A 72,089-nucleotide genomic window follows, 5' to 3' on the forward strand; every position below is an offset into this window, starting at 1 on the left:
TGGGGCACGTGCGCTGTCAGGCCGTGCTCCAGCTTGTTAGTTTAGGGGACCGGAGACACACTGGAGAAGAAGTGCTGAAAGCACTTCAAGCTCAGGTCCAGAAGTGGCTGACACCCCGAAGGCTCCAGCCAGGTATGGTTGTCTGCGATAACGGCAGCAACCTACTCGCCGCCCTCCATGCTGGCAGTCTGACGCACGTGCCCTGTCTGGCACATGTCCTCAACCTGGTGGTGCAGAAGTTCCTGCGCACTTATCCAGGGTTGAGTGACATTGTGGCAAAGGCGCGTAGGATTGCCAGCCACTTCAGGCGCTCCCCAACCGCTACCGCGTCCCTGTCCAAATTGCAGCGGAAGTACAATCTGCCCCTTCACAGGCTGATTGTGGACAGTGTGACGCGGTGGAACTCCACCCTCCACATGCTGAAGAGGTTGTGGGAGCAGCAAAGGGCGGTGAGGGAGTACCTGATGGAACTAGGCACTGAGAGGGCTTCACCACAACTCCCTTTCATCGCCTGTGCGCAGTGGGGGCAGATAAACCAGGTCTGCCAAGTGTTGTCCTCCTTCGAGCAGGCGACCAAGATGGTCAGCAGTGAGCAAATTGGCCTCAATAGCGTGCTGCCAATACTGTTCATGCTGGAGAGGACACTAGATCGCCTGCTCGAGGCTGGGGAGAGTGCCTTGGTGGAGCAGGAGGAGTCAGCAATGCTCCACCGAGACCAGGGCCAGGACGAGGAGGAGGAGGAGGAGGAGGATGATGATGAAGAGGAGGAGGAGGTGGTTGCTGGTGTCGTCCCGGAGTCAGGGCCTGGTCAGGAGGGAGAGCCGGTGTTGGGGGCACCGATAGTCCGGGGGTTGGGCATGTCTGAGTTTGACCAGCAGCGCCTCAGGGATGAAGAGTCGCACCTCATTCACCTGGCCAGCATTGAGGAGTCACAGCGGGCTGTGCTCTTCCCCATGGCTGCCCACATGCTGAGATGCCTCAGGAGGGACCCCCGGGTTAAGACCATCAAGACGAGGGATGATTTCTGGATGGCCACCCTTTTGGATCCCAGGTGCAAGGGGAAACTGGAGCAGTTCATCCCAGCCAGCCGGAGGCAGCACCGGATGGAGGAACTGCAGGCAGCCATTGTCAGACGGTTGGAGCAGGCAACTCCCCGGCCTCCAGTTGTCCCCCCTCATCTCACCCAGCAGGTGGCTGCACCCAGCTGCAGCCGAGCAGGGGACCTAATGGAAGAGATGAGGATGTTCTTCCAAACCGAGCGACCCAGTACCACCACCAGCAGCAGCAGCAGCAGTCACCACCAGCGGCTGGCCCACATGGTGGCAGACTACATGGCGTCCGTCGGTGCTTCTGACAGTATGAGCACCGACGACCCCATGGAGTACTGGGTTGCCAGATTGGACACCTGCCGCGAGCTCGCTCAGTATGCGCTGGAGTTATTGTCTTGCCCCCCCTCCAGCGTACTATCTGAGCGGACATTCAGCGCGGCAGGTGGGGTGGTCACGGACAAGAGGACCCGTCTGTCCACAGACTCCGTGGACAGACTCACATTCATAAAGATGAATGAGTCCTGGATCGGCGGTGACTTTCTGGCACCCGTCGTCGGTTCAGGGCGCTGAAGGGTCCCTTGCCATGCATTCCCTGATGAAGCCCCGGACCTGATGTATTTACAGTGCTGAATATAACTATTTCAACATCAGAGAAAATCAATGTTAATATTTGGTACAGTAGGCTTTCTTTGCAATTACAGCGGTCAAACATTTCTTGTAGTTTTACACCAGCTTTGCACACACTGGAGGAGGGATTTTGGCCCACTCCTCCACACAGATCTTCTCTACATCAGTCATGTTTCTGGGCTATCGCTGAGAAACACGGAGTTTGAGCTCCCTCCAAAGATTCTCTATTGGGTTTAGGTCTGGAGACTGGCTAGGCCACGCCAGAACCTTGATATGCTCCTTACAGAGCCAATCCTTGGTTATCCTGGCTGTGTGCTTTGGGTCATTCTCATGTTGGAAGACCCAGCCTCGACCCATCTTCAAAGCTCTAACTCAGGGAAGGAGGTTGTTGCCCAAAATCTTGCAATACATGGCCCCGGTCATCCTCTCCTTAATACAGTGCAGTCACCCTGTCCCATGTGCAGAAAAACACCACCAAAGCATGATGCTACCACCCCCATGCTTCACATTAGGGATGGCGTTCTTGGCATGGTACTCATCATTATTCTTCCTCCGAACACGGTTAGTGAAATTATGATCCAAAAATTATATTATAGTCTCATCTGACCACATGATTTTCTCCCATGACTCCTTTGGATCAGTCAAGACAATTATGTCAGCAGTTATTTCACACCCTATATACTCTTATTAAGACTGCTGTACATCATGGCAACTCATGCCCATGTGATATGACTCTGTATCAACTACTACTGTTAATACTACTACTGCTGCTGCTTCAGCTGCTGCTGCCGCCCAGTCAATACACCTATGTCAGCAGTTGTTTAACACTCTATATACTCTTATTCCTACTGCTGTTCATCATGGCACCTCCTGCCCATGTGATATGACTCTGTATCAACTACTACTGTTAATACTACTACTGCTGCTTCTGCTGCTGCTGCTGCCGCCCAGTCAATACACCTATGTCAGCAGTTATTTCACACTCTATATACTCTTATTAAGACTGCTGTACATCATGGCAACTCCTGCCCATGTGATATGACTCTGTATCAACTACTACTGTTAATACTACTACTGCTGCTTCAGCTGCTGCTGCCGCCCAGTCAATACACCTATGTCAGCAGTTGTTTAACACTCTATATACTCTTATTCCTACTGCTGTTCATCATGGCACCTCCTGCCCATGTGATATGACTCTGTATCAACTACTACTGTTAATACTACTACTACTGCTGCTTCTGCTGCTGCTGCTGCTGCCGCCCAGTCAATACACCTATGTCAGCAGTTATTTCACACTCTATATACTCTTATTAAGACTGCTGTACATCATGGCAACTCCTGCCCATGTGATATGACTCTGTATCAACTACTACTGTTAATACTACTACTGCTGCTTCTGCTGCTGCTGCTGCCGCCCAGTCAATACACCTATGTCAGCAGTTATTTCACACTCTATATACTCTTATTAAGACTGCTGTACATCATGGCAACTCCTGCCCATGTGATATGACTCTGTATCAACTACTACTGTTAATACTACTACTGCTGCTTCAGCTGCTGCTGCCGCCCAGTCAATACACCTATGTCAGCAGTTGTTTAACACTCTATATACTCTTATTCCTACTGCTGTTCATCATGGCACCTCCTGCCCATGTGATATGACTCTGTATCAACTACTACTGTTAATACTACTACTGCTGCTTCTGCTGCTGCTGCTGCCGCCCAGTCAATACACCTATGTCAGCAGTTATTTCACACTCTATATACTCTTATTAAGACTGCTGTACATCATGGCAACTCCTGCCCATGTGATATGACTCTGTATCAACTACTACTGTTAATACTACTACTGCTGCTTCAGCTGCTGCTGCCGCCCAGTCAATACACCTATGTCAGCAGTTGTTTAACACTCTATATACTCTTATTCCTACTGCTGTTCATCATGGCACCTCCTGCCCATGTGATATGACTCTGTATCAACTACTACTGTTAATACTACTACTACTGCTGCTTCTGCTGCTGCTGCTGCTGCCGCCCAGTCAATACACCTATGTCAGCAGTTATTTCACACTCTATATACTCTTATTAAGACTGCTGTACATCATGGCAACTCCTGCCCATGTGATATGACTCTGTATCAACTACTACTGTTAATACTACTACTGCTGCTTCTGCTGCTGCTGCTGCCGCCCAGTCAATACACCTATGTCAGCAGTTATTTCACACTCTATATACTCTTATTAAGACTGCTGTACATCATGGCAACTCCTGCCCATGTGATATGACTCTGTATCAACTACTACTGTTAATACTACTACTGCTGCTTCAGCTGCTGCTGCCGCCCAGTCAATACACCTATGTCAGCAGTTGTTTAACACTCTATATACTCTTATTCCTACTGCTGTTCATCATGGCACCTCCTGCCCATGTGATATGACTCTGTATCAACTACTACTGTTAATACTACTACTGCTGCTTCTGCTGCTGCTGCTGCCGCCCAGTCAATACACCTATGTCAGCAGTTATTTCACACTCTATATACTCTTATTAAGACTGCTGTACATCATGGCAACTCCTGCCCATGTGATATGACTCTGTATCAACTACTACTGTTAATACTACTACTGCTGCTTCAGCTGCTGCTGCCGCCCAGTCAATACACCTATGTCAGCAGTTGTTTAACACTCTATATACTCTTATTCCTACTGCTGTTCATCATGGCACCTCCTGCCCATGTGATATGACTCTGTATCAACTACTACTGTTAATACTACTACTACTGCTGCTTCTGCTGCTGCTGCTGCTGCCGCCCAGTCAATACACCTATGTCAGCAGTTATTTCACACTCTATATACTCTTATTAAGACTGCTGTACATCATGGCAACTCCTGCCCATGTGATATGACTCTGTATCAACTACTACTGTTAATACTACTACTGCTGCTTCTGCTGCTGCTGCTGCCGCCCAGTCAATACACCTATGTCAGCAGTTATTTCACACTCTATATACTCTTATTAAGACTGCTGTACATCATGGCAACTCCTGCCCATGTGATATGACTCTGTATCAACTACTACTGTTAATACTACTACTGCTGCTTCAGCTGCTGCTGCCGCCCAGTCAATACACCTATGTCAGCAGTTGTTTAACACTCTATATACTCTTATTCCTACTGCTGTTCATCATGGCACCTCCTGCCCATGTGATATGACTCTGTATCAACTACTACTGTTAATACTACTACTACTGCTGCTTCTGCTGCTGCTGCTGCCGCCCAGTCAATACACCTATGTCAGCAGTTATTTGACACTCTATATACTCCTATTCCTACTGCTGTTCATCATGGCACCTCCTGCCCATGTGATATGACTCTGTATCAACTACTACTGTTAATACTACTACTGCTGCTTCTGCTGCCCAGTCAAGACACCTATGTCAGCAGTTATTTCACACCCTATATACTCTTATTAAGACTGCTGTTCATCATGGCACCTCTTGCCCGAGTGATTTGACACTGTATTGTCAATGTCTACTACTACTATTACAGCTCAGTCAAGACACCTGTGTCCCAATTTTTTGGTACACTATTGACTACTATGACCACTACTGATGCTGTAAAGTATTCCCCAAGTGTTTTTATGCTATGTATTACTATTACCACTACTGCTTGTAAATCATGCCTGTGTGATACTTAGTGGGAATGCTTTAATAAGCATTCCTAGTATGGATACCCGTAAATGTATTAATCTTAATTAGTGTGAATGCTTTAATAAACATTTCCAGTATTGATATCTGTAAATTTAGTAATCTTATTATTCCTTACGTTTTTTGGTTCTGCGTAACTTCGGCATACTTTCAGCTATTGAGACCATTCAACTGTAAAAATGTTCGTCTCGTTCAGCTAATGATGGGACTTCTTCAAGTTTTTTTCTACTTTTTACACTTTTATAAATTTTAAGCTTTTAGACCCTTTTTTTAAACATTGAAGTCAATGAGAACATCCTTTTCCCCTTTGAATTCACATGCCATGCCAAAAGTTTCAGCTACTTCATACTTTCACTTACAGACACTGAAAAAACTTTAAAGCGGTCACAAAATATTTAGCTATCCGGCTATGACTTTTCAGATCGTTATCGTTTACAATTTTTTGGTGAAAACGCAATTTACGTTTTGCGAATTTTTCACAAAAATGCAATAGGTTATAATGTAATCCTATGGAGGGGATTTAGAGTCTGTCATGTGACCTTAACATTGGAGATCTTTGTAATTAAAAATATCTTTACAAAAAGGGGAAACAAATTGGTCTCACGCCCACAAGATCTACTTTTCATACACAATTTTTATATCAAAACGTAGCTATGCTTGTCTGGTTTATGGCAATGTGACCAATTCTGCGATACGTATTTTAGTTTTAATTATTGGAGCAACAGCCAGAAATTATGTCTCATAGACTCTCATGTGAAATTATCTAAAACATGTTGCTGCAGAACTCACAAAGACGCTCTTTTCTAAATCGCAGACATGGCCACATTTTTAAGTTTATCTACATAAATTTCATATCGATGCGTTTACAAGGGCCGTGTATTTCAAACGGTGTAGTCGTTGTATCAATTGCATGTACGTTTGAGGATTTATTAAGCTTTGTTTGGAGGCTTAAATCATGTATTAGATCTGTGAATTAAAAGCGTTTGTAATGTTATTTCTTTCCATAAATAACTTTCCTGACCTCAGTGCAATATTCCTCCTCACTGACCTGGGGGGGAGGGGAAACCTATTGAGGGGGGAGGGGCGACCAGGAAGTCAGCATACTCTATACTTTGCAGATAGAGAAAGAAGCTGTGTGTCCTAAAGATAGTGTAGTGGTTATGGTGAATGTCTTTGGCAAGGGGCTCACCAATTAAGCTATTCAGCATTCCCACTCGCATTTTCCTCAGGAAATAAATTGTCTAGTTATATTATATTTTAATACTCCTGCTGCTGCCTCCATGCTGAGTAAAGCTTCATGACCTTTCCTGCACAGCGGATCCACCAACAGCCTCCGCTACAAGCTACCAGACCGGACTACCAGACCGGATCTAAACAGCAAGTGTAACTATAACAATGAACCTTATGTTAAACCCTGTTTTGCGGCATTTATACTGCAACCATTGGGCTGACTGCAAGAGCTCATCTGCATTCTCTCTCTTTCTTGCTCTCCCTCTCTCTCTCTTTGTATATATATATATATATTGTTGCTTTTGTTATGTTCATTTTTCAACAGTTTATTTTGTGTTCGTCGTGTCTGTGTCGTGTGCTTTAGTTTGTCCTAGGTTAATGTTAAATAAAATAATAGTATAAAATGTTTTTGCTTATTATGAAGTTAAATGTGTTGATGTTGATTTGTTTGATGTGAAGTTAGATGTGTTGAAAAACCTACAACTCTATCTCAAAAAGAAATGAAACATTTCCAAAAAATAAGTTTTTTTAATACAAAAATAAATTTAAATATAGCTCTCAATCCGTTTCTGAATGCGGTGCATTTCCGCAATCTGACCCGATAGCTGCTGCTCTAGCAGAGCATTTTGTTGGGTGAGGTAGCTCATCTTCCGCTGGTTCTGAAGGATCTTCTGGTGCGTCTTTTCGATGAGTCTATTTTGCCTCCTCATATCTCTTGATGCTTTTAGGATATAATAAAAAAACATTTGGATTTCAAATAACGTTACCAAATAAATAAATATTTTTTTTTGCTTATTAATCAATCATTATCATGTGTATACACTTGTTATGTGTCTAACACATCCCGGGAGTGCAGAATTATTAGGCAAATGAGTATTTGGACCACATCATCCTCTTTATGCATGTTGTCTTACTCCAAGCTGTATAGGCTCGAAAGCCTACTACAGATTAGGCATATTAGGTAATGTACATCTCTGTAATGAGAAGGTGTGTGGTCTAATGACATCAACACTCTATATCAGGTGTGCATAATTATTAGTCAATTTCCTTTTCTTTGGCAAAATTGGCCAAAAGAAGGATTTGACAGACTCTGAAAAGTCCAAAATAGAGAGATATCTAGCAGAGGGATGCAGCACTCTTAAAGTTGCAAAGCTTCTGAAGCGTGATCATCAAACAAAAGAAGCGTGTGGAAAAACAAAGGTGCAAAATAACTGCCCATGAACTGAGAAAAGTTAAGCGTGCAGCTGCCAAGATGCCACTTGCCACAAGATTGGCCATATTTCAGAGCTGCAACATCACTGGGGTGCCCAAAAGCACAAGGTGTGCAATACCCAGAGACATGGCCAAGGTAAGAAAGGCTGAAAGACGATGACCACTGAACAAGACACACAAGCTGCAACGTCAAGACTGTGCCAATAAATATCTCAAGAAAGATTTTTCTAAGGTTTTATGGACTGCTGAAATGAGAGTGAGTCTTGATGGGCCAGATGGAAGAGCCCGTGGCTGGATTGGTAAAGGGCAGGGAGCTCCAGTCCAACTCAGACGCCAGCAAGGTGGTGGTGGAGTACTGGTTTGGGCTGGTATCATCAAAGATGAGCTTGTGGGGCCTTTTCGGATTGAGGATGGAGTCAAGCTCAACTCCCAGTCCTACTGCCAGATTATGGAAGAGACCTTCTTCAAGCAGTGGTACAGGAAAAAGTCACCATCCTTCAAGAAAAACATGATTTTCATGCAGGACAATGCTCCATCACACGTGTCAAAGTACTCCACAGCGTGGCTGGCAAGAAAGGGTATTAAATAAAAAAAAGTAATGACATGGCCTCCTTGTTCACCTGATCTGAACCCCATTGAGAACCTGTGGTCCATCATCAAATGTGGGATTTACAAGGAGGGAAAACAGTACACCTCTCTGAACAGTGTCTGGGAGGCTGTGGTTGCTGCTGCACGCAATGTTGATGGTGAACAGATCAAAACACTGACAGAATCCATGGATGTCAGGCTTTTGAGTGTCCTTGCAAAGAAAGGTGGCTATATTGGTCACTGATTTGTTTTTGTTTTGTTTTTAAATGTCAGAAATGTGTATTTGTGAATGTTGAGATGTTATATTGGTTTCACTGTTAAAAATAAATCATTGAAATGGCTATCTATTTATTTTTTGGTTAAGTTGCCTAATAATTCTGCACAGTAATAGTAGTCACCTGCACACACAGATATCCCCCGAAAATAACTAACACTAAAAACAAACTAAAAACTACTTCCAAAAAAATTCAGCTTTGATATTAATGAGTTTTTGGGGTTCATTGAGAACATGGTTGTTGTTCAATAATAAAATGAATGCTCAAAAAATACAACTTGCCTAATAATTATGCACTACCTGTATACTTCTAGCATCAATACCATATTATGGTTCTACAATCTGACAGGTGCGCTTTATATGTTGTCCATTTTTATATCTACATTTTGTTGTTGAAATGTTATTAATTATTGTGCACATATTTACCTTCCTGAATGAGGCTCACAGGACCGCTCTCTTCCTCCTGCTCTTCTGCTTGAGAAGTTGGGGTGGTGGGGGGGGGAAGCTCCTCAGCTTGCTCCTCAACAGGAGCTGGGGTTGGGGAGTGGGAGGGCCCTGGCTGCTCCTCCTCATGCATCTCCTCCTCTGCCGCATCCTCCTCTGCCGCATCCTCCTCCTCCTCCTCATCGGCCTGGCGCCTTCTGCGCTTGGCGCGGACAACTGGCATTGGAGCTCCTATAATAACACAATGTTCATATATTATAAAAATGTTTTCTAATGACGTATGCAAATTCTGTGTACTCTGCTGTATTGTATATGAATACAAATTGATTTATATAGACAGTTAACCAATGGGACAATGTTATATTAAAGGGTCTTGTGGGCACTACAGGGGACTGAGCGTGAGCTGGGATGCAACCATGTTAAAATGAGCTGTTTTTGTCTACTTTGTTTTGTTCAGACCATCTCATGTTAAAAAAAGGGCCTGATGGAGCACACGGGATTACTATAACAACCCCACTCCTAACACAGGAATTTAGTGGTAATCTATATATATAAAACTCAACGTGTGTGTTTGTGCATAAATGTATGTATGTATGTATGTATGTATGTATGTATGTATGTATGTTCCAGCATCACGTACAAACGGCTAAAGATATTTATATGAAACTTGGCACACAGGTTACTTATATGTCAGCCACAAACATAGGATAGGTGGTTTAAACCTTACCCACCCCCACTTGCCATGGTCGGGGTTTTTCTTTAAAGTCCCATGCAAAGCAATGGGAAAATTATGTTCCCACATAACTTCTGTGTTCCTGTCTGCTGTCCCATGTCTTTTTTCAACAGTACTATGAATACCTTGGCTGGTGGTGATATATGTTTGCACAACATGGCATCTTGGTTAACAACATCTGACCTTACATGAATTACATATGACCTTACATAACTGTCACCAAAGGAGCTGCGGTGGCTCCACGCGATTGCCACTGCACTGACAAGTGATTCACCTCTGCAGCTAGGGGTTCGGATCCCGCTCTCGGCTACCTGTGAATTGAGTTTGGTGGTCTCAGCCCCGCCCCTGGTGGGTGTGCTATGCGAGGTTGGGTTGGGAGGACCCCCTCACACCCGCCATTGCCAACCGGGGCATGGAGAAAGGTGGCAGATTGCCTCTGGGGGAGGCCTCCCAACTCCTGCAGGCCGGCTCCTCTCTCTTTCGAGTTCACGCACAAAATACACTTTTTAAAAAAAAAACATAACTGTCAACAATAACTTACCTGGATGATATTTAGCCCGAAGACGTCTGACCTCATCCATTTGGCGCCTCTTCAGGTCAGACCACTTCTTCACAATTACATTGTGGTCGTGTTGGCCGCCAAAGTCAGCGATTAGGGCGCTGACCACAGCCCTTTTCTCTGGCTGCCTCCGCAGCTTATCGTATCCTGTTTCCAGGAACTTCTGCAAGATGAAGAACAAAGTATATTGTAATACTTCTGTTGACAGCCTTATGGATATATGACGTAAATGTATGCTATTCAACAATTGGAAGCATTCTCGCCTTATTAATCAATGACAGGGGTAACATGACAGATTTTATATCCTGCCATTTCGGTCGCCACCTTTTTTGCATAAATATAGCAGCCATTATCATTTGCATAATTATGAATATATTATTAACAACACAGGATACACGTATAGAGGAGATATGCGTTGCTAACTCTTTTCCCTGTCAGGAGCCTAACGCCCCGGGGGTCAGAGACGGGACCTTTTCGGAGGGCCACTGACGTATGTACCCGTCGCAGTTTTTTGTGATGTCACTCTTTAGGTGTGTGCACATTTTTCACTGCATCCGGGTGGAGTTTTTGGGTTGTGTTTTGCACGCCACAGGCTTTTCAACAGGAAAAAAACAGCTGGAGGCAGAATGGTTGCAAAACACTACGGGTTTGTTACCTAACTCTGGGTTTCAAGACCAGTCCACCTCCAGCTGTTGCAAAACTACTACTCCCATCAGCCACGGTCTGTCAGTGCATGCTAAGAATTTTACTTTTGCTGCATCTAGGGTGCCACAGTTTAGAGACCCGTGCATAAAGGCCTGAAAAACGGGGGCCTGCAGAACTTACAATACTAGAAGTGCCAGCATTCCCAGGCATGCTGGAAGTTGTAGTTCTGCAACATCTAAAGGGCAATATGTATTCGAACGTCCTTGGGCCTTGAGGACACTGAAGTCAGGACGTTCGCATACGTCCTATGTCCAAAAAAATGTTAAATTCATTATGCTAAATAACAAGGAAAAGTGCCTAAATACACATTTGCCAACCAGGGTGTCTGCAGCTGTCCAGGCATGCTGGGACTTGTAGTTTTGGAAAAGCAGGAGACACATTTTTTGTGAAATACTAATATCTGATCATATATACTAACTTTTAAACTAGACTGAAATGCAGTTGAAGATAATGAAATAACAGTGGTCGAAATACTTACACAAATCAGCAAATTTTCCTCAGATACAGTGAAATTACTTCCAACCATCTTGCTCTGCGATTACGTTGCGATCAAAAAGTTGGAAACTGGCAAGGGTCCAGGAAATGGTCGCGTGTTGTTCGCGTGTTGATTGCGCTGCTTGGACCGAGATGGGTCCATATGGCTTCGGCTGTATGGACCACAGTAACTCTTTTCCCTGTCAGGAGCCTAACGCCCCGGGGGGTCAGAGACGGGACCTTTTCGGAGGATCACTGACGTATGCAACCGCCGCAGTTTTTTGTGATGTCAGTCTTTAGGTGTGTGCAAATTTTTTCTTGCACCGGGTGGAGTTTTTGGGTTGTGTTTTGCACGCCACAGGCTTTTCAACAGGAAAAAAACAGCTGGAGGCAGGATGGTTGCAAAACACTACGGGTTTGTTACCTAACTCTGGGTTTCAAGACCAGTCCACCTCCAGCTGTTGCAAAACTACTACTCCCATCAGCCACGGTCTGTCAGTGCATGCTAAGAATTTTACTTTTGCTGCATCTAGGGTGCCACAGTTTAGAGACCCGTGCATAAAGGCCTGAAAAACGGGGGCCTGCAGAACTTACAATACTAGAAGTGCCAGCATTCCCAGGCATGCTGGAAGTTGTAGTTCTGCAACATCTAAAGGGCAATATGTATTCGAACGTCCTTGGGCCTTGAGGACACTGAAGTCAGGACGTTCGCATACGTCCTATGTCCAATAAAATGTTAAATTCATTATGCTAAATAACAAGGAAAAGTGCCTAAATACACATTTGCCAACCAGGGTGTCTGCAGCTGTCCGAGCCGCACCGACGTTCGGCTTTTTTCGGCATCTTGTGACGCGATGTATGCATCGGTCTGATGCCTGTCCATCAATTAGGAACGCCCAGCCCCACCATCGTACCCGGAAGTGGCGGTGAGAATGCCTACAGCAAACGGTACTTACGGACATTTTTTTTTAATAAAACCAGCCGATTCTAATTGTCATTAATGTGGGAAATGTTAAAAGTTTATTTTTAGGGGAACCACCCCTTTAAAGAGTATGCAGCATGTTTAGCACAGTTTTTCTCCCATGTAGGATAACAAAACACCTTTAGCACAATTTCTTATTTCAGTACTCCTACATTCATACAACAGTTCATTTCCTAGAGCCTTAAAGTATGAAAAAAATCATATTTAACATTTGCCTGCTGTTACAATTTATTTCCAAGGGACAAAATCATGTATGTCATATCTGTGAGACACCTTCATGTATTCCATATCTGTGCCTCTATAAGGTACTGAGGCTTCAGGGGAATTCATACTTAATGCCCCTTTTTTTCTGCACACCCAGACTGCATGCCTGAATAAAGGTCTGATTGGAATAGTATGGGGAACCACAAGACACATTTTTCATTTTTTTGTAAAGTGGCAGTACACATTAAAATACAACTGTGTGGGGATGCCCTTATTTTTCCATCCATATGCTTATCCAGCCATGAGGTCTGGGTGGCCAGGAAACTGAGCTCAATAAGCATGTGACCCCACTTCCTATACCATAACGAGCCGTATGCATTTCAACACTAGAGGTACCTTGCAAGGGTGACAGAACAACCTCTGCCCCAGAACCCTATCTCAGTGTTGAGAGACAAGGGACTCATCCTTCCATCCTGTCCCCATAAAGGTATTTAGGGGTTTGTGAGAGACTTAAAAGGGAATGTAAAAGCCCTTTTTATAATAAGAGGTCCTCCAGATACCTGGTCCCTCACATTCGTCCTGAAGCCAAATCTCATTATTTGTATCTGCCTTTATGCCAGGAAAGAAGAAAATGTCAACATGATCCCTAGCACTGGTAGGCAGGCCATAGACTATGCAATATTCTTTCCTTTCACCATGAGTGGAAGGAAAAAAGTTGCTTGATTCCCCCGTCAACACAGTTAATGTTGATGGGGGAATCCTTCCCATAGTGCAATTGTGTTCTGCCAGTTGGGAACACAGGGAACCTTACCTGCCAGCAGAGCACAATGATTAGCACAACGATTAGTGTTGGTAGCTATAGCTGGCAGCACTACTTGTTTGGGAAAAACCTGACAGGCTGGTTGTACACAAGTCAACTGATAGATCGAATTGTGTATAAGCAGGGTACCCATACATAGATTGAAATTCATCCAGTCCTTGCTGAGTCATTGTAATCCATGTATGGCTGGCTTAAGGGCGAATTCACACTGACACTCTGTGAAAGCCATTCACTTCTCTGGCCACACTGCAATGCCGGCTGCTTTATGGAAACGCTGTGTGCGTGATTAAGTGCATCGTACAGCTCCCTTTTTTGTACAAGCTTTATTTGAGGTGTACAAAATGTACATTTTAATCACTACAATGTTTTGCAGTATGATTCAGACTGGTGCGCTGCAATTCAATGCAGCTAATCTGCATTTAATTGCTGCGTATTGCAGCGTGCTGCAGTGCTGCGCAGCATTTAAATGCATTGCAATGTGAATGGGACCCATAGGAAACCATTGTTTCCTGTGTGTCCCTGTGGTAACAGACGTTTTATAATGCAGTAAAACGTTTGTCATTGTGTGTAGTGTGACTTGGCCCTAAGTCACAGCTAAGTGACATTAATGTGTCAGCAATCTCTGACAGACTATTGTTACACACAGACAGTCTGTAACAGTCTTCACATTTACAACGTAAACAGTCTGTAACAGTCTTCACATTTACAATTAATACATGAGGATAATTGTAACAGTGGCTAGATGCTTCTCAAAAACAGATATTATTATACACAATTTGTATTATAGCACAAACAGTTTGCACAACAATTATTAAACAATTGAGTACTGCCTGTGATACTTTTTTTTGCACTAACAGTACTGCTTGAACCTGGAAGAAGTGGTAAACCCTGGAAGCTTGTCTTGAAAGTGTGGACACAATTTTGTTGCACTAATACAGCTACAATCACCTGTGACAACCACATGATCCAGCATTGTAGTGTGAGCGTAAGGCATGACAAGCAGAGAACTCCACATGATCCAACATTGTAGTGTGAGTGTAAAGCAACATTGTAGTGTGAGTGTAAAGAAACATTGTAGTGTGAACATAACACATGACAAGCAAAGAACTCCACATGATCCAACATTGTAGTGTGAACGTAATACATGACAAGCAAAGAACTCCACATGATCCAACATTGTAGTGTGAGAATAACGCATGCCAAGCAGAGAACGCCACATGATCCAACATTTTAGTGTGAGTGTAATGCATGACAAGCCAAGAAATTCACATGATCCAACCTTGTAGTGTTAGTGTGTCATGTGTTGGTGTATACATTGCAGTGTGTGTCATGTGTTGGTGTATACATTCTAGTGTGTGTCATGTGTTTGTGTATACATTTTAGTGTGTGCCATGTGTTGCTGTATACATTCTAGTGTGTGTCATGTGTTAGTATATACTTTCTAGTATGTGTCATGTGTTGGTGTGTTGGTGTGTCACGTGTTAATGTTGAACTCCACATGATCCAACATTGTAGTGTTAGTGTAATGCAACATTGTAGTGTGAACGTAAAACATGACAAGCAGGGAACTCCACATCATCCAACATTGTAGTGTGAGAATAACGCATGACAAGCAGAGAACGCCACATGATCCAACCGTGTAGTGTGAGTGTAACGCATTACAAGCCAAGAACTTCACATGATCCAACCTTGTAGTGTAAATGTGTCATGTGTTGGTGTATACTTTGCAGTGTGTGTCATGTGTTGGTGTATACATTATAGTGTGTGTCATGTGTTGTTGTATACATTCTAGTGTGTGTCATGTGTTAGTGTATATATTCTAGTGGGTGTCATATGTTGGTGTATACATTCTAGTATGTGTCATGTGTTAGTGTATACATTGCAGTGTATGTGACATGTGTTGGTCTATACATTGCAGTGTGTGTCATGTGTTGGTCTATACATTGCAGTGTGTGTCATGTGTTGGTCTATACATTGCAGTGTGTGTGGGTCGTGTGTTGGTCTATACATTGCAGTGTGTGTCATGTGTTGATCTATACATTGCAGTGTGTGTGTCATGTGTTGGTGTATACATTGCATTGTGTGTCACATGTTTGTGTATACGTTGCAGTGCATGTGTCATGTGTTGTGTGTATTCATTGCAGTGAGCATTACAGCCTTTAAAAATGACTGTGCTCTCTCTCTCTCAGCTCTAAGCCCAAACAAGGCTTGGAAGAGAGGAGCTACAGAAGTCTGGAAGGGATGGGGGTGGTGCTGGGCAGAACAGGGACAGGTTTCCTGAAAGCTAGGCTGGATCTCCCATACAGTGACCGACAACCTTTTCAGGAAGTGCCTGAGAGATGCCAAATTCAGCTCAACAGGTAAACTGTTGTCGGTGAAGAACAGGTGTGATGGAATTACTAAAATTAATATTTTTGTGTTATGATTAGAACCACTGAAATGTTGCCTTTCTTTCATTATATCGTTTATTTGTTTTATTTCCTTTTATTGCTTGATCTATATAAGATATATATGCATGTGTATGTATGGATATATACTACAATACTGTTATATTCCTTAAATGAAACAACAAATATAATGTTTTAAAGTTACAATTCAAAGACGTTTTGACAGATATAATGTCTTGAAAATACAGTACATCTTAGCATTGGACAAAGGACTATTATCAAGAACAGATGTCTCCAAAACCCCCCTTCTTGTTCCTTGTTCTGCCTATGTCCATATATGACTCTGAAAAGAAAACCCTGTAAGATTGAGAATGGAACCCTGTGTCTGGACATTCCATAATGGACTCTCATGCCTGTATGACACGTGGACTGTTTGTGCCATGAGGGCTCCATACCATATATGGACTTGCAAGAAGAAACCATCCTTATATGAACTGACCTATCAGTATGCTTATGTTTGTGATGTCATGTTGTTAATAAAAGGAGTAGCACAGGCTCCACCTCTCTGCTGAATGTTGGAAAGGTGAATATGTAGACTGTTTCTCTCTCTGGTCTGCATGTTTCACTATTATGATTTGGGTCAACGGCAGAGTGGGGTTAAGCCCTGAGGTTGTATCAGGGGTCTCAATCCTTATCACAGGAAGCAGCTGATTAGACTTTCTAAGCCAGACAATCAGCAAACCTGAAAATAAATAATATCAAAGTTAAACATATTTACCTTACTAATCATGGGCAAATTTTCAATTTTGACTGGAATTCCACTTTAATATTCAACAAATAACAATAGTAACTTGCTGGCGGCAAGCAGTAGAGCTGTCAGATATTGAAGCGTCTTTCCATTACGAGCATATACATTAAATTTGTTCAGTGTTCTTATTTTGTTTTTCCAATTTTCCTATTTTTCATTCCTATCTTGTCAATTTTTTCATTCATGACTATTTGCCATAGTGTCTGCTTACTGTTCTTTCAGGTTAGACAATTCTTCACTTGTTTAATTTTGAGCTCCTTTATTTGTTTGTTTGCTTTACTGCTTGTGCATAACATTTTTTTAACAGCATATGAGGTTTCTGTCTCTGGAAAACTTTTCACATGAGCACTTGTTACTTGCTGGCAAGATTATTGATTGTAAAAGGAATGTTGAAACAAAAGTTTCTGCAAGAATGGGTAAAGTTGTTATTGTTTTCATGAGCAAAGAGAGTTTGGCACACAAGGTGATAGCAAGTGGAATAGTAATAAAGGTATGATTCTCATTTTATGCCCCTGGCAATGGCGCTACTAAGAGATAAAACGTTGAATATGTCACTTATCCTGAGAAATGGTTCAATAACCAAAAAGCCAGCTCTGAAAAAAAAACATCTAGCAGAATGCTAAATCCCAATTTTAATTTTATAGCGACAATCAAGCAGGCTTTATTTTCCAAAGTAAATGATAAATAACATTGGTATGAGGTTACATGGTAAACCCAGAGGGCAAATTAAAGAGTAAAACATTTATAATGGAAATACAATTGTTCCTTCTTAAATTTAATGTGTATGATTAAGTTTTACATGTACTTAGATCAGCTAAATGTGTCTAGAAATTTATCTTAAAATCTATTTTGTTAGCTTGGATGCACAGCGATTAAAGAAAACTGGTCAGCCTTGGTTAAAATAAGCCTTTTCTGCACAATATAACACACCGTATAATCAAGGAAATATTTAAAGGTACAGTGGAACCTCGGATTGTGGGTAACGCGGTTAACGAGCGTTTCACAATATGAGCAATTATAAAAAAGCAGCCAGTCCCAGACGACGTCACGTATGACGAAATGCATAGGCGTGGCCTGCACTCTGACGTTTTTCACGCTAACCTGAACTGACCCAGGAAGGGGAAGCCATAGAGGACGCCGAGATCGAGTTTTTGAAACCGCACTTTGTCCACCTTATTGGGCTTATGATTCTCCACCTATCTGTAAGTGCAATATTTTACTTTGATCATTAAATTTTTTTGCAAAGTTGCACTATGGGCCCTTTTTCTTTTCTTTTTGCATCTGAGCCATTCATCCGTTCTGACCGATGGGAAATAGCTTGAAGCAGATCCAGTGTGCTACATACAGTCATTTGGGTGACTCTAAATATACCCGGGTCCAGTCTGACCACCGTTGTGGTCTCCACATCTGGTAAGGGCATTGTTTTGTCACTCAGGTGTGCCTTGGTGGAAGGTTGTGCCAGCCCTGTACTATCCTTTTTTCTGAAGACATTCGCTGTGAAGTTCATTCTTCTAAAGAAGTTTTCTTTAAGATATCTGGGAGCATATGGACTAATACCTCACCTGTAGTCTTTTTTGCTTGCACAATCTCATTCATTCACAGATTGTATACACATTCATATATTGTTTTCATTTACAAGTTATTTTTGTTTTTCACGTGCATTTTTATTTATAGTCAATTGTTTAGTTTCAGTGATGCATAGCAATTGACCTTACGATTTTGTGTCACCTTCACTTATTTGTGTCACGTCAGGAATTTTCTGGTATCACATCAGAATTTCTATACACTAGAATTTGCGCTGTACCTCTTCCTTTCTTTATAAAAAAAACTGGCTCGGTTTGCGAGTGTTGTCTGAGTCTGAGTCTTTCCAAGGGTTTCCGAGTGCATCCGAGCAGCCTCTGAGTCTCTCCGGGGGCCGCCCCACATCTGGTCACATGCGGTTTTGCATGCAATAGAAGTCAATGTGGAACAAATTATCTTCATTTCCATTGTCTTCTATGGGGGGAAATCGCTTTGATATGCAAGTGTTTTGGATTACAAGCATCTCCTGGAACAGATTATGCTTGTAATCCAAATGTGGTAATGATTAAGCACAAGATGTTTGTGTGAAACGCGTCTATGTGACCTTGTGTTGGTGTCTTTGGTGTTATCACTTTGAACAATAAAAGCAAATCGGAATGTGCAGCCATTTCTTTTCTTACAAGTTTCCCACGGAGGAGGGCCGGGGCTGGCACTCTATGAGATATTCCACATCAGGTTATCATCATACACCTGGAGCAGAGTAATCCAAGGATCCACTGTACTCAAAATCCCTTTTTGCTAATAAATCTCATACACACAGTAAAGTGATTTCAGTTGCTTTACTTAGAGGTTGATTTATTAAAGGCAAATAGATTGTGCACTATGCAAAATGCAGTTGCTCCAAAGCTTAGTAAATGAGATAGAGCTTAACTTTGCAAAGAATAACCAATCACGTGCAAGAAAAAAAAATGCATTTTTGCCTGCACATGATTGGATGATGGAAGTCAGTAGAGCTTCTGCTAATTTACTAAGCTCTGGTGCAACTGCACTTTGCAATGTGCACAGTCTATTTGCCTTTAGCAAATCAACCCCTATGCAGGGCCGGACTGGGAATAAAAACCAGCCCTGGAAAAAATGTATACCAGCCCCACAGCATTATTATACCAGCGTAACAGCATAGCGTCATTATTTATTTGTTCATGAAAGGGAAAACCATACATTTTAAAGCACATTTAATGAGTGTATTATATATAGAGAAGACAGATATAAATACACATAGGGCTTTATATTTATAAAAGCAAATTTAAGTTAAAAGTGGTAAAAGTGGTCAATCATCAAGGGGGACCCCAGGAACTCAGAATGTGGGAGGGACCATCTTCCGCAGAAAGAATACACTAAGGTAAGGGGGGTGGGTTACTGATATAAGGGGGAAACCTTTATATCAGTGCCCCCTTACATTATCGTATTCACTTCCCCCTTATATCAGTGACCTCACTCAGACTGGCCTAGCGGTGCTGTCACTGACCTCCTCTCAGGTGCACCGTGAAGGGCTCAGTCAGTCGGCTCCAGCTCGTTGGCTCTAGTTTTATCCTATATAGTCTACTCTCCACAGTCCACACACATTTGACTTGACCATGACCCCCCCTTCCCGGCGGTGCTCCCACTCTTGACTCCTCTCTAGACTCCCTCAGAGACTGCAGACATTATACAGGAGATGGTCAGAGGCTGCAGACATGATACAAGAGCTCAATGCAGCCTCATCAGTGCCCATCAAATGCAGCCTCACTGTGCTCATCAAATGCAGCCTCATTGTGCTCATCAAATGTAGCCTCACTGTGCCCACCATTACAGCCTCGCTGTGCTAATCAAATGCAGCCTCGCTGTGCTCATCAAATGCAGCCTCACTGTGCCCATAAATGCAGCCTCACTGTGCTTATCAAATGCAGCTTTACTGTGCCCACCATTGCAGCCTCACTGTGCCCACCATTGCAGCCTCGCTGTGCCCAGCATTGCAGCCTCGCTGTGCCCAGCATTGCAGCCTTACTGTGCCCATCATTGCAGGGTCACTGTGCCCATCAAATGCAATCTCACTGTGCCCATGAATGCAGTCTCACTGTGCCCACAAATGTAGCCTCACTGTGCCCATCATTGCAGCCCCTCTTATGCCCCATGTCTGCAGTCCCTGTCTGTGGGAAGGTGTGTTGTTGATGCTCGGTACAGTACCTTCCATGCCAGCAGGATATCCATGATCACCATCAGCAGGCTGGGTCTGTTCTCCTATTGGATAGGGACAGTTCTCCTTCCAGAGGATCTGCTGTGAGATGGAGTGGTCCCTGGCCACCTGCACCTTCAGCCGTCCTCATTTTCTTCCCCCAGGCAGCCTATCTTCTGGTCCTGGGGAAGTGAGAGCACTGGGTGGGAGCTGGAGATCGGAGAGCACTGGTGCGGTTGGAGAGCATATGGGTGGGGGCAAAGAGCAGGGGGTAGTGGAGATCACAGGGGTGGGGAGCGGAGAGTGCTGGGGGGGGCTTGAGAGCACCAGGGGGAGCCAAAAGGAACAGGGGTGGAGAGCATGGGAGGCTGGAGAACACTAAGGTGGCTAAGAGTGTGGGGGGTAAAGAGCACTGGGGGGATCTTGAGAGCACTGGGGGGGGGAGAAAGAACAGGGGTGAAGAGCACAGGGGCTGGAGAGCACTGGGGGGTACAAAGGGCAGGGGGGAGTGGAGAGCAATGCGGGAGCTTGAGAGCACCAGTGGGGGCCAGAAAAAACAGGGGTGGAAAGTACGGGGGGCTGGAGCACACTATGGGGGGCGGAGAGCACTGGCGGGGTTGGAGAGCACATGGGTGGGGACAAAATGCAGGGAGGAGCGGAGAGCACTGGCGGGGTTGGACAGCACATGGGTGGGGACAAAATGCAGGAGGCAGCGAAGAGAGCACTGGCGGGGTTGGAGAGCACGTGGGTGGGGGCAAAATGCAGGGGGGTGGAGAGTACAGGGGTGGGGAGCGGAGAGTGCTGGGGGGAGCTTGAGAGCACTGGAGGGGGAGCCAAAAAGAACAGGGGTTCTCCACTGGGGGGCTGGAGATCGATGAGTGGAGCTTGAGAGCACTGGGGGGGGGGCGGCATAAAAAACAGGGGTGGGGAGTACTGGGGGGGACAGGGGTGGAGAGCACTGGGGGGGGGGAAACAGGGGTGGACAGTACGGGGGAGAACAGGAATGGAGAGCACTGGCAGGGGGGACAGGGGTGGAGAGCACTGGCAGGGGGGGGACATGGGTGAAGACCACTGGGGGAGGGAACAAGGGTGGACAGCACGGGGGGGGGAACAGGGGTGGACAGCAAAGGGGAGAACAGGAATGGAGAGCACTGGCGGGGAGACAGGGGTGGAGACCACTGGGGGGGAACAGGGGTGGACAGCACGGGGGGAGAACAGGGGTGGAGAGTAGTGTTGAGCAGAATACGCCATATTCGATTTCGCGATATATCACGAATATATAGCCGAATATTCGAGAAATATTCGCTAAATTCGAATATTCGTGATATTTTATCGAAATGAAATGATTGCGAATGCGAAAATAATTGCGAAATTTCGACAACTGCGGTAGGAGCACTCTGATTGGCTCAGAATATTCGTGATATTTTATCGAAATTTCACAAAATGCGAATGCAATATTTATTGCGGAATTTCGACAACTGCGGTAGGAGCCCTCTGATTGACTCAGAATATTCGTGATATTTTATCGAAATTTCGCAAAATGCGAATGCGATATTTATTGCGGAATTTCGACAACTGCGGTAGGAGCCCTCTGATTGGCTCAGAATATTCGTGATATTTTATCGAAATTTCGCAAAATGCGAATGCGATATTTATTGCGGAATTTCGACAATTGCGGTAGGAGCCCTCTGATTGGCTCAGAATATTTGTGATATTTTATCGAAATTTCGCAAAATGCGAATGCGAAATTGATTGCGGAATTTCGACAACTGCGGTAGGAGCACTCTGATTGGCTCATTATGAAATCGAATATTCCTGATATTTTATCGAAATTTCGCAAAATGCGAATGCGATATTTATTGCGGAATTTCGACAACTGCGGTAGGAGCACTCTGATTGGCTCTGATGCAAAAGAAGGGCGGAGAAAATAATCGCGCGATATTCCGATTGCCGAATAATCGCATTGCGATTTTTCAGCAAGATAAAATGATCGCTTCAGCTACTCGGCCCAAGGTCTCTAATCATACCAGCAATGCTTTTAGACGTCGATGGAGATCTCTAGGATGTGATCTGTTCTAAAAATAAAATTGAAAAAATTTGAATATTCGGAATAGCGAATATTCGCCGCGAAATTCGAAATATATCGCGAATACTCGAATATGCCATATTCGAGCCGAATATTCGCAATACGAATATTCGTGAGCAACACTAGTGGAGAGCACTGGGGGGGATAGGGGTGGAGAGCACTGGGGGGGACAGGGGTGGAGAGCCCTGGGGGGGACAAGGGTGGAGAGCAGGGTGGAGAGCATTGGGGGAGGACAGGGGTGGAGAGCACTGGGGGGGACAGGAGTGGAGAGAACTGTGGGGGACCTGGAGAGTGTGGTGGGGGAAGAGAACACTGGGGGGGAGCTTCAAGGAGAACTTGATAGGAGGAGAAGCAGGGTGGTTGCATATAGAAGAAATGAGCTGCCTATATTCCTCCATACAGCCGCAGAATGCTTGATTCTCCTCCTCTCCCTCCTGCAAGCGATCAGCGGCTGTATGGAGGAATATAGGCAGCTCATTTCTTCTATATGCAACCACCCTGTCAAATCCGTTCCTCCTCCTATTAGGCACATAGGGCGGGCTGTACCGGCATCTAGCATTCATCACTGACTGAGCTGGCTGGCCTCTGACTCGGTCTGTGTTCGGAGGTGACGCTGTAACACGGTCCCGCCCCCTAGACCGGCTCATGTGATAGTAGATAGAATCAGTGTTCAGCCTATCACATGAGCCAGTCTAGGGGGCGGGACCGTGTTACAGCATCACAGCCAAACACAGACCGAGCCAGCCAGCTCCGTAATAATACACAGGAGCAGGAGAAAGGGGACAGAGCACTGCAGCCCCGCAACTGAAACCGGCCGCAGAACAGGCAGCCTACCGGGAGATCTCTCGATCTCCCGGTAGGCCAGTCCGGCCCTGCCCCTATGTGTCAAAGATGCAATATTTGTCCATGTGTGAAAATGCAGTTCACAATGTATTTATTTTTATGACACATGGGGTTGATTTACTAAAACTGGAGAGTGCAAAATCTGGCGCAGCTGTGCATGGTAGCCAATCAGCTTCTAACTTCAGCTTATTCAATTAAGCTTTCACCAAACAAAATGGAAGCTGATTGGTCTCTATGCAGAGCTGCACCAGATTTTGCACATGCTAGTTTTAGATAATCAACCCCAATGTATGCATTAGTAAATGTTTTTTTTTAGCCATTCAATTCAATATATAACGTTTCTTTCCCAACAGCTAAATTCAGGAGAGCAGAAAGTGTTAATGCAACTCAAGCAATAGATAGGCATTAAGATATACAGTGAGTCAGTGTGGTTCCATACATCAAAATAAAAATACATTCACACTTACTACCCGAGGAAGTGACAGAAGTGCAACAGCCAAAGCATTTATGCTTTTTCTTCAACTTGCCTGATTTGATTTCCAACACCCCTAGTAATCCTTCCTTATTCAGGGTGTACTAGAACTAGAATTAGAAACAGGATTTGGGTTCAGGTCAAGCATGGGTTTAAGGTGAACCCAGTCCATTCACAGTTGGTAAGTTTGCTATAACAACCAACTATCAGTAATGAACTTCGGGGCCTTTGAACTTTGGCCAGATGGTTAGAAGAGTTGATAAGTGGGTATTTGGATAATCTACCCCCTGCAGTATAAATGGTTGGGTTCTCATCAGCCATACTGGCAATGTGATACAGATACAGATACAGATACAGATAACTGCTGATAAAGTACTTAGGGATAGATTGATATACTCGTGGGCAGGGGCGTTGGGAGGGGGGTTGGGGGGGCTGGAGCCCCGAATGGGTCCCCGGAAAGCCCAGAGTCTCAGGCATGCAGTATTTAACTGTTGGCACCGAACGCGCCGAGCAGGGTCCATTTTGATCCCGAGCACCGCTGAGTGTGACCGAGTGCGGCTGAGTGACATAGCGGGTCACACCTACTGGAGCCTGCAGGGCCTATGATGGATGTCCCACTGGTCCAATGCTGGGACCGCGAGATGTGTGACATCCATCATAGGCACTGCAAGCTCCAGAAGGTGGGAATTACAATGCGGCCACCTCTCCACATCCCCGCTCGGGTGGACGGCTCTCCTCTCCTCCTCGGTGACTGGCTGCATCTGTGATGATGGGAATTGGGCGTGCCAGCACTGCACACACCACGGCTGAGCTGAGGTAGGTCAGTGTATGTATGTCAGTGTATGTAGGTCAGTGAGTGTATGTAGGTCAGTGTATGTAGGTCAGGCAGGTCAGTGTATTTAGGTCAGTGTATGTAGGTCAGTGAGTGTATGTAGATCAGTGTATGTATGTAGGTCAGGCAGGTCAGTATATGTATGTAGGTCAGGCAGGTCGGTGTATGTAGGTCAGGCAGGTCAGTGTAATGGTCAGTGTGTCAGGCAGGTGAGTTTAGTGGTCAGCATTGCTGGGCACTGCTAAGCCACTCAACCCCACCCCCAGTCCAAAAAAAGAACCTGCGCCACAAACACTGCTGGCAGGTTCTGGAAGGTATGATGGCAGCATCAACCAGTCTCCACCTCTTTCAATTTTTTGGGTAAGCACACCACATAGCCATGCATGCATATGGATGCAATGAGCTACACTTAAAACATGTAAGAACTGCCTGACCTCACTCCTTCACACTTTCTGTAGCTCTACTCTCTTTTTCTGGTTCCTGCTTAGACTAAACAAAAAAAAAAAAAACCTGCGGGGCGGATTGGCCCTGCCGGCCCTAGACTCTACTGACGGGCGTAGGGTCACTATTCTTCACACACACCTGGACTAAGGCCCTTAGGGGCCCCAGGCATCATGATACCCACACCTGATTCCTGCCCGGGGCTGCCACACTGTTACCTGTTTTTACATGTATTTTGATTTACTTTGTGGACACTGTTGTCTGGGTCCGGTGGGACCGGTTGCTCTGCTTTGAAGAAATAAAGAATTAAAAAAAAAAAAAAAAGAACTGATGTTTAGAAATACATACAGGAATTCAGTACCAGACCCTGGTGAACAGACAGAGGAGGAGGAAGAACCAGAGTTTCTGGGATTTAAACCCCCCTCCCTTTCTCAAGAACCTCCTACCTAATTTACCACTGGAGCACATGTCCCGTGTGGTCTGAAGTCCGCTCTCTGCTAATGTCACTGCCATCAGTGGGGGCAGAGCGTCATCCCGAAATTCCAAGTCTGGATCTGTCAGCTGCCCTGATTGATGGTAGTCTCAGCGCCTCAGCAAGCCGCTGAGATGCTGAGACGACCGCTCCCGACCCCTCCACTGCTCAGCGCTCCAATGAGCGCTGAGAAGTAGAGCAGAAGCTATGCTGACTGACTGACTTTGTTATTTACATATCTATTGGTGCTGGTGACACTTTAGATGTTCGGCAGCTTTATACATTTAGATTTTTCACTACTTTGATTGTTAACATTTTTTGTAGCGCATTAGTACTTCACATAACCATTCAATAGCCAAGTATGTCTTCTGATCTGAACCCAATCAAACACCTATGGGGTATTCTGAAGAGACAAGTTGAGCATTACTCTCCATCCAGCATCCAGGCTCTAAAAGAGGTCGTAAAAGATGAATGTTGCAATATGTCACAATCTTGTTCATTATGTATATATAATGCTGCACTAAGTTCATGTGATTGCTGCTTGTTAAAACTGAACTACAGACAAACAGATAAATACACAGATGAAATATATATGTGGGAGTTGTTTTACCTTCCAAAGAATTTGAATTTTTATCTATCTAGCCCTGAGATGTACACAGCTCTTCCACAAGAAAAGTCCTGCTTGTTAGGATAGGGGACCTAATATTGCAGTTTGACTTTTATTTACAGATCTTCCCCCTTCCGACATCCTTTCACACTCTCTGTCACACAAGGTTTTCCTCATCAGTATGCTAATTGTGCTCTAATACACCCAAATTGCTCCTTGGTTGCTTCTGACTCCCACATTCTGAGCTCTACTGTATATTAGATAGCAAGAGGCTAAAAATAAAATTGAGGGAATTGAACTGCTTGCATTTACAAAACACCTTATATAATGTATTTACTAATACATAGCTACATTAAATTGTGCCTTTTATTTTGACCTGAAGTCCAGCTTTAAAGTTTTAGAGTTTTCAGGGGAAAATCTTAATGTTTCATATGGTGGACCAATATATATATATATTTAATTTCCATAGTTTAAAGCTCTTAATACATTATATTTTTTACAGACACATTTTTTTAAATGTAATTTTAACTTGGTTTCTGTGTGCGACAATTACATTTTCTTTGATTGATATTAAAATGACTATGATAAAAATGTATTTAAGAGGATTAAGACAGCAGTTTCTTTAAACTGCAAACTTTGTATGCTAAAATGTAGCATAATTGTCCTCTGATGAGAAAATATTAATGTACAAAGTTCCTATTATTTAATGTCGGACTTATTTTTTTATGAGCAGCATTAGGATTTGTTAATGTACAGAACTGTGCAATGAAAAGTCAGAACATTGTGCTCAAGAGGGCTTCATGGAACATCTTGTTAATAGCTAATAAGATATCATTACTACACTTTAACTGCCTGTGGAATTAAGTGTTATGGAAAGATTGTGTTTTGCTAAAACAATGCTTTGCTTTTGCTGGCTAAATTTGAGGCTTAAATGTTTACTGCTTTTTATGTTAATTAATTAAGCTATTTTATGTTGTTAAAGTAATCAAATTACATTTTTTTTACTGGCAGGTAGTAGAATAAGCTGCAAGATTTAAGAATAAAGCAAACCTGCAGTGTAAAATACTTTTCTTAACTCAGTACTGTGAGCTCAGGTGCCCATACACTGTACCTCCAAGTCCCAACTATTGACCAGTGAGGTTGCCCATCAAAGTGATGAACCAATAGCAAAGCTAAGTAGCCAGAAGGGATTGGGTTTAGGCTGTTGACCTAATAGTGAAGGACATATCTGAATATCGAAACAGTCTGGCATTCTAGCCACCAGGAGTACTAACATACCCAGAGATGCCTGCAATTTGCTGACAATGCATACAAATGATTAAGAATTTTGAATTATATGAATGCGTAAAGATTTTCAATTGCAGGTTCTTTTTAAATTAAGATTGTTAATACTATAAAGGAACTGATTAGACTGTGTTATCATAATGAATTTCCCAAGAGGTTAACAAATCTTTGGGTGACCCACAAGGGATGGAGAAACTCTGAAATTGGGTGCCTGTGACATGTTAGTTCTAAGAGAGTTAAAAGATGGCTTTGTTCCACTTTCTGTCAACATTTTGGCTGTTCCTGTTGGCCTATCGTCATGGCAATATACTTTACTGGCCAGTGGAAATAGACAAGAGGTGAGAGAGGGTGTAAAACCTTGAAATATACCAGGAAGTGTTGAAACTAGTGCATTACAAAGCCCCTTGTTTCAGTGTTCCCCAATGACAGCAGGGTTATATAAATCTTCTATAATATTATTGTACATGCAACCACGGGGTTGAATTCACTTCAATAGAAAGTTATTCTGTCAGCCTGTGGATAGGCATGCCATTAAAGCGAATTGAGAACTCCAGGAAACATAAATACATGAGGGATAATTAAAAAAAAAAGTTTACTAAAAGCTATGCAGTTCTACCAAGATGTACAGTGGAGATCTCAAGATATGAGATTTTAGGTAAGTAGAACCATATTGAAAAGACACTTGTCCTTAAGGTTGATATTTTTACTTTAAAAGTTACTGTAATTCTGCATCATATAGAGTTATACTGTGTAGATTTGTGTGCGTATTATCAGCCAAAAATAGTAGAAGGACTGAAATTCTAAAGGTGAAAAAAAATCTCTGAGTAATACATCTTAAGAAGTGTGCACACTTTTGAGACATGAATGTTTTTAGAGAACATATAGCTAAATCAAAAATCTGAATGCTCAAAAAGCTGTCCCTGCGAAATAAGGTGATAAATATTTAGCTCTCCCACCAATGCTTGCACCACCAAAGGCCACTGTAATGTAGAAAAACCATTCACTTAAGTGTCAATCTTCTAGACCCGACAGCACTCAGTGCTTCCTCCCAAGTTTAACATTAATAACAAATTTAAAAGAGATTAATTTAAAATAAAAAATATAGTTTTCTATGTATATTAACAAGTAAAGTGAGGTTGGTTCTAAAAAAAATGTAATCTCTAAGAATGTTTTACATGTTAAGGAATCACTGTAGACTGCGGTGTGTGATGACATCTTTTTGGAGCAGTATTATAAGGATCAGTGAAGGGAATATTTTAAAGGCTAAGTATTTTTTTTTTCTAAATTCCAACTCTCCTAATGTACTTTGTTGCAAAAAAAATATATATAAGATTTCTGTAATATTGAGAACAAGGCCTTACCTTGGCCCTTGTTGTATTTCCTAGAAAGCTTTATCACTTACTGCTATGTAGACAGAGAAGCCAGTAAGGCACAGGAAGAAATTCAGCTGATCTAATTAGCACACACCTGTGGCTGGCTGCCTCCTCTTCCAGCAGATCTCTACCACCTGCATTTCATGCATAGATTGTTTTTTTTTTCCCGTAAAGTTGGAGTATGCAAGAGAAGATAGTTAAGATAACAGCCTATGTGGATGGAGCTGTAGTATTGAAAACAGGAGAAGTATGTGCTGGGTTGTTTTTAATAGGAGGCAATTTGGGAGGAAGGAAGTAGGCATTTATTAGCCAGAAATATAAAATGCTATGTTTTTACTCAAATGTTATGTAACATTTTTACAGATTTGATGCATAACATTTTTCTTTTTAAATCCAAGACAGTATCAGAAATAGGGAGAAGTCGTATTTCAACCAGCAATAAGAGACTGTTGTTTTTGAAAGACACTATATTATAATGGTACTGATGTCTTGCTATTTTTAAATAGGAGAAAACATTCCTAACACAGCCATTACAATACATGTACACAGTAATTTGGCAGGTTGTAAAGATTCCATGCATAGAATATCATTCTTTTAAGTAGAACTATATTTTGTAAAGAGGTCATATTTCAGCCCAATTGCTAAGTGGCAGTAATGGTTCCTTTCTTTTTTCTTTATTTACACAGTAATCAGTGCATTTTTATAGCACTGATCACTGTATAAATGTCAATGGTCCCAAAGATGTGTCAAAAGTGTCCGTTCTGTCTGACGCAATGTTGCAGTACCACCAAAAATCGCAGATCACCGTCATTACTAGTAAAAGAAAAACAATAATAAAAATTACACAAAAATGCCATAAATCTTTCCCATAGTTTGTAGGCACTATAACTTTTGCGCAAACCAATCAATATACACTTATTGCGATTTTTTAACAAAAATATATAGAAGAATATATATTGGCATAAACTGATGAAGAAATTAGTTTTTTAATTTTTGGGGATATTTATTTTAGCAAAAATTAAAACATATTGTTTTTTTTCCAAATTGTCTCTCTGTTTTTGTTTATAGTGCAAAAAATAAAAACCGCAGAGGTGATCAGATACCACCAAAAAAATCTCTGTTTGTGTGGAAAAAAAAGACGTACATTTTGTTTGGGTACAGGGTCGCACGACCTCGCAATTGTCAGTTAAAGCGCCACATTGCTGTATCGCAAAAAATGGCCTGGTCGTTAAGCAGGAAAATCTTCCAGTCTGTAAGTGGTTAAAGAAGGATCACATCACAAAATAGTGTAGTGCAACGTTTCAGAGTCACGTAGGACCCCTTCATCAGGCATGTGACTCACTTAGTATCCAGTTGGTGGTCGCTATGCACCTGGTACTTTAAGAGCTCATTCCAGGAATGTGTGCATATGGAATATGGACAGTGGTATATAAAAATGGTGCCTATACCCATATATTAGGGCAGGTGCATCCAAAAATTAATTGCACAACAAAAACACCACATAGGATATAGCATATGCTTAGGCTACCATAAATTCTATTAATTTGACATGTATTATAATAAAAGTAGTAATAAAAGCCAAACCCCTTCTAGAGCATACTCTCCTCCCAACCTCCCTACCCCACCCCACCCCACACACAACTACCTACACCAATGCTTCCACCCCACTCCCTAATCCTGAAACCCAATGAGTGGCCACCCTCATCGGGGTAAGATGGAACATATAGCAGGGTTGATTTACTAATGGCAGATAGGCTATTGACTTTGAAAAGGAAGGTTCACGTTAAAAGGGATATTTCTCCAGAGTTTAGTGGATGTGGTGAAATATTACTTTGTAAAGAATATCTAATCATGTGCAAGGAAAATAAAAAAACTGTATTTCTGCTTACACATGATTGGATTATAGAAATCAGCAGAGCTTTATCTCATTTGCTAGACTTTCTCTGCAAAATGAACAGACTATTTGCCTTTCGTAAATCAACCCCAGTGAAGATAGTTTGAAAGGAATATGGGGTTGATTTACTTAAAGTGGTTGTAAACCTTAAATTTGCACTTTTACCTACAGGTAAGCCTATAACAAGGCTTACCTGTAGGTAAAAAGAATATCTCCTAAACCTGTACGGTTTAGGAGATATTCCCCTCGCAATGCGGGCGGCGCATGCGCAGGAGGGATCCACGGCGGAAGATCCGGCAGCCGCCGGACCTTGCCGATTTTAAATCTCCCGCGCGCATGCGCGGGAGTGACGTCATCGCCGCTCCAGCCAATCACAGCGCTGGAGCGGCGCCGCTCCAGCCAATCACAGCGCTGGAGCGGCGATACCCGGAAGACACGCCGGAGCAAGATGACATCTCGCTCGGCGTGAACCAGGTAAGTGTCGTTCACCTCGTTTTGAGGTAAGTATTTCATAATCAGCTATTATGCGGTGCATACTAGCTGATTATGCATTTTGCCTTACAGGTAAAAAAAAAAAAAAAAATTATATATGCGGTTTACAACCGCTTTAAAGCAAATACTGTATGCTGTTTTACTCTGCAAGGGAATTTGCTCCAGAGCTTAGTGAATGAAGTGAAGCTCTGTTGACTTCAATCATCCAAACATGTGCAAGCAAATATGTTTTTTTTTTCTCTTGCATGTGATTGGGTATTTTTTGCAAAGTAAAGCTTCACTACATTCACTAAGCTCTGGGGAAAATTTCCTTGCAAAGTGCAGATTTTCTTGCAAAGCAAGCAGCCTGTTTGCTTCATCTGAGAGCAAAGGGGTTAGGGGTTGATTTACTAAATCCAATAGACCATGCACTCTGCAAGTGCATTCGCTTCAGAGCAGAGTAAATGCTGTAAAGTCTCACTTTGCAAAGGATACCCAATCACATGCAAGGGAAAAAAAGCAGTGTTTTTGCTTGCACGTGATTGAATGATGAAAGTTTGTAGACCTTCCCCTCATTTACTTGTTCTAGAGCAACTGCACTTGCAAAGTGCACAGTCTAATTTGCCTCTGAATTAACCCTTTAGTGTTATGATTTGCAAATATCACAAAAAAGTTAAATTGTACTAAAAAAGAAGCTAAACATTGTGAAAAGTCACTGTATAAAATATGTCTCTATTCATGCGGTGTTCCAGCCCAAAAAAAAATATTAAAAGCCAGAAGCTACACATACTGCATCTGCTGGCTTTTAATAATAGGACACTTACCTGTCCTGGAGTCCCTTTGAGTTGACATCGCAGCTGATGTTTCCATCAGCTGTGGTTAAGGGAACCCGGCAGTGTAGCCTTTTGGCTTCATGCCAGGAACCCTACTACACATGCGCGAGGCCCCGCTTCTCTTTCCTATTGACCCGGCGGGCGGGGGAGGAGAAGGGAGCCCCACGGTGATGATGTTACGGGCCACAGTCCAGACTCCCGGGAAGTGGGAAAGTCTCCCCTCCTCCTGAAAGGTGCCAATTGTGGCACCGGAGGGGGGGAGGAATCAGATGAGCAGAAGTTCCATTTTAGGGTGGCACTCCACTTTAAAGCGGGGTTCACCCTAAAAAAAATGTAGACTGTTATATCCAGCATACTGCTGACATCAACAGTATGCTGGATTTTTTTTTTCAGTCTGTACTTACCCTTTTCCGTCGTTTTCACCCGGCTTCCGGGTTCTTGCTCCCCCGGGGAGTATGCGTTCCTAAGCTCTGCATAGATGATTGACGTGCGCTTCATCGCCTTCCGAAAATATCCGAGTGGGACTCGGCACTTTACGGCGCCTGCGCAGTCAGCTCCACGCGGCAGGGCCGTAAAGAGCCGAGTCCCCGTCGGATATTTTCGGAAGGCGATGACGCGCACGTCAATCATCTATGCAGAGCTCCCCGTCGGGGAAAAGGAGCGACGCGCCCACTCCCCGCAAGGAAGAAGACCCGCAAGTGCGGCTGAAGACAGGTAAGTGTACACATGAAAAAAAAATTACAACGCTACAAGCCTTTATTATGGCTACAGATATGTTAGACAAAAAGTTAATTTTAGGGTGAACCCCCCGCTTTAAGGAAAAAGATAGCTTGCAAAATTTGCTGATGAGTAAAGTCTTGGGCCAAATCATTTGTTCAGTTATTGTTAAATTACTATATTATGTACAATGTGCATACTTACAACTTATTCTAAAGGTAAACAGCTTACGTAATATGTTTTGGTTTGTTGTAAGGAAACAAGTGTTGGATCAGATACTCATAGACCATCAATATTGTAAATAAAAAATTATTAATTCGAAAAGAAACATCCAGTAAACTATCTGCCTTAATGTGAGCCCTTTGCTGCAATGCACAAAAATGTTAGATTAGAAATTGACAAGAGGAGAATAAAAGAAAAATCCATATATCACAGTGAGCTAGGGTACTGCAGCAAACATGTGTAATTATATTTTTCACTGATTCCTAAAGGCAATAATTAATGTCTGTAAAGCATAAATCCAATAAATGTCTCTAACATGTCTAATAACATGCATTTTAAATTTCACTCCCAAACTTTACTACAATATCACCCATATTATTGAAAATCTCATATGATCCTAGCTCAATCGTATTTATTTTATTAAACAAAAAATGTAAAGTAGGCGCTAATCAAACTACATACATCCTAAAATTAACATGTGCTAGATAATAAAAATTACACCCACTGTAATAATCATTATTGTGCAATGCCAAAAACAAAAAAATGCACAAAAAAATGCACCAAAAATATCTATTCCAGACCCTTCAAGTCTGGTGTGGATTTTAAGAGGAAGTCCACCCCAAATAAAAATAAAAATGGCGTGGAGTTCCCCCAAAAACCCACACCAGACCCCTTATCCGAGCATGCAACCTGGCCGGCCACAGGAAAAGAGGGGGGACGAGAGAGCGCCCCCCCTCCTGAACTGTACCAGGCCACATGCCCTCAACATGGGGAGGATGTCCCCATGTTGATGGGGACAAGGGCCTCATCCCCACAACCCTTGCCCGGTGGTTGTGTGGGTCTGCGGGCAGGGGGCTTATCAGAATCTGGAAGACCCCTTTAACAAAGGGGACCCCCAGATCCCAGCCCCCCCCTATGTGAATTGGTAATGGGGTACATTGTACCTCTACCAATTCACGAAGGAAGTGTAAATAATAGTAGAAAAACACACGCACACCATGGAAAAAGTTCTTTATTAAAAAAGAAAAAAGAAATAAATCCAGCGGCGGTAATCCACTCTCGATCCCTGCTCCAATGTTGTCGGTATCCTGCGATGGGCAATCTCCTCTCCACTGGGGTCCAGCGATGAGAAGATCCATCCAGGTCCGGGATCCAGAGCGCACGCATCGCCGGTCGCCTGTCTCCACCGGAGACAGCCCGGCGAATGACGCGGCTTGAGCCAGTGACAGCTCTTATATAGGTGAGGCGGGGCCACCCATCACGTGACCCGTCCCCCTCTGACGCACCCTCTGACTACGTCACTGGGGAAACCCAGGCTTTCCCTTGTGTCAGAGGGGGGGCGGGTCACGTGATGGGTGGCCCCACCTCACCCATATAAGAGCTGTCATTGGCTCAAGCCGCATCATTCACCGGGCTGTCCCGGAAATGCGTGCGCTCTGGATCCCGGACCTGGATGGATCTTCTCATCGCTGGACCCCGGCGGAGAGGAGATCACCCGTCGCAGGATATCAACAACGTTGGAGCAGGGATCGAGAGTGGATTACCACCGCTGGATTTTTTATTTTATTTTTAGGAGGCCCTTGGACTTAGCCCATTAGATTTGACGACCAACCGACTTTTTTTTAACCCATTTTGTTGTAGCCTTTATATATTGTACACTGAATGGTGAGGAAGGTACATGGGTCTTTTTTATTAAATATTGCCCTCATACTCCATACTGTGTTAACTGAAAATGTATTTTATTAGCCAAGTGATCCTCTCTTTGTTTTCAATGTTTGGCTGGTGTATTGTGTATTGTCAATACTTGCATTACAAATACTATGCTGTTATCAAATCTAAATATGGTATGTACTGGACAACATGCATTGTTGCATATTGTATATGTTTTTTTCAGTGATTTTATTCTCAATAAACCACTTTTGATAAAAAAAAAAAAAAGATTACTTATCCAGTGATCATCCCTGTAATAAGCAATCATAGTTGTATTTACTTTCATAATTTTCCGAAACAATTTGGCAAAAATTTACAACTTTAACCACTTCCATAGAGGGCATTTTCACCCCCTTCCTGCCCAGACCAATTTTTAGTTTTCAGCACTGTAGCAATTTTAATGACAATTGAGCGGTCGTGCGACGTGGCTCCCAAACAAAATTGACGCCCTTTTTTCCCCATAAATAGAGCTTCCTTTTGGTGGTATTTGATCACCTCTGCATTTTTTATTTTTTGCGCTATAAACAAAAGATTAGTGCTATAAAACTGAACTGATTACTGTGTAAATGTGACTGGCAGGGAAGGGGTTAACACTAGGGGGCAATGAAGGGGTTATTATGTTCCCTAAAGTGTGTTCTAACTGTAGGGGGAGGGGGACTCACAAGGGGAGAAGATCGATGTGTGTTCCTCTGTACTGGGAACACACATCGGTCTCCTCACCGCTGACAGGACATGGATCTGTGTGTTTACACACACAGATCCATGGTCCTGCTGTGATTGCGGGCACACGCACCGGGTCCCGAGCAATGCAGTGGGGGCGTGCACACGCCACCAGCGGCGCGTTCCCGCCCCCTAGCCGCCCGAGAAGGCCAGGACGTCATATGACGTCCAGTCTGAGGGACGGAGGGTTCCCACCGACGTCATTTTACAATGACTCGGTAGGGAACGGGTTAAAAAACCTACCATGCTTCTCATCAAATACCTCATCTACTTTGCAAAACTTGGTCATTAGGACAGTATTTATATTGTTTTGGCATTTTAGGGCCTCAATAAATGAAATAGCCCATTGGTACATTAGAACTGATCAATTTTCAATTATACGAGGGGTCTTTAAAAGGTTTCTGCACTTTTATATACACAACTTAAAAAGAGTGCAGAAACTTTTAGAAGAACACTTTTATATACCATAGTTTAACCACTTGCCGCCCGCCAATGACATATTGACGTCAGCAAAGTGGTTGTAGAATCCTGACCGGACGTCATATGACGTCCTCAGGATTCTGAGCCGCTGCGTGCCCCCGGGGGCGCGCATCGCGGCGATCGTTGTTGCGGGGTGTCAGTCTGACACCCCGCAACACCGATCTCGGTAAAGAGTCTCTCACGGAGACTCTTTACCACGTGATCAGCCGTGTCCAACCACGGCTGATCACGATGTAAACAGGAAGAGCCGTTGATGGCTCTTCCTCACTCGCGTCTGACAGACACGAGTAGAGGAGAGCCGATCAGCGGCTCTCCTGACAGGGGGGGGTTCGCGCTGATTGTTTATCAGCGCAGCCCCCCCCCTCGGATCGCCACATGGACCACTAGGGAAGCCCACTCTGGACCAGGGAAGGGCAGATAAAAAAAAAAAAGTCTGTAAAAAAAAAAAAAGATGCCAATCAGTGCCCACAAATGGGCACTGACTGGCAACATAGCTAAATCAGTGCCGCCCCAGTGTCCATCAGTGCCACCCCACATTGTCCATCAGTACCACCCTACAGTGTCCATCAGTGCCACCCCACAGTGCCCATCAATGCCCAGTGCCAACCTATCAGTGCCCATCTGTGCCACCCATAAGTAGCCATCAGTGCCACCCATAAGTGCCGCCCATGAGTGCCCATCTGTGCCGCCTATGAGTGCCCAGTGCCACCCATGAGTGCCCATCAGTGCCGCCCATGAGTGCCCATCAGTGCCGCCTATTTGTGCCCATCAGTGCCGCCTATGTGTGCTCATCAGTGCCGCCTATGTGTGCCCATCAGTGCCGCATACAAGCGCCGCCAATCAGTGCCACCTCATCTGTGCCCATCAGTACTACCTCATCGATGTCCATCAGTGCCATCTCATCGGTGCCCATCAGTGCCGCCATATCAGTGCCCGTAATTGAAAGAGAAAACTTACTTATTTACAAAAAAATTTACAGAAAAAAATAAAAACTTATTTTTTTTCAAAATTTTCAGTCTTTTTTTAGTTGTTGCGCAAAAAAAAAAATCGCAGAGGTGATCAAATACCACCAAAAGAAAGCTCTATTTGTGGGAAAAAAAGGACGCCAACTTTGTTTGGGTACAGTGTAGCATGACCGCGCAATTGCCATTCAAAGTGCGACAGTGCTGAAAGCTGAAAATTGGCTTGGGCGGGAAGGTGTATACGTGCCCTGTATGGAAGTGGTTAAAGACTCTACACCATTCACTCATACTAAATAATATACACTAATTTTGGTTATTTACGTATGTAGCAGAATACATTTTGACCTAAATGAATGAAAAAAGATTTGTTTTTTGTATTGGTTAAATACCACCAAAAGAAAGCTCTATCTTTCTCTAAAAAAAAATGCTAAAACGTTTTATTAGGGTACAGTGTTGCATGACTGGGTATTTGTAATTCAAAGTGCACTGAAAGCTGAAAATTGGCAAGCAAGAGGGTGAAAGTGTATTAAAGTGGTTAATCACACCTGTACCACATAGCATAATCCATTTTCTAAAGTGAACACAAACACAAACTGTTTGACTTTAGACCCTCTCTCTCTCTCTCTCTCTCTCTCTCTCTCTCTCTCTGTCTCTCTCTGTCTCTCTCTCTCTCTCGCTCTCTCTCTCATTTAAGTCAGATTTTTTTTTATTAAGTATTTAATAGCACAAGCTATGATTAACAACAAGAAACAAAACCATTGATTTGAGCATTGATTTGAACCAATCATTTGAGCTTAAGTCCTGTAAATAAATGTTTTTTTTTGAATAACACACTAAGAATTTGAATAGGGGTCTAACACCCCATCTACTGGCTAAAAGATGAAACATAAAATATTTCTATGCAGTATTTTATAGCATTATTTTAAGTTCTGAACATTATAAACAAATATATAACATATGGTGCCAAGTAATCATGAAATTAGAATATAATATGAAAAATGTCCAAGGTTACCTGATCTTAAAGTGGAGTTCCACCCATAAATATAACATTACATCAGTAGTTTTAAAAATATGTCATTAGTCCTTTACAAATTTTTTTTTTTTTTAGATGCCTTCAAAGTGTTGTTTCTAGGCAGAATAGTTAATCTTCCCACTTCCTGCACCTAGGTGCTTAATGCTTCCTAACCTACACCGCACAGACTCCTGGGAATGTAGTGGGTGTAACTTTCCATGAGTCTGTGCATTCCCCAGTCTCAAAGAATCATGTGACTTGGACAGCACAGGTGCTGAAACCTGATCTGACACTGCTTGTGCAGCACTGAGCATGTGCGAGATTTGCAAGGCTGAAATCCAGGAAGTCATACAGTCTGGCTTCATGATGCCCACACTTAAGATGGCCCCAGTCAATTTCTATTTTATAAAGTGTCTAAATGCTGTAACAACCTAACAAAACGGACCTTAGTTTACAGACTAACTTTACTAGAATACATTAAGCTTGTGTATTACAGGGGTATTTATATTTAAAAAGTGAAATTGTGGCCGGAACTCCGCTTTAAGAATATCAATATACATTGAATGGGAATGTACAGTGATTAGGAACATCCACAGATTGATAGATTTAAATTAGACATTCAATTACAGATTTTTTATGTATGTACAATATGTGCCTATATTTGCCTTTCCCAGCCTAAAGTATAAGTGATACAGCGATTTCTTTGACTGACCTTGTAGATATGCATTCAAGCAGTGGCATTGCTAGGCGGGTGTGGGGAGGTGCGCCACTAACACTGCCCGCTGCCCTGATTAGCTGTGCCTCACGTCACTGTGTCCCTCGGTGGAGCGGACCGAAGCCGCCTCCCCTTCCTCTCTGTTTACATCCACAAAGGAAGAGGAGCCTATGCTCGAGGGACACACACCACTGTGTGTATCTGTCAGTGCTGTTCTGAGGTATGTAAGGGGGTCTATTCTGCTGGGGGGTCTGTACTACTGAGGGGGGTCTGTACTGCTGGGGGGTCTGCACTGAGGGGAGTTTGTACTGCTGGGGGGTCTGCAGTGAGGGGGGTCTGTACTGCTGAGGGTCTGCCCTTAGAATGCCTGCACTGCTGGGGGGTGTCTGTACTGCTTGGGCGTCCTGCACTGGGGGGTATCTGCACTGTGGTGGGTGTCTGCACTGAGGGGGGTCTGTAATGCTGGGGGGTCTGCACTGGGGGTGGTGTCTGTACTGAGGGGGGTGGTCTGCACTGGGGGTCTGCACTGCTGGGGGGGTCTGTACTGGGGGGGGTTGCACTGATGGAGGTCTGCACTGCGGGTGTCTGTACTGCTGGGGGATCCTGCACTGAGGGGGGTGTCTGCACTGAGGGTGGGTCTGTAATGCTGGGGGTCTGCACTAGGGAGGTGTCTGTGCATAAGGGGGGTCTTCACTGGGGATCTGAACTTCTGGGGGTGTCTGTACTGAGGGGGGGGTCTGCCTTGAGGGGGTGTCTGCACTGAGGGGGGTCTGTACTGCTGGGTGGGTCTGCAATGAGGTGGGGGGTGTCTGTACTGATGAGGGTCTGCACTTGGGTGGGGGTATCTGCATTTAGGTGGGGGTGTCTGTACTGATGGGGGGTCTCACTTAGGTGGGGAGGTCTGTACTGATGCGTGTCTGCACTTGGGTGGTGGTGTCTGCACTGATGGGAGGTCTGCACTGATGGAGGGGTCTATATTGATGGAGGGGGTCTGTACTCAGTGGGGGGGTCTATACTGAGGGAGGGGGTCTGTACTTAGTGAGGGGCGTTTGTACTGAGAGAGGGGGATCTATACTGTGGGAGGGGGTCTGTAGTTAGTGGAGGAGGGTCTGTACTGAGGGGGGACTATAGTTGGTGGGGGGTGACACAATTTTTTTCGCACCGGGTGACACCAACCCTAGTGACGCCACTGCATTCAAGATATGAACAGCACTTCTTACAAGTGTGAATTATCTCTCTTACCACCCGCCATTTTAGTAGAAGGTTTAGAAGTGGAAGGCTGTCACTTAGCCCATGTAGGCCACATGTACTCACTTTGTCAGCACTCTCAACATACTTGTTTCTACATAACAGCCACTTCAAAATATCCACTGTAGGTGTAATGTCAGATGGTTCCAAATACTATTTAATGGGAGGAGTTTACATGCTCACCCATACCTTGAAGTACTGAGTATTTTGCACAGTTAGTGCATGGGCTGGCCAAACACTTTGACGCTGCCCCAAATTAATTTTCATAATCTAAACATTTTTTTAGGTTAGCTCAGGGGCTTTATTTAAATTGTTGGATAGAAGTTTATTTAAGGGGATATGTTAAATCCTAATGAGGACACGTGGAGGGATAGGTGTAAGTGTCTAGATATGGAAATAGTTACTTGGGATAAATGCATTCTTGAAAATAAAAAATAAATTGCTGCCAAAACCCACTGCTAAAATGTATTTTGCCTGGTCCTGCCACCAAAAACATGTGTATTTTGCATCAATATACACTTTGCAGTACTGTTGGATGAAGTAGGAGTTATTGAATGGAAAGGGCGTAAACCCAAGAAGCCTGGTATCAAGGGGCCTGCTGGAAAAGAAGTTTCATTTTGTAGTTCGAATTCTTTTCTGGCTTCCTAGCAGGTAGACTTCAACCAGTTATCATTAGATTCAGTATCTCACACAAGTGAGTACATCCCCTTACATTTTTGTAAATATTTAATTATATCTTTTTATGTGACAACACTGAAGAAATTACACTTTACTACAATGTAAAGTAGTGAGTGTACAGCTTGTATAACAGTGTAAATTTGCTGTACCCCCAAAATAACTCAACACACAGCCATTAATGTCTTAACCGCTGGCAACAAAAGTGAGTACACCCTTAAGTGAAAATGTCCAAATTAATCCCAAAGTGTCATGATTTTGTGTGGCCACCATTATTTTCCAGCACTGCCTTAACCTTCTTGGGCATGGGGTTCACGAGAGCTTCACAGGTTGCCACTGGAGTCCTCTTCCACTCCGCCATGACGAAATCATGGAGCTGGTGAATGTTAGAGACCTTGCGCTCCTCCACCTTCCATTTGAGGATGCCCCACAGATGCTCAATAGTGTTTGGGTCTAGAAACATGCTTGGCCAGTCCATCACCTTTACCCTCAGCTTCTTTAGCAAGGCAGTGGTCGTCTTGGAGGTATGTTTGGGATCCTTATCATAATGGAATACTGCCCTGTGGCCCAGTCTCTGAAAGGAGGGGATCATGCTCTGCTTGAGTATGTCACTGTACATGTTGGCAGTCATGATTCCCTCAATGAACTGCAGCTCCCTTCTGTCGGCAGGACTCATGCAGCCCCAGACCATGACACTCCCACCACCATGCTTAACTGTAAGTAAGACAAACTTGTCTTTGTACTCCTCAACTGTTTTCCGCCACACACACTTGACACCATCTGAAAGTTTATTTTGGTCTCATCAGACTAAAGGACATGGTTCCAGTAATCCATGTCCTTAGTCTGCTTGTCTTCAGCAAACTGTTTGCAGGCTTGTTTGTGCGTCATCTTTAGAAGAGGCTTCCTTCTGGGACGACAGCCATGCAGACCAATTTGATGCAGTGTGTGGTGTATGGTCTGAGAACAGACAGGCTGACCCCCCCATCCCTTCAACCTCTGCAGCAATGCTGGCAGCCCTCATACGTCTATTTCTCAAAGGCCACCTCTTGGTATGATGCTGAGCATGTGCACTCAGCTTCTTTGGCCGACCAATAGCAAGGCCTGTTCTGAGTGGAACCTGTCCTGGTAAACCGCTGTATGGTCTTGGACACCGTGCTGCAGCTCAGTTTCAGGGTCTTGGCAATCTTCTTATAGCCTAGGCCATATTTATGTAGAGCAGTAATTCTATTTGTCAGATCCTCAAAGAGTTCTTTGCCATGAGGTGCCATGTTGAACTTCCTGAAAATTAGGGGAAACGAATGCGCAAACCAACAAGGGGGTGAGATGGGAGTAAAAAACTAAACAAATGTGTAGCAGCCACCTAGTAAGTGTTCACACACTGATAGCAAAATGAATATAAGAAGGGGGTATAGGGGCGCTCACTCTAAAATGACTATTAAATAAAGATAAAAGGTGCATATATCTTATATGTTCTTCAATAAATAAATAAATAAATATGACTTCCTCTACAGTGTACTTGGTATTTATTTGCACTGTAGAGGAAGTCATATTTATTTATTTATTTATTACTGAAGAACATATAAGATATATGCACCTTTTATCTTAATTTAATAGTAATTTTAGAGTATATATAGAGTATATATTAGTTTTTATCAGTCTTATCAGTTTTTTTTTCTCATTGGTTTACAGTACATGGATTTTTTACACAGGATTCGTTTTTTTTTTTTTCACATTTTGCTTGCTGCACTTGGTATTTATTTGCACTGTAGAGGAAGTCATATGTATTTATTTATTGAAGAACATATAAGATATATGCACCTTTTATCTTAATTTAATTAGTAATTTTAGAGTGAGCGCCCCTATACCCCCTTCTGAGGCCTCGTACACACGACCATTTTCCTCGACAGAATCCATCAAGAAACTTGGTGGCAGAGCTTTTTTGCCAAGGTTTTTCGTCGAGAAAACTGTCGTGGAACTCGACGAGAAAAAAAAAGAACAAGTTCTCTTTTTCCTCGTCGGGAGTCTCAATTTCCTCGTCGTGTTTCTCGTCGGGCTGGTTTACGACGAGGAACACGTTCGTGTGTATGCTTAAAAACCATGCTCAGAATCAAGTATGAGACGGGAGCGCACCTTCGGTAAAAGTAGCGTTCGTAATGGAGATAGCACGATCGTCACGCTGTAACAGACTGAAAAGCGTGAATCGTCTCTCACCAAACTTTTACTTAACACGCTGTAACACAAGATTAGCAAAAGCAGCCCCAAGGGTGGCGCCAACGGAATCGAACTTCCCCTTTATAGTGCCGTCATACGTGTTTAACGTCACCGCGTTTGAGAACGATGAGACTTTGTCTTGACAGTGTATACACAAAGAAAGCTTGTCAAGAGTCACATGATACAGTGAAGGGGAAATGGCTAATTGGACCCAATTTGGACATTTTCACTTAGGGGTGTACTCACTTTTGTTGCCAGTGGTTTAGACATTAATGGCTGTGTGTTATTTTGAGGGAACAGCAAATTTTGACTGTTATGCAAGCTGTACACTCACTACTTTACTTTGTAGCAAAGTGTACTTTCTTCAGTGTTGTCAAATAAAAAGATATAATAAAACATTTACAAAAATTTGAGGAGTGTACTCACTTTTGTGGGATACTATAGCTCTTAACCTGACCACAGAAAATAAGCTATTCTCCAACTATTTTGTTGCTGACAAGTTAACCACTTAAGGACCGAGCCTCTTTCTGAGATTTGGTGTTTACAAAGTTAAAAACAGTTTTTTTGCTAGAAAATTACTTAGGACCCCCAAACATTATATATATTTTTTCTAACACCCTAGAGAATAAAATTTAGGTTGTTGCAATACTTTTTGTCACACCGTATTTGTGCAGCGGTCTTACAACTGCACTTTTTTTGGAAAAATTCACTTTTTTGGATTAAAAAATAAGACAACAGTAAAGTTAGCCCAATTTTTTTAATATAGATAATGTTACGCTGAGTAAATTAATACTCAATATGTCACGTTTCAAAGTTGCGCCCGCACGTGGAATGGCGACAAACTTTAAGGCCTCGTACACACGGCCGAGGAACTCGACGTGCCAAACACATCGAGTTCCTCGGCCAGTTCAGCACTGAAGCCGCCGAGGAGCTCGGCGGGGCGAGAGCTCCCATAGAACAACGCGGAAATAGAGAACATGTTCTCTATTTCCTCGCCGAGCTCCTCGTCGGCTTCCTCGGCCGAAAGTGTACACACGGCCGGGTTTCTCGGCAGAATTCAGCCAGAAACTCGGTCGGAAGCTGAATTCTGCCGAGGAAACTGGTCGTGTGTACGGGGCCTTACCCTTAAAAATCTCCATAGGCGATGTTTAAAAAATTCTACAGATTGCATGTTTTGAATTACAGAGGAGGTTTAGGGCTAGAATTATTGCTCTCCCTCTAACAATTGCGGCGATACCTCACATGAACACCGTTTTCATATGTGGGTAGTGCTCACCTATGCATTTGCTTCTGCACATGAGCTCGGCGGGATGGGGCGCGTTTAATTATTTTTTTTAGCTTTTATTTTTAATTTTTACACTGTTCTTTTAAAAAAAAAAAATAGGGTCACTTTTATTTTTAAACATGTAATCATCCTTTGTATTGGATAAAACGCATGACAGGAACTTTTAAATATGGGATCTGGGGGTCAAAAAGACCTCAGATCTCATATTTACACGAAAATTCAATAAAACATGTATAAAATTGAATGTCATTTAAAAGAAAAAATGTCCCTTTAAGAGCATTGGGTGGAAGTGACGTTTTGATATCGCTTCAGCCTTGCAATGGTATGGAGACGGGTGTGGGTGCGACTTACTTAGTGTTTTCTTTGCTGCTCGCGTCGACGGGGGTACTTTAAATTCTTTTATTTTTTTCTTATTTTTTTAATTTTTAAAAAATGTTTTCATTGTCATTTCAAATTTTTTATAGCACTTTTATTGCTGTCACAAGGAATGTAAACATCCCTTGTGACAGTAATAGGTGGTGACGGTGATTCTGAATACTGAAAAAAATATATATTAAAACGGCACCATTGGCAGCCGAGTAAACCGGAAGTGACATTGTGACATCGCTTCCATGTTTACACATAGGAGACTGGAAGGAAGATGTTTCCACTTTCCTTCCAGTCTCACTATAGCTGGTGGAAGTGCCGGGTCATGGATCGGGTCTCCCAGTGGGACAGGAGGCCCGGGAAGAGCAGCAGAAGGCAACGGGAAGGGGTACGTACACTCTCGCTCCTTCGGGATAAGAGCCGAGTGGTTTTTAGCCACATCAGTTCTTATCCCTGAAGAGCTGACCGCCCGCTCTAAAAACCCGTTGCGGGATGATGCCTTCAGCTGCAGGCATCATCCTGATATAGACTCTTAAAACCGAGGTCATATATCTGTGTCCGGTCGGTGCTAAGGGGACACAACTCCCTTTAACTCCCCGTCATCCTCTTCACTGCCATTCTATTGAGTATTTACAGTCTTTCTGGTGATAGGTGTACCAAAACAGTAAATCTTGTAAAATTGTAATTATAAGATCTCATTAGGTAATAATTTGCATTTAAATGTATTTAAAAATCTAGCATAGCTATTCAAACTTCCAACTGCCATTGCATTTAATGGGAATATAGAGGAGTATGCACTGTTCTGATACTGTAAAATTGTCCAAAATGTAAATGGTACAGATTCATGTTCACTCTCCAGAATTGTACAACCTTCACTTCATAGTGTCTTGACACGATAACATCCCATCAGCAGTTTTACCTCGGGCTACTAGATTCATGGCAAGACACAATTTTCAGGTTGTCAGTCACTATGTCTGAGATACTGAACAAATCATTAATCATAATAACATGTTAATGTGTCACTTTTTTATTTGAATTTTGCATAATGGCTTACTACATTTTACTTATTTTTTGTAACAATTATAGAATTTCTGTATTAAAATATATTTTTTAACTGGTCAATGCAAAAGCATATGTTGACTGCTGAGGTTCTCAATTGTTGAATGGTGGAGGGCATAGCAAAGCTTGAGGGTTCCCTGGGAGCAAAGAAAATGATTGGTTTTGTAAAGGTGCTCAAAGCAGACATATCAGAAATACATTTTCATGTTAAAGCTCAACTATATATTAGTGACCAAGTAATTATAAAAAGCAGCTTTGGCTGCAATACACACCTCCTTCCCAGCACTATTCTCTGCAGTTATTTCTTTCTGTCACTATGTTGCCAGTTTTCCAGGATGTATGATTCAACCCACTGCTTGCGAATGCGGGGTGTCATAGGTCCACTATTTGTTGGAGCATCACCATAGTGCCCTGAACTCACAGTACGATGATATGGAGAACAGCTCTGATGTCATCAGATCAGAGAACATCTCTGCACCATAGAAGACTGCTAATCTTTTTGAAGGTACTGTATATCTGTAACAGGAATAAGTTATACTACGGGATAAAAAAATGAAAACTGGTAAAATACGTATGATGAGGGAAACCTGGATATAGCAAACCATTTAAACAATTTCCTAATTTCAGTCTTCTCAGAAGGTCATTTGCATTGTCTCTAGAGGCAGAAGTAGCAGATGAATTGGCTCACTTAAAACTTAAGTAATGGGTCTGGTATTTATTCCAGAGTTCTAAGAGAACTTATAGGTAAGCCTCGTACACACGATCGGATATCTAATGGAATCTAATCCGATGGATTTTTTTGTCAGATATCCGATGAAGCTGATTTTCATCAGTCTTGTCTACACACCATCAGTCAAAAATCCGATTGTGTTCAAACGCGGTGACATACAACACTACGACAAGACCGAAAAAAAATTAAGTTCAATGCTTTCAAGCATGCGTCGACTTGATTCTGAGCATGCGTTGATTTTTGACTGATGGAGTTCCATACAGACGATCAGATTTTTCTATCGGTTTTTTATCCATAGGAAAAATTTAAAACGTGTTCTATTTTTTTTCACCAATGGAAATCAAACCGATGGGGCCCACACACAATCGGTTTGTCTGATTAAAACAGTCCATCGGTCTGTTTTCATTGGACAAACCGATCATGTGTACAGGGCTTTAGAGTTGATGGACCATTAACTGATCGTTTAAATCAATCTCTTCTAACAGAAGTTCCCCATGACTTGCAGAACTAATATTTTACCTAGTAGTGGTAGAATTATTAGAATCTCTTCTAACAAAAAAGAGTAATTATTTAAAATAGACAACTTGCTATACTAGAAGTATCATAGCCATACTAGTGGCAGACCATGTCAGACCAGTCTAAAGTTTTTGACTACAGTATATGACCAATGTCTAGTATCAGAGTAATGCTGTGAAAATAGCCTATCATGATTTCATAAAAGTATTTGATACAGTTCCACATAAATATTGCATAAACTAAAACTTTGCAAGCTAGGACTTAATTAGGGATGAGCCGAACACACCCCAGTTCGGTTCACACCAGGACTTGCGAACAGGCAAAAAATGTGTTCGAACACATGAACACCATTAAAGTCTATGGGACACGAACATGAAAAATCAAAAGTGCTAATTTTAAAGGTTTATATGCAAGTTATTGCCATAAAAAGTGTTTGGGGACCTGGGTCATGTATCAATGCAAAAGAAAGTTTTAAAAACTGAAGTTTTTCAGGAGCAGTTATTTAAAAAATGATTAAAGTGAAACAATAAAAATGAAATATTCCTTGAAATTTTGTGCCTGGGGGTGTCTATAGTATGCCTGTAAAGTGGCACATTGTTCCCGTGTTTAGAACATTACCACAGCAAATTGACAATTCTAAAGGAAAAAAGGTAATTTAAAACTGATCACGGCTGTAATGAATTGTCAGGTCTCGGCAATATACATAAAACTCATTGAAAAAAATGGCATGGGTTCCCCTCCCAGTCCATTACCAGGCCCTTTGGGTCTGGTATGAATATTAAGGGGAACCCCAAACCAAAAATGTAAAACAAAATTGTGTGGGGGTCCCCCCAAAATCCATACTGGGCCCTTCAGGTCTGATATGACTTTTAAGGAGGACCCTGCACCAAAATAAAAAAAAATGGTGTAGGGTCCCCCCAAAAAATCCATACCAGACCCATATCTGAGCACACAACCTGGCAGGCCACCGTAAAAGAGGGGGACGAGAGTGTGCCCCCCCTCCTGAACTGTACCAGGCCACATGCCCTCAACATGGGGAGGGTGCTTTGGGGTCTGACCCCCAAAGCACCTTGTCCCCATGTTGATGGGGACAAGGGCCTCATCCCCACAACCCTTGCCTGGTGGTTGTGGGGGTCTGCAAGTGGGGGGCTTATCGGAATCTGGAAGCCCCCCTTAACAAGAAGACCCCCAGATCCCGGCCCCCCCATATGAATTGGTAATGGGTACATTGTACACCTACCATTTCACAAAAAAAGTGTAAACATTTTTTTAAAAGACAATAGAGGAGGAACTGTTGCAGATTTGTTTGGGTCCGTCAAACGGCGTGGATTTATATCGCTGGACATTTTTTAAAAAAGTACTTGTCCCGAAGAGTCTCTTGTCTTTTTTAGTTTTTTTGTGAAAATTCACATAGGGGGGCTGGGATCTGAGGGTCCCCTTGTTAAAGGGGGCTTCCAGATTCCAACAAACCCCCCTCCCACAGACCCCCACAATCACCTGGCAAGGGTTGTGGGGATGAGGCCCTTGTCCCCATCAACATGGGGACAAGGTTCTTTGGGGGTCAGACCCCAAAGCACCCTCCCCACATTGAGGGCATGTGGCCTGGTGCGGTTCAGGAGGGTGGGTGCTCTCTCACCCCCCCTTTTTTCCTGTGGCCTGCAAGTTTGCGTGCTTGGATAAGGGTCCGGTATGGATTTTTGGTGGACCCCTACACCATTTTTTTTTATTTTGCCGCACGGTTCCCCTTAAAATCCATATCAGACTTGAAGGGCCTACGCAATTTGTTTTATTTGGTGCAGGCTTCCTCTTAATATTCATACCAGACCTGAAGGGCCTGGTATGGATTTTGGGGGGACCCCCATGCAATTTTTTTTTAATTTTTGTTTTGGAGTTTCCGTTAATTTTCATACTAGACCCAAAGGGCCACGATCATTAGGGTGAGGGTCAGGGAGGTATGCTTTTCAAAAAAAGAAAAATCAAAGAGTGCATGGGCAGTATGGATAGTAAAACTCTCCAGCCCTTAAATACCAGCACCACTCCCCAAAGGACACGTTCTTCCAACAATGACAGGTCCTGTTTGGCTCTAAAAACTGCTGTACATTCCAAGTGCTGCCAGAAACAGCAGACTAAAGGAAATCACAATAAGGGCCATCCTGGGCAATATGGGGAGTGTGGTTACGTACCCGCTATACCAAGTTGCATATCAGGCGGCAGTAAACACAAAGGAAGATGTGTTCACTCAAGTGCAAACTGACTGGGTGGATCTCTAGTTGCTAAGGCTCAGGTACTAAGCTAATCAAACAGCTGAGTTTGTTGAAAGGGTACCTCCTGCCTCAAAAGCAGCCAAGAAGCATTCATCAGATTGGCCAGATGTGTCTTCATGCTAGCAGAAGATGCAAGATCCCCTCTATAAAGCCCAACTTTTACTGCAGAGGCAGTTAGCCAAGCCAAGTAATCTTCATCAGACTAGCAATAAATTCCAGTCTGCCAGCGGAAGATGCAATAGACTTCACAGAGGCATGGGAACAGCAATGCGGATTTGGAAATTAAGGTTTATACTACCATTAAGGAGTATGGTGTGGCCTGCGTTGGAGTTCACTTTAGTAGCCAAGGCTATTTGGTTCTCAGCAGATGAGTTGAAGGCAATATTGGCCAGTAATATGCCTCTGTGGTGTTTGAGCCATGAGTGAAATTAGAGTGACCAGCGAGGCAGTACAACCACTATGGATGCAGCAGGTTATTCCTACTACTATTCTGTGGGGTTAGTCAAGCCCTATGGCTTAACCCACGGACTACATATATCTCTTCTAAGTCGAATGGAATGTGATTTAAGATGGAATCAGTGATGTTCATATCAGGGACTAATCCCTTACGATAGTCACCTAGGCCCAGAACAAAGAGTTCAAGAACAAAGATCAAGATCAAAAACGTCTTATGGAGTCCTTGAGAACAATCGCTCAAGCCATCAGCTAAAGCAGCTACAGTTTCTCTAGATCGAGCTGATGTGTACATATGTACTTCAGTACACCCAGGCTTCGGAGAGTTTCACTTTGGGTTCATTCAACAACGTTTGACCTTTCCAAATACTCAAGACATTTTCCATAACATTGCTTCCAGTAGTGGCCATCTTTCAGAAGCAAGGACTGCAGGTTTCTTATGTGGACAACAGCTGCTGATGGCTCAACATCCTCCAGGTACTGGAAAACCCTGATTCAGACTCAGATCAAATTTGGACATATCATCAACTGGGGAAGGCCAAATGATCTCATTATAATAATGACATTTAGACATTCAGAAGAATACTGTAGAGTTGCCCTCACGGCGGGTGACAGCATTAGGTTATTATGTTGAGGCAAGTCCTAGCTCTATCCTATGGTCTCAAATGGTCAAGAAGTAGTCTGCAGTAATCCATGCAGTCGGTTGGATGCACTGGAAGATTGAGAACATCATAATCTAGCCTTCTAAGGTAATGGAAGATTTGCTTCCTATTCCACATATGAGACAGGTCCCATTGATGGTGGCTAAGGATAGTTAATCTTGTCAGCTTCCAGGCATACCAATCATCAAGGTCTATTCACTTTCTTGGTATTCGCCCCATGAGGAAGCGAGATTTCGCGAAACCGGACGGGCAGAACGCGTGTCGCATCGGATCACCCCCCGTTGATTGCACTATTCCTACCTATTGGACGGGTTGTTTTGGATTGCTTCCGGCTGGAGCTCCAATTTGACATACCTTTTTTACACTGCATCCATGTAAGTGTGTTTTTGTCTTCTTTTAAATACATTTTATCTATGGTATCACACTATTGCGGCCCTTCTGTGTTTTCCATGATATTCGTTATCCAAGTTTTCCATCCACTGGTTTGAGACGGGGATAGATGTCAGACTCAGCCCATCTACATTCCAACTACCACAGTGTTAACCTACACGTTTTCTGGGGTCCTCTTTTAATTAAGAGACCGCTGGATATCTGGTAAGCAGACACACTACTCTTATGGTGGAGGATCTTCTTCTATTGGATTGTTACCACAATTTATGAACAACACCTGTGGACTTTTTTCTTCTTCTTTCACTGCACTGGTGAACAGGATCTACGTTGTTTTTACATAAAATACGTTTACTTATTTTTTTTTATTTCATGTTTGCAACATTCATGGACGATCATTTGTGTCATGATCTTTAGGATCTATTCTATTTTGAATTTAGCGCATCTTGTTTTTCTTCTCTATATAACCACTGTACAATATTCACAGTAAGGTGCAGCTTTACTTTTATTCATTTATTCACACATGTGTATTACTTATGAACTTTGGTTTGTTTCTATTTACTAGCTTATTAGCGCAGTTGCTCCCACATATTTTTTTCTACTTTCATTAAAGCTCCCTAGTCTTCAACTTTTTAATGGCATACCACCGGCATATCTGTATTCTCCAAAAAAAAACACCTGATAGGCAAGAAAGTACTTGCCCCTAAAGAAAGCCTGGGTGTGCCATTACTACAACGTCATCTACTCGTCTTATGCTTGGAGTTAATGTTTTAGGGCCAAATCCACAGCCAGCGGCGAAAAATACGTTTTTCAAAACTTATGTCATTTAAGTTACGGCGCCCTAAGTTGGTGTCGTAAGTGCCGTGTCCACAGCGCATTTGTGCACAAAATTGCGCTTACGTAACTTAAATTCCAAGGCGTAAGGCGGGGTTATTGCAAGTGGGAAGGAAGTGGGCGTGCTTCATTGTAATGAGCCGTGACCCCATGCAAATGAAGGGCCGGCCATACTGCGCATGCGCGCAAGAATCTGCTGCTCCCTGGGCATGTGCAGAACTTTGCTCGGCGCAATCAGTGAGATAGGTAAAAGGCCAAGCATACTTAGTTTGAGGATCGCCCTGTGTGTAAATAGCCCCAGTCAAACACACTTCCCTTGCAAAAGTATTTCCCTGTGTTCCCTTCCTAGAGCAAGTTGCTTCTGCTCTGAACGTTTGTCAGTGTTTGTTGGTGAGTTGTGTGTGATAGAGAAGTTTTGGAGGAGTATTATATTGTAGTTGTTGTTTGTTTCTGATAAGTGTATTTTTTGTTTGATTGTTTCTGCTAAGTGTTTTTTTTTTTTTTTCTGCTTGGATTTTGTGTTTGTTTTTTGGGTGTTTGTTTTTGACTTTGTAGTAGCTGTCTGCTTGTGTGTTTTGCTTTTTGTTTGTTTGTTGTGTGTGTATTTTTGTTTGTTTGTTGTGTGTGTATTTTTGTTTGTTTGTCCTGTGAGTTTTCTTGTTGCTGAGTGGTGTCTGTGATGGCTCCCAAGCGCAAGAAGCTTAAGTTTACACACGTTGAGAAGCAAATCCTTGCCAGGTATATCATCCAATATGGGCGATATTTACATGGGCCTGAGAGCCGGAACACCTCCCCGGCCCAAAGGAAGAAGATATATAAAAAAATTACGGATCACATAAATGCGGCGGGGGGGAGACGAGGACCCCCGCTGGCATCCAGAAAAAGATCAATGATCTGAGGAGCGTGGTCCGCAATAAGGTGGCAAAGCTCACTGCCCATAGGAGGGGCACTGGAGGAAGGGGACCATGCCCAATCCGGGTGACTGAGGAGGAATGGGCAGTGGCTCTGTGTTTCCAGCCAGATCAGGTGGTGGGCCTGCGTGGCTTTGACTCTGATGTTCCTGTGAGGCCAGGTACGTTTTTTGATTTTCTATCTGGTGATTAGCATGTGTGGGTGGGGGAAGGGAAGATGTGCCAAGTGTGTGGATCCTCAAACCTGTCATTGTTTGGTGTCCTCCACAGATGACCAGGAGGTTGCTGGCCCATCAGGCCAGGAGGATGCTGGGCCATCAGGCCAGGCTGCTGCACCACCCCAAGGACAGGAGGCTGCTGAGAATTCCCCAGGGGAGGGGAGTGGCCAAACCTCCCCTCATGAGCAGGATGAGGGGGAGGAGGATGAGGGGGAGGAGGATGAGGGGGTGGAAGAAGAAGATCTGCAGCTTGGCAGGGAAATCCTTCTGGCCTCTGATCTAATGACATTTGAGGATACCCTTGAGGCTACCCCAGAGCCTACCCCAGAGGCTGGCAGCAGTCAGGCCACCATCAGGGGTAGCCTCTCCCACTCCTCCCCCAACAGGCTGCAAACCACAAGGGTCACTCTCTCCCCTCCTCCAGAGCCACAAGCCTCAGGGGCAGGCAGGATGGCGACCCAGGAGACCAGGGGGGTGTTTGAGCGTCTGCCGGCCAGTCTGCAGAAGGACAATGCCCGGCAGACCCGCACTCTGGGTGAGATAAAAAAAAAATCTGACCAAGATGGAGCACAGCCTGGGTGCAATGAGGGAGTCACTCGGTGATGTGGCCACAAACTCTTTGGGGGTCATCACATGTTTGTGGGACCTGAAGACCGCCACAACAGGCGTGGCCCAGGAGGTGACTGCCCTGACCCAGGCTGTGCAGGACAATACCCGGGCTGTGCAGGACAATAACCGGGCTGGCCAGGCCAATACGGCTGCCATCACTGTCTGTCTGAACAGGATAGCAGTGGCCTTGGAGGGCAGGCCAGCAAGAGGACAGACACCAGGGGAGGCTCCTTCTTCCCCTGCTCACTCACCCCCCCATGAAGATACTCCCTCCCCTGCTAACACCCAATTTGCAGGGGTACTTTTGACTTACTTACTTTTTTTTAATAGATTTTTATGATTTTGTTTATTATACTGTACTTATGATTTGGTTTATGTGTGTGCATGATGTGTGAATGTGGGGGGGTGGCATTCCTGATAAAATAAGGGTGTCACCCTCAGTTTTGGTGGAGAAGGGATCCCCAGGACCAGGGAGAAGTGATCCCAGGTTCCTGAATGGTGTATGAATGCACAGTGACATAATTGTGCGTGGCGTTACTGAATGAATGAATGAATGAAAACTTATATAGCGCGGCACATGCGAACTTAATCGCCTCTGGGCGCTTGTTGTTCCTGACTCCTTTGGTATCAAAAGAGATGCGTTTTGATCTTTCTCCTGAATGCTAAGTGATTCTCCTCCAACCGAATGCTGGTTGGTAAAGTGTTCCATAGTCTAGGCCCTTGGACCACGAATCTCCTTTCTCCTTTGGATTTGTAGTTGGCTTTCGGTATCTGAAGAAGATTTTGATTGGTGGATTGCAAAACGCGATTGGGATTATGAGCTTTTATTTTTTCGCATAGATAATGGGGAGCATTCCCATGGATACATCTATGGGTTAGACAGAGTGCTTTAAAAGCAATCCTGTCTTTTACTGGCAACCAATGAAGGGTTCTCAGTGAAGGTGAGATTGATTCCCAGGGTTTTTTCCCAGTCACGAGTCTGGCGGCCGTATTTTGAACAACTTGCAGACGAGCGATTTGGTACTTGGGGAGTCCGAGGTAGAGGGCATTTGCGTAATCCAATCTGGAATCTGCTCCCAAGTACCAAAGGGGGGGGGGGGGGTACTTGGATCTAATCCAATTCGATGTGCATGTGATATGTCTGTGCTAGGGACCACAGTGGTGTGCATTCATGCATTCTCATTGTGACATAATTAATGTGCGTTTACTGTGAAAATAAACATTCTCATTGTGACATTATTCATGTGCGTTTACTGTGAAAATAAACATTCTCATTGTGACATTATTCATGTGCGTTTACTGTGAAAAGATGCCTTCTGCGAGGCGTCTCCTGGCTGCTGTGTCCTCAGCAGACTGGGTAGAGTTGGTTAGGGGGGATTGCCTGGGTCGGGGGTCAGGTCAGCACGTATGTCAATCTCCAGTCCCCTTCTCATGGCAAAGTTGTGCAGAATACAACATGCACCGATGATCTGGCACACAAAGTCTGGGGAATACAACAATGTACCCCCAGACTTATCCAGGCATCTGAAGCGGGACTTCAGCAGCCCAAATGTGCGTTCCACAACTGCCCGGGTGCGTATGTGAGCCTCGTTGTAGCGTTGCTCTCCTGGGGTTTGGGGGTCATCATATGTGGTCCCAGGGCATATCCAGAGTCACCTGGAAGGGAAAGACAGAAGGATGTTAGTCATGCATGTGCCCCTCGTGATGTCTGCATCATGGGGGGGACATACCTGACACCCATGTCACTCACCAATCAGCCAGCTGTCTCCATACAGGTTCAGCTCCAAATCTCTGGAGATGGTGGTCTGCCGGAATATATAGCTGTCATGGCAGGATCCAGGGAATTTTGCACAGACGTGCCAGATGAGGCCATGGGCATCTACAATTACCTGGACATTTATGGAATGCCAGTGCTTCCGATTCCGGAACAGGTGCTCTGTCTCATGGGGGGGCTGTAGTGCCACATGGGTACAATCAATGGCCCCGATGGTCCGTGGGAATCGGGCAATGTAGTAAAAGTCTGTCATGGTTTTCAATCGCTGGTCCTCCTGGGTGGGTTTTTGAAATTGATTGCCCATGCGCCACAGTATTGCAGGGACTACTTGATGGACACACCTGCTCATGGAGGATTGTGCCATCCCAGCCAGACCTCCACATGTTCGTTGGAAAGACCCAGTGGCAAGGAAATGGAGTGTTGCCATTACTTTGATGAGAGGTGGCAGGGCATGGGATCGTTGGGTTGGGGTGGTGAGATCATCCTGCAGGATTCAAGGATGGCTTCCCAGTTGAAACGGAAGTTGCCATAGACCTCAGAAGCAGGCATGCCAAAGAGATCTCGGCGTGGGCGGTGTACCCTCTCCTGTGCCCTCCTCCTTCTTTGCGCCTCTAAAGTAGCGAGTGCCGTTAGGATCATGGATGGCCCGGGCATGTTGGCAGACAGATTGAAGTCCAGCAAATATGTGTGCTCAGCTCTTCCTCAATGCTGTTGCTTCAGCAGACCTTTACACAGCATGTGTAAAATTAGGGCTGCTTTTATAACGTGTAAATTTGCGCAAGGAAACTAACAGGTGCGCACAGGGCGTAATCTACGGCGCACACACTTAATTATGTGGATCGCCCTATCTCCCTCATTTGCATCTTTGCCTATCAAAAACAGCGGCGTGACTAGCGTAATTTGCGTCCGAGGATGCGCCGGTGTAATTATTTTAGGTAGGACGGAATAACCGGATTTTAAGGCTTATCTCGTTTTGAGGATCGGGCACAAAGATACGCGCGGTGTAAAATTAGAAATCTCGAGTTAAGTCAGCGCATCTGCTTTGTGGATTTGGCCCTTAGTTCATATATCTTTACCTTTCCACTTGTTGGACCTTAAGCTGAATCCAGAGTGGAAATTAGTTGCCTTGTATGCCAAGATATATTGTGTTGATATGATTCTCATAGACCTCCGTTTGCCTCCTTCTGCTTCACTGACCACACTCGATAAGCTGGTGTCCATGACTGCTTCATATCCTAGTACCAATATTCTCATAGCTGAGCACTTCTTGACTAGAAATAGAAATTTTGGGCTCTGATGGCAGCTGGGAATCCGACCTGCCCTTGTGGGCAGATATATATCAACTACTTAATGCTGTGTGTTGGCATCACCCCACTGAGAAAGTGCATACATGTCACTCTGCCACATACAGATCTCTGTCCTGCATTGATTTAATTTATGTGTATGCCTCCCTACTTCCTAAGGTGCTGGATATGACTATCCTCCCATGGGGTACATCTGACCATGCACCATCAGTTTTGCTGAGTTTGTCATTGACGGCATTGCCTGAGGGGGTTCATTGGAGGTATTCCCGTTATTGGATCTCTGATCCAGCTGTCAAACCCTGCATTCAGAATAAGTTACACGAATATTGGCTTTTACTTTCAATATGTTTATTGATGTTTAACATGAGTAAAATAACATACAGTTACAACCAAGTTGTTGGCTCATTAGGCCAAAATTCATAGTAACATAACATAAGAACATCTTAAGAGTGATATGATAGCATTTGCATGTCGAGAGGAGCTCAGGTAGAATCAAAAACTATGGGCCAGATCCTCAAAAGGGATACGCCGGCGTAACTGCTGTTACGCCGTCGTATCCCTGTTTCTAACTATGGAACTGATCCACAGAATCAGTTTTCCATAGTTAGGCAGAAGATCCGGCATGTGTAAGGCCCCATACTCACGACCAAACATGTTTGCTGAAACTGGCCCGCGGACCAGTTTCAGCATACATGTTTGGTCGTGTGTAGTTACGAGCGTACAGAATTTCACCGTACATTTGCCCGCCGGGCCGTTTTTCAGCAGACATTTATTTCCAAACTTGTTTTAAAACCGTCCGCTCAAATCCTGTCCGAACGTACATGTTTGGTGGTGAGTACACAAAACCAACGTACAAAAACCCCGCGCATGCTCAGACTAAATGAGGCCACGGGAGCGCTCGTTCAGGTAAAACTCACGTTTGTTTGGGATATGGCACATTCGTCAATAGAAAGATTAATTCTAGCAATAGAACACTGAAGCAAAACACACAATAACCAACGCTTGATGCCGTCGTTTTATTCATTCTTCTCTTGCTATAACTAATCAGTTATTTAGCTCATGTTATTTCAACTGAGTTGTTCCATACTGAAAAGTGACATTTGTTAGCTGTGATGTAGTAAGATTTTTGCAAACTTTTATTGGCCCGACGTATCATATTTTTAGTGGTCCTCCACATTTCAAATTTTTTGCTTTTAATGTTTAATGGTTATCTTTCCCACTTTCTTTAGGTGTTTATAGTTATGTCACCATTTAGAATATTTTAATAGGAAATAGTTTTGATTTAGCTTTTGTTTGTATATTTAACAGGATTTTTTTGAAGGTTGTTTAAATTGTCTACCATGTTGGCACACCAAATGACCCCCCCCCCCCCCCCACATGAGTTAGTGAATATTTTAGATTAAACATTTTATTTGTTTGTAATGTTTGATGCCTAAAATAATACCCACAGTATTACAAACAATAGGCACGTTTTTCAAATCAACAAAAAGGCTTTTATTTGAGCAAATTATAAAAAGGATCAAAAACAGAATGGCAGCACTTGAACAGCTAGCAACATACATGCAAACTTGCATTTGAAACATGGTGAAGGATAAACTAGCCAACCTCAGGAAGCACACAAAATAAAATCTGAAGCAGCAGCACATAACCAAAGGAACCCAAGCTGTGGTAGTCCAAACAAGATGCCATTTGTGGGGGATCAAATGGAAGGCAGGGCATCAACGTCTCCTCTTCCTTGCAACCTTCCTTCCAGGCTGCCTTCCAGCGGGTCTTCCCTGGGCCCTTGCAGGTGGGGATGATGTGGCAGCAGGAGAATGGTGTTCAGCAAGCCGGGCCGGGTCACATAGCCCAGTGTCTGGGGTCAGCAGCTCCCTCTGCATCCACCAAAGGGCCTGGTTGATGATGCCCTTGGCCAATTGCCTCTGCTCCTCCGTGCCTTTATTGAGGTCATGTGCCACGGAGGCACTGTAGGCCTCAGTGGGGTTGAGGGGGGCCCTCATGATGGCACTCGCCTCCTGAATCATTTTCAGGCTGGCTTCCTCCACTGCCCCCAATTTCTTCTTACGGCCTGGTGGCCTAATATAAAGGGGAGGAGCCTGGCTGGTGGTGCTTGTCCTGGGGAGCTGCTGAACGCCACTGGGCCCGGCCTCCTCCTGGCTGCCACTGACCCCTTCGTCCTGGCTGACAGTGAGGAGAGGATCTGCCACCTCCTGGCTGGTCTCTTCTTCCTGTGTAAAAAAAAGGGACATGTTGTAATATATTTAGGAATATACTCACTCACATTTTCATGCTTGAATCTTATTTTTTGCCTTGAATTTAAACTTGAAAACAGACTCACCCTCTGACCCCTGCAGTTGTCATCCCTGACACCTATTTGTTTGCCCACGATTTTAGATTTTTACTTCCCAGCTTGTATTTTATTAACCAATATCAAGTCAAGAATCAAACAATAATTAAGATTATTACATAAATAGTTATGAAACTACTATACCTCATCATCGTAGAGGCGCAGATCTGCCTCTCTGTCAGCCAGGCCCTCTTCATCCGACTCTGCAGGGCTGTGGTGATCTGGGGAAGTCCCGCTGGGAGGTAGCGTGGAGGAAAGGTTGGGATTCAGACTTGACATTGATGGCCTGCCTTCCAGTTGATCCCGCAAAAATGACATCTGGTTGTAATACCACAGCTTGGGTTCCTTTGGTGGTCTTGCTGCTGCTCCAGATCTTAGCTGCTTTTGGTGAGCTTTGTACACTCTCCTATATGTGCCCCTGAGGTTGGCAAGTTTATCCTTCACCATGTTGGCACTGCATTCTGGCACCCATGTCCTCATGTATGCTGCTAGCTGTTCAAGTGCTGCCGCTCGTACGTCCTTATTGTGGTAGGTGGGCTGCTTTGAATCCCACAGGATGGGCATTTCCCTAAATTTATCCAGCAAGTGCTGGATAATGTCTTGGCTCTGCAGGAGATCCATTGTGAAGTTATGATTAACTTTTTTTTATTCTAGATTGAAAAAATGAAAAGAAACCAAAAACACAATTAAAAAAAGCCTCAGCATTTACATTGATAGAATATGTTGTTTAAAAAGTAGTACCTATATAGAAATACAAACACAGTGTCTCTTGTTTAGAAAATGCTGGCCAGCTCTGCCCCATTGGTTGGTTTTAGCTAACATTTTTTTTATACATGCCGCCCCTTTGGTTACATTGCAGGAAATAATATAAATCTACAACCATACACAATTATTACAAATGACAGCATTCATCAAGGCACTATTGCATGTGTAGATATCCTGCCCCTCAGCATTGATTACATGAAAGAAACTTCCTAATGACCTCTGTCCAACCAACACAGAACAATACTTGGCCTGATCTGAATACACCCTACATAATTGATAATGAGTCACAGCATTTTTGACCTCTCTATTTTGTGATGTCTACAAAAGCATTTGGGTACGAAAATCACATTCTGGTATCCAAGAGACATAATAGCTTAATAAAACTGTGCAACCAACAGACCAAACCCCCATCCCATTGCTCTACATTTTAGAGCCCGCTGCTGATCCCATGTTTAAATTTCTTACCTGCCTCTCTCACAATCCTCGTTTCTTCCGCTCGCTGAATTAACACGTAACCTACGTAATCACGTCAAGCGCCTTTTATCCACTCCGCGTATGTATGAAACGCCGCCCTCGTCACCTTTGCCATGCCCCTAATCAATTGAAAAAGTAAATATGGCGTTAACTGTGTAGGTTCTGGAATCGCGCGAATATTCTCCGCGTAACCTACGTCAATACGTTGTTGGCATTCGCGACACTCCGCATATGCAATAATCCCCGCCCTCATCTCCGCCCCTGACGGGACATTTCCTCGTTTCCACGCCCCTAATCTCTGTGGGAAGGAAAGATGGCGATGTCACACGAGCGGGCACGGAGCTCTCATGGCGCAAGTGAAGGGACAGAGGCAGGACCGTCCCGATCCAGGCCTAAAAGATATAAAGCCACTAATATGGCGTTCGAAGAAATGGTGGAGTTGGTTTACATCATGAGGAGGAAGGATTATGATGGTGAATGTGGGCCCTACAAAACACCGAACCGTAGGAAGTCACACATAATGGACAAGGTGGCAAGGAGAATGAGGAGAATGTTTGGTGTCACCAGGTCAAAGGAGCAACTACGGAAGCGTTGGTCCGATTTAAAATTGAGGGAGCCACATCACATGAAGAAGATACTCAAAATTCTGCGTAAAAGTAAGTCCATATTATTTAAGGGGGGGGGGAATGTCTGCAATAATGTGTTGACATGTATTTTTTCACATCTGCCTCCTTGGCCTGCTTGTACTTTTGAACACGTGTAGATACTGTATTGTGTTTATGTCAAATAACAACCTTAAACAAATTTTGTGAAATAGTAAACACGCGTAATATGACATTGTTTAGCAAAAATGTGACGTTACTCCAGGAACAACACACCTGGACATGGCTGACTGGCCCCAAACTTGGTTTTCCAACATTGTTGAATAGCAAAATCACAGAAATTAAATTGAGTGAATGTGACAGGCAAACAAGATTCATTCTCCAAAATGCAAATAAAGCTGATGTTTTAACATCTTGAAATGCAAAGCACCTGTGTCTCAAAAATCAAAGTATATTTATTTGGAGGGTCGACGAGAATTAATGTTTTGGGGGGACATCCATTTGTGTCACTTCTTTGCAAAAAAGGGGCAGGATCAGAGCTTGGCCTAGAACTACGCCAAAAATGGAGGATTGCTGAAAGAATAAACAACCAAAAATCATCATAAATGTATCGTCTATGCAATGTGTGCGATTTATGATATCCAATATCTGTGTGCTGATGAGTATACCTTTTGTTTTTTATTATTTCTTATAGGGGAAAGAAGACGCCAGCAATTGGAGGAGGCAGAGAGGGCCAGACACCCGGAAAATCAAACACCTCCACATGTTGAGCAGGAGGAGGCTGGGGAAGGAAGAGAGGAGGATGTGGAAGGAGAAGAGGATGTGGAAGGAGAAGAGGATGTGGAAGGAGAAGAGGATGTGGAAGGAGAAGAGGATGTGGAAGGAGAAGAGGAAGGAAGAAAGGAGGAAGGAAGAGAGGAGGAAGAAGTTATTTTGGACTTAGAATTTATATCAGATGAAGGGCAAGTGGCGGAAGAACAATTTGGCGAATTGCAAGAAGGTGGATTGATGGATGAAGGAGGAGTCGAAGATGATGGGGAGGTGGTGGAAGAAGGAGGAGTGATAGAAGATGATGGGGAGGTGGTGGAAGAAGGAGGAGTGATAGAAGATGAAGAAATTGGGGATGTGGAAATTATCAGGCCATCAGGTCAGTGTCACCCCTATATTAATAGGGCCAAACATATGCAGATAGGCTGGAAATTATTTACATATTTTGAATGCCAATTTGTTTATTTTTAGGGGATGAAGATGGAGTAGCACATTTTTCACGTGCAAGTGCTTCTATAATTGTACAGCAACTAATGGAGTGCAGCACGGAAATGGACATTATGCGGGAAAGGATGCTAGTCATGGAGCAGAATGTGCGAAATGTCATTTCAGAGTGTAGCACGGAAATTGAGAACATGCGACAAAGGATGCTAGTCATCGAACAAAATTACAAAAATATCATTGACATGATGGGCCGTGTCAAAGACTGAACCACAGAAGCCCATCCCCCGCCCATCCCCCGCCCACAAAACCCTTTTTAATTTTTGTACTTTATAATACGCCAAAATTTCTAAATGCACACACAGTGTGCCAATATGTGCTATCTGCCATCACAGACTATCTATTGTCTGTGCTTTGTGGGTACAAACCCCTCCTCGATCCTCAAGTAGTTGAGAGGAAGGGTTTGCTCCCACAAAACACAGACATTGATCACCCATGATGTCAGATAGCACATGTGGCCATTTGTCTGTTTAACCAATGACATTTGGCGAGTTTTCACTGAATGTGTGCATTTAGAAATTTTGGCGTGTTCCAGTGTGAAAGCACACCATCCATATGACTGACTGCTGTTCTTTTTTTAAATTTTTGTTTGGTGTTGATCTTTTTTGGTTTGTAAATGTTTCCAGTTTCAGATCACAAAACGAACAAGAAATCTCACCTAAAGAAAGAAGTTAACTAATTTTTGTAAAAAAAATAAAAAATTTTGTGTTGTGTTAAAATCTTGTTGAAAAAATTAGACACAAACAAATACAAAGCCAAAAAATTTTTGGTATAAAAAAAATACACAACAATTTATAAATGTAAATAAATGTCTTAGAAACAAATACCCCAAAAAAAATTAGAAAATAAAAAATAAGCCAAAAAATGTCTACATAAATTAGTCTGGGTTATTAGAAACCAAACTAAATAAGAACTTAAATTTTTAACCAAAGTCTAAAAAAATTCTGTTTAGAAGTGTGTATATATATATATATATATATATATATATATATATATATATATAGATATATATATATATATATATATATATATATATATATATATATATATATATATATATATATATATATATATATATATATATATATATATCTAGAGATAGATATATAGGAGACAAGCCCAAAAATTCTTGCGTATAGTTTCAGTGAAATTATTCTTACATTGTGTTTCGATCATTATTATTGCTAATCACTGTCAATAAAGACAAAAAAATAAATAATTAAAAGCCAATATTTTGTCTCAAGAATTTGCAGGAAATGTTTTCTGCCTAAAAATACACATTTCTTGTTAAAAAATGACTAAAATAAAAAAAAAATAATGAGACATCAAAAGCAGAAAAATGAGTGGCTTCTTATTTCTAGACTGAATACCCAGTTAGTAGATGAGTGAATAATGTGCAAATGTGGTTAGTTAATACATCTGAGTAAGTAAATCTGGCACTAGAAGTGCACTATTTTTGGAGATAACCTGGAAGACAGAAAAATAGAGAAAAAGCAGTAATGACAAACAACTGTATAAAGTCCAATGGTCTAATTATTTATTAGTTGTGAGAATATTCCTTTCTTTGGGGGCCGAATTAGAAAGAAATATGATCTGGCATAGCAATGGCCCCCCGACCCATGAAGTACTCAACATATTTGTCGCGTACCTCACGAGCAGATTGGGGGGCCAAGCCAGCGCGACCAGTGTCCAGGCCAGGAATGTTCTCTGAGGGTAGTCCTGCCTCAGAGCCCATGGAGGCTAGGTACGTCTGGGAATGCCTGCGTAGAAAATTGTGCAAAATGCAGCAGGCAAATATAACGGTGTTCAATTTATATTCCGCCAAATGTATCGATGTCAGGAACAGGCGGAACCGGTTGCTGAGGATCCCAAAGGCATTCTCGACTACCCTCCGAGCCCTGGACAACCGAAAATTGAACACACTCCTCTCTGAGGTGAGGGTCCTCTGGGGAAAAGGCAGCATTAGGTGAGGTCCAAGGCCGAAAGCCTCGTCCGCTAGGAACACAAACGGAAGTCCTTCCACATTATCTTCATCTGGTGGCAATGCCAGACCACCAGTTTGGAGACGATCATAGAAATCAGTCCGTGCGAACACTCCCCCATCTGACATCCGGCCGTTCTTCCCCACGTCCACATATAGAAACTCATACTGTGCCGACACCACCGCCATCAACACGATACTATGATAACCCTTGTAATTATAATAGTAGGACCCCGAGTGGGGTGGGGGCACAATGCGGACGTGTTTCCCATCTATTGCTCCACCGCAGTTAGGAAAATCCCACCGCTCGGCAAATTGGGAAGCCACAGACTGCCATTCCTGTGGTGTGGAGGGTAGCTGTGGGGACAAACAAAAAAAGAGATTTAGTACTTTGGCACATAAACATTGCAAACATAATCATACAAGCATCCTTGTGCAACTTTACATTTTTAAAATAGCATTTGCAAATTATGAAGGGAGAATTTCGGGGCACAAATATATAGGCCCACTTAATTAATAAGAGACTCCACAGCCCTCTGATGGGGACAAAAACACTTTGAAGGGGGGGTGGGGGGTGTTTAAACTGTTTTTAGAAAACAAAAAAAAAAGGGGCATGGTGGGGGTTGGCCCGAAGATAGCATGCTGGACAGGTTAATATTGGGTAAGATCAAAATATGCAGGTAGGCCAAAATAAAAATAACATGTAAAAGCTGATATCAACATGCATAGTGAGAAAAGGGAACGTTAGTTAAACACACAGCATATCTGGGAAATAAAATAAAAAGTTAGTTTGCCACATTATTAAAGACACATTGTGAGGTTAAAATGAGGAAACTTACCTTCATATACTCCTCGTGCATAACTTTAATGATGGCAGCACACGTGTCCGGTATGATGACCCCAAGCGCCTGCGGAGAGATGCCTGACGAGAACTTGAGGTCCTGCAGGCTCCTCCCAGTCGCCAGGTACCGCAACGTGGCAATAAGCCTCTGCTCGGCCGTGATGGCTTGGCGCATCACAGTGTCCTGCCTCGTGATATAGGGGGACAGAAGTTCCAGCAGACTGTTGAATACGGGGTCCGTCATGCGGAGAAAATTCCTATAGTCATTAGGATTATTCTCCTGGAGTTCCCTAAGCAGAGGCATATGTGAGAACTGGTCACGCTGGCGCAACCAATTCTTGGTCCAGAAACGCCTCCGCCCCCTGTTTCTGGCCAAAGTACTGGAATAATGAACATATCCAGCAGCCATCCCATAAACAGCACCAACTCGCGAAAATTGACGCTGCTGCTCCATCATGGCTTCAAACCGGCCGGCTGGTCAGTCAAGAACACACTCCAACAGAAAGCACAATCAAATCCAGCGGTACCTGCAAAGAACGCACGACACACAGATACGAACGCACAGTACGAATCTGCTAAGCAGAACGAACTGCACGCCTGTACCCGAATGCCAACTACGTACCCACAAGCACACGCACTGAACGAGAAAATACTACCTGCTAAAGCCTGGAGACCGAGAAGCGCGAATCAGCTCTAACCAAACCTTCACTAACACGAGCAAAGCCGTAACTAGCAAAAGCGGAACAGAGGGCGTCGCCATTGACTTTGGGCTTTCCCTTTATAGTGACGTCAAACGTGGATTACGTGCACGCGTTCAGGTCCGCAGGGAAATATCGTCCGCTGGTGTGTACAAGCCAGCGGGCCAAATGAAAAAACAGCCTTGTACGCCGGAAACAGCCCGTCGGACATTTCGAACGGACATGTTTGCTCGTGAGTACTCGGCCTTAGGGACTTACACTGCCGGATCTTAGGATGCAGTACCGCATCCGCCGCAGGGGGCATTTCGTGTCGAAATGCCGCCTCGGGTATGCAAATTAGCACTTACGGAGATCCACAAAGCTTTTCAGCTTCGTTTTTTCTCCGTAAGTTTTAGTTTGCAAACGCAAAATTAGGGCTGCTTTTACAAAGTGTAAACTGTTTACACCCTGTAAAAACAGACCTTTCTGTCCAGCGACGCGTTTTTATTTTTGTTTTGAATTTTTATTTTCGCGCTGTATCTTTTTTTTTCCCGACGCAACTTTATTGACCCGTCGCAATCCACAAAGCTCGGCGTAGCGTAATTTCACGCTATGCACGTCGGGAAAATGACGTCACGAGCATGCGCAGTACGGCCGGCGCGGGAGCGCGCCTAATTTAAATGGGAATTGCCCCCATGAAAATAGGAACGCCTTGCGCCGGCGGAATTTAAGTTACACAGCCAAAAATTTCTAGGTAAGTGCTTTGTGGATCGGGCACTTAGGTAGAAATTTTAAGGCAGTGTAACTTAAATGGAAAAAATTAAGTTACGCCGGATCTTTGTGGATTACCCCCCATATGTTTTAAGCTAGCTTTTTTTCTGGGTCTGTGACAACAATTCCTTCTGGTCTGAGGTGATGTCCCCCCTTGTAGGGGGTGGTCCTAATGAGTACCATTGTCCTCTACTACTGTCTCATGCTGAGAGATTTCCTATGGAAAAATATTGGCTTTTAAATGTGACCTCATGCTCCATGGGCATGCTCTGTGATGCCTTAAAGGCCTCCCCATGGGAAAACAGATATGCCGGTGGTTTTTGATTCTACCTGAGCTCCTCTCGACATGCTAATGCTATCATATCACTCTTAAGATGTTCTTATGTTATGTTACTATGAATTTTGGCCTAATAAGCCAACAACTTGGTTGTAACTGTATGTTATTTTACTCATGTTAAACATCAATAAACATATTGAAAGTAAAAGCCAATATTCGTGTAACTTATTCTGAATCCAGGGTTTGACAGCTGGATCAGAGATCCAATAACGGGAATACCTCCAATGAACCCCCTCAGGCGATGCCGTCAATGACAAACTCAGCAAAACTGGTGGTGCATGGTCAGATGTACCCCATGGGAGGATAGTCATATCCAGCACCTTGGTCACTATCAGGCTATTATAGGACAGCTCTGCAGGGATTGAAGCAGGGACTTGGTCCAGGCAGAGCACATGAAGGTCATTCAGGCCACTTAGGCTCCAACTGCATCATGGCTATGTATAAAAATGTATTAGCTGCCATTTGTGTTTGTATTATAAATGATTGTCTATTAGATTGTGGATCATTATGTAACCTAATCATTCTTTTTGCTCCTCCTAAGACCTCCTGCTCTCAAACTCCCTTGTCACCTCATCCCATGCTCACCTTCAGGACCTCTCCAGAGCCCCTCCCATCCTCTGGAATGCACAAACCTATATAATAAACCCAATGTAGGATAATATGTGAATATAAAAATTAAAATGATATCTTAGACCGCAATATAGTTCCAATATGCAGAAAAAAAGTGTATAAACCACCACCACTTTGTGAGTTGCCTGCTCAGTTGCAAACAACGAGTTCCTCCTCACTCTGAGGAGGAACTCGCTGTTTGCAACTGACCGCTTTATGTGCTTTTTCTATTGAGACAAATGTGAGTGGAATTACCTGAACCCTATACTTAATATTATTATAGCAATCTTGCACAATGATGATATTTGTTTTTATCTGAGAACCATCGTACACAGAGGATTCCAGATAGGACCGTGGGCTATAATTTGGAAATCGATCTATGAACTAATTGAAATAAGGATAGGTGTCTTTAAAGTGGACGCCACTGTTTAATTATCTTTAGTTGAGCAGGCAACTCACAAAGTGGTGGTGGTTTATAGACTTTTTGTCTGCACATTGGAACTATATCACGGTCTAAGATGTCCTTTTAATCTATATATTCACATATTATCCCAGATTGGGTTTATTATATAGGTTTGTGCAATATTAGGAGGTTGATTTTAGGACACCATTGTTTTATTATTATAGTACTATTGGTGATGGCAGAACACTTTTTTTAATAGTTGCAGCTTTTATCATTTATTTATCTTTTAATATCACCTGTTTATTTATTCCTATCAGCGCTTAAGTATATTCACTTTCAAACCTAATAGCTAGGAACCATGTTCTGTAATTTCCTCTAATCAGTCCCCTCCCCCCACAGTTAGAACACACAGTCAGGGAGCACATTTAACCCTTTTATCGCTCCCTAGTATTAACCCCTTCCCTACCAGTGACATTTTTACAGTATCAGTGCATTTTTGTAGCACTGATCGCTGTATAAATGCTAATGGTCCCAAAAATGTGTCAAAAGTGTCTGATGTGTCCGCTATAACGCTGCAGTCCTGATAAAAATCGCATTACTAGTAAAGAAAATTAAATAATACAAATTATATAAATCTATCCCCTATTTTGTAGACACTATGGGGCAGATCCTCAAAGAAATTACGCCGGCGTATCTCTTGATACGCCGCGTAATTTCCGATTTTGCGTGTCGTATCTTTGTTTTGGTATCCACAAAACAAGATACAACGGCATCTGTGTTAGATCCGACAGGCGTACGTCTTCGTACGCCGTCGGATCTTAGATGCAATTTTTCGGCGTCCGCTAGGTGGCGTTCCCGTGGTAATTCGCGTCGAGTATTCAAATTAGCTATTTCCGACGATCCACTAATGTACGACCGGCCGTCGCATTTTTTTACGTTGTTTCCATTCAGCTTTTTCCAGCGTATAGTTAAAGCTGCTATATGGTGGCGTACTCAATGTTAAGTATGGCCGTTGTTCCCGCATCTAATTTTGAAAATTTTACGTCGTTTGCGTAAGTCGTCCGTGAATGGGGCTGGACGCCATTTACGTTCACGTTGAAAACAATGACGTCCTTGCGACGTCATTTGGAGCAATGCACCCTGGGAGTTCTTACGGACGGCGCATGCGCAGTTCGTTCGGAGCGGGGACGCGCTTCATTTAAATGAAACACGCCCCCTACCCGCCCAATTTGAATTCCGCGCCCTTACACCGTGAGAGATACACTACGCCGCCGTAACTTATGGCGCAAATTCGTTGAGGATTCAAACCAAAGCCAAGTAAGTTACAGCGGCGTAGCGTATCTTACAGCTGCGCCGGGTGCAGCGTATGTATGTGGATCTGTCCCTATAACTTTTGCGCAGATCAATTACTGTAATATACGCTTATTGCGATTTTTATTACCAACATTTTTTAGAAGAATACATTTCGGCCTAAACTGAGAAAAAATTGGGGATATTTATTATAGAAAAAAGTACAAAATATTGTGTCTTCTTAAAAAAATGTGCTCTTCTTTTGTTTATAGCGCAAAAAAAATCACAGAGATGATCAAATACCACCAAAAGAAAGCTTTATTTGTAGGAAAAAAGGATGTCAATTTTGTTTGGGTGCAGCATCGCACGACTGCGCAATTGTCAGTTAAAATGATGCAGTGCTGAATCGCAATAAATGGCCCTGTCATTAAGCAGCCAATTTTTTCATGGCTGAATTGGTTAAATAGTAATTTTTTTATATTTTTAATAACAATATTTAATGAAACTTTTATCTGTTAAAGGGGTTTTCCACTTTTTTTTAAGTTTATTAAAAGTCAGCAGCTACAAAAAGTGTAGCTGCTGGCTTTTAATAAACTGACACTTACCTGCTCCACAGCTCCAGCTCCTCGCCGGCTGGGGCTCCGCTCCTCGCCCCCCCTCTTCATTCTTAGTGTGGGCACCCGGCAGTGACAGCTTTCGGCTTCACGGCGGGGCACCCACTGCGCATGCGCGAGCGGCAATGCGCATGCGCGATCGGCGCGGCGCCGTCCGATTGGACAGGCGCTCGCCTACAGGGAGGGGCTGTGAAAAGGCGATTAAGCTAATCGCCTTTCCAGACCCTCGGCGGAAGGAGGAAGTGGGACAGGAAGTCCCCACTCCCCCCCAAAAAAAATTACATGCCAAATGTGGCATGTAAGGGGGCGAGGAGTGGGTTAAGAGGAAGTTCCATTTTTAGGTGGAACTCCTCTTTAATATTAATCCTGCCATGAAGGGAATTCTTCAGGTACTTCATGTTACAAGATGACTATAAGGTGACTGTTCTCTCCAGTGGCAGTCCCTCCATTAGGTAATGGGCAATGGTGTGGGGGTGGTGGCGCTGTCTAAGTGGAGGCTGATGTTACCCAGAGGTGGTAAGAACAAACTATATGGACCTCAAACTAATAAGTGATACATATAGTGCCTCTTATGATGTGTGATATGTCAGTGATAAAAATAAATAGCTTAGGTGTGGCTAGAACCACATGCTGTAAATACAACTTAATATATAACGTTTAACAAAAGTAAAATGATAGCGCACAGCACAGGTGCCAAAAATTGTGTCCAAAAAAGTAAAAAATTGTGTCCAAAAAGGTAAAAAATCCAAAAGACTAAAGAATGTCTAAAAGTTCAGGAAAAATATATATAAGGAGTATATATATATGAAAAGCAACAATCCGGGTGTGAACCAATATAAATAATTTAGCAGCAATCCAGAGTGATATTGGTGACAATGTGACTTTCCAAGTGAGTAAGTGGTCACAGTATGCAGTAGTGCAGTGATGCGAAGTGGGTCCGGTGCTCCCCCTCCTGGGTCCCTACTCACCAGAGGCCCTCACCCCTGCAGGGGTAAAGAGCATAGAAAATCTCCAACCGACTCGGGTCCTCGCTCTCCCAGTAGGTCCTACGATCCAGCTGATACCAAAAAAGAGATCCTGGATATCCGGATTCCTCCAAGGGATGAAAAAAAGGGTCTCATAGAGTAGTAGGTTCAAGTTCCAGTGGGTAAGTTTTATTGGTACAGCCACAGGCTTATACTAAAACAATATATACAAATGTATGCAAACAAAATAAAAAATAAAAATAGATTTAAAAATGAAATAAAAACGGGGGCCAGATAGAATGCTTGTGAATACAAGCAGACAGTTATCTGTGTGATAGCAAGCTTCCCAGCACAGCACAAGCTCCACAAATGAGAACCAGCGTGGGAACGGCGTGCGTTCCACCAAATGAACAGCTGGTTAGTCCAGGAAGTGCGTGCGGGAAGTGCGCGCGTCCATTAGGTATGCAGGGACACAATCCCCCCCAATCCATGCGCCTGGCCCCTAATCTACATGCAGGGAGCCGGATGCATGAATTTCAATGTTTTTTTTAAAGCAGAGGTCCGCCGATTTTTTTTGTTAAATCAGCAGCTACAAATACTGCAGCTGCTGACTTTTAAAAGAAGGACACTTACCTGTCTATCGCGCACACGATGTCGGCACCCGAAGCCGAACTTCCGCTCGGCTCTCGGGTGCTCCCGCCACCATCTTCAGTAAGGGAATCAGGAAGTGAAGCCTTGCGGCTTCACATCCTGGTTCCCTACTGCGCATTTGTGACTCGCGCTGCGCTATCTCAATGGTCCCTGCTGTCTTTTGGGACCTGTGTGTCTCCCAGAAGACAGCAGGGGGTGCAAGAGGTGGCGTAGATACCCACAGATAATGCGGCTATCTATGCCCGGAAGTGGGAGCAAATAACTGTATTAAACAGGTATCTGCTTCCCCCTCCCCTGAGCTCACCCAGTTGTGTGACAACAGCAAATTAATATTCACTATTTTCTTTCTGATTCTTTTTCCAGCCAATCAGGAAGCGGGTCCTGAGACCCAATTGGCCGAGAGGAGAAGTGACCATATTGCCCGCCAAGGAGGAGATGCAGGTGGAAGCCGCTGAGGAGGAGACGTGGGCCGTGATCTAGATGGGGTAAGTGCGGTGTTTGCCGATCGACCGAGTGATGGGGGTGGGGAATTGTGACTGACTGACCGAACGGGGGGTTTGACTGATGGACCAAAAGACTGCCCCCCCCCCCCACCAACCAAAAATGGAGCACCAGCCGCCACTGGTTCTTACCCTGTCTTCCACTTGTTCTCCTGAAATGTCACTCTGTCACACAGGTTTCCACTGGCAGGAACTCTGCCCTGAGAAATGTCATGCAGCAATCAAAGGAGTGCATGTATGCAAGAAAGAAATGACCACAGAGATCTAACAAAAAAGAAACAAGTAGTTTATTTATAATAAAATAAAAAATTGTTTTTGATACACAATACATTAGCACATTACAGGTCATCCAGATAGGGTTTACATCTAATTGTATTTCTTTATTGATTAAAGAGGTATTGTCCCTAACTCATCAACTGGCATATTGATCAATATTACTGCATGTCTTCTTAGCATGCCCTAGTATCTATGGGCCAGATTCACAGCGGAGATATGACGGAGTATCTCAGATACGACGGAGTATCTCAGATACTCCGTCGTATCTCTCAGAGTATCTATGTGACTGATTCATAGAATCAGTTACGCATAGATATCCCTAAGATCCGACAGGTGTAATTGTTTTACACTGTCGGATCTTAGGATGCAGTACCGCGGCCGCCGCTGGGGGGAGTTTGCGTCGTAAACCAGCGTCGGGTATGCAAATTAGGATTTACGGCAATCCACAACGGATTTTCGCGTTCGCTACGTCACCGCTAGTCTAGTTTCCCGTTGCAAAGTTAGTCGTCGTTTTTGGTGCCTTAACTTTA

This window comes from Rana temporaria, chromosome 1 (assembly GCF_905171775.1).
Source record: "Rana temporaria chromosome 1, aRanTem1.1, whole genome shotgun sequence".
Lineage (NCBI taxonomy): Eukaryota > Metazoa > Chordata > Amphibia > Anura > Ranidae > Rana > Rana temporaria.